We start from the raw sequence: 72,089 nt of genomic DNA on the forward strand, positions 1-72,089 counted from the left end.
ATCTGTTGTCATGTAAAAGTGGTGGGCTGGACTGAGGCTGTAGGGGAGGGGGAGGCCACATTGGGACACACTACCATGCTGTATAGATGCCCCAGCAGCAGTGAGGGCACACCTTAACAGACGCACAGTGTCACCCACCCATGTCACAAGTTTTGCCTGTCAGAAGCCTGGAGTGCAGGGCCCCAGAACCAAGACTCCTTCTGCACCTATCTCCTGGACATCTGGCAGGCTTTGCGGCCACAGCAGGGCCTAGCAGGCCTGCAGTTTTCACTCCCCTATGCTCCAAGACAGACACAGTCACATGTAAGCACCCATGTAATGGGTTTTGCCTGTCAGCAGCCTTAGGTGCAGGGCCCCAGAACCCAGAAGCCCCTGAACTTGTCTCCTTGAAAGCTGGTACAAAATGAAACAAAACAGAAGTTTCTAATTGAAATGAAATTCAAAACGAAACACTGTTCTGTCTAAACATTGAAATGCAAATAGAAATGGAATGGTGCCATTTCACACAGCCCTATTCCATAATCACTTGAAGATCAAGATGCATTCAGGTTCTTCAGTGTCCCTCTCCTAGACTTCTTTATAAACAATTTCCAGATCACAAGTCTGTGCACCATTAAGTCAGCTCCCTTTTGCAAATGGTTATAGTAGAGTCCTAAATTACACAAGTTATGTTTTCCCTAAAAGCCTGTTTCATTCAAGGCACAAAATGGAACTCGAGGGGAAAAAGTCAAGGTTTTGTCATCAATACACACTTAATATCGCTCCAGATAACTACATTTTATTCCTGTTTCTGTCAGGTTTTCTATGTGATGCTGGGCTAGTTTGAGGTGGCCATTAACCATGTGTGTGTCTTTTTTTCTTTCTCCTTAAAGGACTAAGGTCTGATTTGGAGAAATACTTCATATTCACAATATTTAGTATTTAATATAAAGATATACATGTTTAATATAGGCCAGATGCACTAAGGACACTTCACTTATTCAAAAAGTGATACCATAAAGATGTACTCTGGTCCAGTCACCCTAGTCTGGAAGATCTAGCTACTGATTCAAGGAGCTGCTTACTGAAGTAGCAACTAGCTGCTTAATATTCTTGCATTTTGAACTATTTTAAACAGCATGGTGTTTGGCTGCTTCATTAAATGGGTATTGTTTAATAATGGCAGCCCCAGTTTCAAATTGCAGCAAAAAAATAATTTGAGAGCTTAAATGAAGTAAGAACTAAATTTACTGATACAAAACATTTCCCATTAACTTCTTTGCATGTTACAAATTGACACTACAAAAAATAAGTCCATTTAGGTTTCAACTTAAATTATTAAAATAAAAATGAAGATTGCACAATATGTTTAAGATAATGTGACAGAACCAAATAGAGAGAACTTCATTACTAGCTAGACTATTATCCATTATGCCATTTATTTGGAATGATATGCTAGCAAGTTTGCATGCCAGCACACACTGATGCTAGCATTTTAGAGTTAAACAGTGCACAAAAAGGTACAAATGAGTTACCCTATATTGAATGAAATTACCACCTATATTATACAATTCTAAAGACCAACACATTTTAATCCTCTGTTAAAAATAGTGTCACACAATATGTTTTAACTCATTATTTTCTAATCCTGTAGGTCTCTGAATTTTCCCAATTAAGAATGGAAGAAATTAGCTGAATGGAAGAGGTCTTTTCATAGGCCACCTTTCACACCAATCATATCTTATCCTCTACTGATTGCTTCCCAGTTTTTAATTCTGCAAAACAAGTATGTGAACTCTGTGAATGTCAGGAAGTCTACAGGCCATAGCTTGAGAACCAATACGTTCTATGACCCTAGTCTTACACAGCAGCTATGTGCAGTGTGATCCAAATTAACCAGTTCTTCTAACATTGAAGTGAATGGAGAGACCTAGTCAGGGGAGGATTCAGAGGGGGAGCACTGGTGTGGCTGCATCCCCCTTTCTGATCAGGCTGCAGAAGCAGCATCCTAGACTTTTTAAAGTCCCCAAGCAGATAAAAATTACCTCACCCTCTCCCTTCCTCTCCATGTTCAGTGGAACATGCCCTCCTTTCCTCTTCCCATCACTTCTTGTACCTATTGCTGCTGCTGTCCCTACTGACTCAGGGCCACTACTTCCCACACCAGCCAGAGTGCACAGGGGTTGGGCTCAACCTGGGACATCAGTGGCACTAGGCAGGTCCTCCCTCCCTTACAACACTATGATGTGTGTGTGTGTGTGGGGGGGGGTGTTCCTGTTCCAGGAGTAGGCGTGGAGAAGGGAACACATTTTCTACTGCTGTTGTCCCAGACTATTATAAGTAGCTCCTAGACTACAACTGTCCCTCATGCAGCCTGGTTGGAGTGAGGAGGAGCAGCTCTAGAGATATTCTCAGACCTGGGTCAATGTAGACAATTGCAATGGCAGGTGAGGAAAGAAGGAAGTGGGGGCACATGTCTCATGGAGAGAAAGTGTAGGTGGTTTACTTGCCTTTGGGGGAGGGGGCTGGGGAGGAGGGACTTTAAAAAGTCCTTAACTGCTACTTCTGTGATGTGGTCTGCCCACCTGTGTTGGGGGCAGAGGGAAGGAAGGTTGGGAGCTGGTGGGGAGGGGAAGTAGACATCCCTGAAACTCCAGTTGTGGTTCCTGCACACCCATTTAAAAAAATCACTTCTGAACCTAGGTAACCCACAAGAGTGAACCAGATTACCTACTCATTAATCTGGGAGGCACCAACAGGTAGCCAATAGAACATAAGGCACAGGGGCATTTCTGAAATCATGTTCCTTCTCTTCAGAAGTCAACAGATTTTAAATAGTATGATGTGCGTATGTGGCCAGGATGCATTGCTTCTGAGATCTTTGCAGGATAATTTGGAGGTTACCTAGTGTCCTGGGATTTTTAGTATTTAAGAAAACCTTTAAAAGACTTTAGGGTTTTTGTTTTCTTGTGATACTGGGGGGCACATCTACACAAGCATTTGATCTGGGATCAGTTTACTCACAAGTAAACTACACACAACTAAATGTTCCCAGGCAGGTATATGCACATGCAGAGAAGTAGAAACAGATTTACAGCCAACGGCAACAAACTGCTCCCTCTTCATGAGGCCCTACAATGGGCCCCTGCTGCCACCAGGAAGAGCTCTTGGTTCCCCCTGGGTGCTAGGCCGGGGGATGGCAGGGAGCATGGGGCCAGGAAGACAGCCATGTTCTGTCTGGGGATGAGACATTACATCCTGCCCCCAGGGGCTGCCTGCTGCCAGGGCAGGGACAATGTCCCCCTGCCCTGACAGAAGGGAGCTCCTTGCCCCAGTTCCCCAATCAGGGGCAGGGAACTTGGAAAAAACTGCAGGGAAGGGGCAGGTAGGTCTCAGCCTCCTTTCCCAATATGCTGATCGGGCAGCTAGCTCGCTGCTAGCTGGCCCACTGGCAGATTGGGACAAGGGGCTGGTACCTACTTCATCTCTACAACTCTTTCCAAGCCCCATACCTCAATAACCTGATCAGGGCACAGGGAAGGGACCTACTTCTGACCATAACTATTCCCAGCTCCCTCCCCACCTATAGGGAAGAAGCTGGGGAGCCTGTTCCCAAGTCAGCTCCATGAGCATGTTTTTCACTATGGAGCTTGTTCTCCACTAAGCTCTGTGAGCACAAAGCTGGGTTGGGAACAGACTAGGGAGCCTGTTACCAGCTCACCTCCATGAGCGTGGAACTGGGTGGGGAGCAGGCTGGGAGCTTGTTCCTCGCTCAGCATTATGAGTGTGGAGATAGGCAGGGAAAAGGATGGGAGCTCCAAGCACCAGCTCTGCTCTGTGGGGCTGGTGCTGGAAGACACTTCTCCCAGTGCCAGCTCCATGACCATGGAGTTGGTGCTGAGAGATCCTGATAAGGTTTTCTCAGCACCAGCACCATGGTTGCAGAGCTGGCACTGGGAGATAAGGATCCCCCCGCCCCCACCTGCTCCCCAATCACAATGGCAGAACGGGATGGAAGAAAAGGATCTCCCAGTCCTTCCTCCCCGGTTGTGATCTAAGAGCTCAGGGCTTGGAGCTCCCTGCTGCTGGGGAAGGGGGACACAGACCTTGCCTGGGCTCCTGTGGTGGATCCCACCCCTGAAGCATATAGCTCCTGGGGGCATGAAGCAACCTCTCACACCCTGGTGGATGGCTGACTGGGAGCAGATTTGCTTCTGGTCAGGCATCTGCACAAGTGCTACTGTGCCATTACTAACTGAAAGTAAATTTGCCACTTGAATTTGAAAGTAGCAAATTTATTCATGATAAGTGAGGTTTACTGCATAATAAGCATGTACACAAGTAGACTCACATGCGTACTGTGCAGTAAACTACACTACTGAGCAGTTAAGCATCTCATGTAGACACACCCTAAATGTCACAAACCGCATTATTAATGGGCTTTTCAAAAGTGTATCTTGTCTCTTTGGTTAAAGGGTCATTGCATATTTGGGATATTCCTACACACCTGAATCATATGACAAATTTGTTAAATGACATTTATGAATGCTAAGGGAGAAGATGATAAAATCCCTCTCTATATTTTTCAATTAATATTTTTTGTAAACATTCCAAGTCTAGCTGCAATATACCCCAGGTTTCTGTTGCCTCCATGGCCTCCTTTACTTCCACACTACAGGATTTATTCTGTAACATGTCATAGAATCATAGAGAGGTAGGTCTAGAAGAGATATCCAGAGGCCAGATAATCCAACTCTCTGCCTGAAGCAAAATCATCCCTATCCAAACTATCCTATACAAGTTCATAATTTAACATATTAGTAAAACTGCTGTCAACCCCGCCACAACACAAGACATAGCAGACCAACTTGCCACAGGTAGAGCAAGGCAATCACAACAGCCAATGTCCTGCTTCTCTAAAAGGTTGTTAATAAACACTCAAGAGATCCCAGGTAGAGGGCCATAACCCCTGCTACAAAGAAAGGCAAAAAAAAACAAAAACAAAAAACCCCATAGTCCATGCCAGTCTGATTAAGGGGCAAAATTCCTTTGTGACCCCAAATATGGTGGTCAGTCTGAGTAGAGTTCCTCTAACCAGGAACACCCAGCTTTAAGTCCCAGCAGGAGCACTGGCACACTCCAGTCAAAATCACTGAACTTGGTTACAGCCAACACACAATGCCTCTGAGAGTGGCTTAACCCCCCTGAAAAAATCATAACACATGCAGCAGCAAGGGGTGCAGGGATGCATAGAATTCTGAGACCCATGAGGCACCCAGCAAAGGCCAGAAGTATGGGAAATACCAATAGTGGAACATGGGCATAGCCATATCTAGATTATTCCTCACCAGTGATTGTCCTTGAACACCTCCAATGGTGGAAAGCCCACAACTTCTCTAGGCAGTTTCGTTATTATATGATACAGCAAAATACTTGAGAACATCATTTACATTAAACAGTGAAATCAATGGGATGATTTACAGGCTTAAATTTTAGCATATTGCTGAATCAGATGAAGATGCTGAGTGCCTGGAAAGATCAAGTCCTAGTTCAACTATTCTACTTTCATAATAACTACAAATTCAGCTTTGCAAAACAAAATTAAAATTTCAGTTAACTGTGTTATCAAATACTGCTTCTGACTCAGAGGAAAAACATGGTGGTTCCCACTGAATTGCAACTTCTAGAGAAATTGCAGTAGCCTAGCTTCAATTGGAAAGTCACACTTCCCTCCCCTCTGCCTGGTCACGAAACTCCACATACAGCTGAGCTAATCTGAACATTTACTTGTGTCTCATAAATAATGTACCCCAGGCTTCTATTATCCATGAATGCACAGCCTATTGTGGCTATTGATAAAGTTACAACAGAGATAATATTTTTTATTCATTTCTTTCATAAGACAGATTCCTGTTATCCCAAGTAGCCATGAGTATGAATCAACTTCCTTTTCTTTTTCAGAAAATCCTTGTTACAAGTATAGATGAACTATGTGGTTATGCTATATCTGCATAAACCATAGATCACCGAGTATGCTCAGTGGAGGTATGTGCCATCTCGAGAGAAATGAGTTATCTGTCTGCATCCTGGAGAGATTTTATTATGTAACCTTAGCCAGTCACAGACTGAGCAGGAACTGACTAGAAAGTGTAGCCATTGTAAAAGCTTGACTAGGAAGTCTTTGCCAGTCACTTGTAGTGAAGCTGCTGAATGCTGAGTTGGAGTGCCTGAAAAAGGCCATATGGCCATGGATGACTGTCAGCTGAGCCAGGCAATGTGAGAGAGGCCACTGAGGGGATCCCAGAGAGGATTTCAAATTCAGGGAATACAGATCAGCTGTAGGATGAAAGGAGGAGACAGTAGTCAGTTTAGCAACTACAGGGAAAATGAGTGACACCAGGGGGAAGGATAACCATTCTAGAGACAGTTTGAATAGCCAGCCAGACACTGGAAACAGGGTATGCTTAGGCAGGGAAGACAGGGAATGGCTGGAGGTAAAGTCTCTCAGAGGACTGGATAGAGTGAAGATGAAGAAAAGTTTTTCAAAAGTTCCTGAACTGTATTGCTGTAGCTAATTGGCAGAATCACACTGTATGGGGAAAACTTAACGTCAGCCCTGCCTCTGATACCTGGGAACCCTGGGCCCAAGCAACTCAGCTGGTTTGACCTACTGCATAAGGATAGCCCCAGTTCTCTTATGGAAGCCCCAGTGTTTGACTCAATACCGTATTTCATCTCATTCCCCATGAACTGTGGAATCTGGCAACATATGATGTAGTTATTACTTCTAATTGCTAATCCCTTACAATTTCTGCATGCTATGAACAGGGCCAATGTCAACATGATCTTGTTTATAAAAAGGTATTGTACCTACTCCATGAAAATGAGGGTGATCATCAATGCCTGGCTAGAGGTCACTGACACGGTAACTAGGTTCCCTGGGTCCCCCCAGGATGTCTCAGTCTGGTAGTCAGTGAAGTTGCTTGAAATAAAACAGGTTTAACATAGCAATTTAAAAAATAAAATCAGTTTTATTATTTAAACTGAAAATCAAAGTTTTATTTCCAATACTTGAAAATGTCTAAAGCCATTTAGCACATAAGCAATCACACAAGCAATCTTATAACGTACCATTAGTATTAAACCTTCAGAAAGTGCTGATTCCAATCAGGATTTTGTTTCTTCAGTGTTTACAGGGAGTAAAAGGTTAGAAAACAAGGCTTAATGTTACCTGCCATATCTCACTGCATTTATTTTCTCTACATATTTCATACTCCCTGCCTACATATTTTTCTTCACTTTTCTGTACTGGAAAGGGATGCTTCATTGTACTGAAGAAGTATCATAAGAAAATAGCATAAGAAAATTGTATTGAAAAATAGCATAATAAGTGAATTTCATATCTGGAGTCAACACATTTGTGTTATTTATAAATGTAATAGAACAATAAGCAAACAGTATATCTGGTATGTAATTAAAATATTATTAATATAATCATTTCTTAATGCTCAGTGAGTATTTGAGTTGGTTACACTTCAACTAATGAAGCTCATCCTGTTATGCACATTCAAGGATATTTTCACAATTAAAAAATGTAGGAAAATATAATATTCAATAAGCTTTGGCATATCTGGGTACTAACGTCAGCAAATTGAATACGTTCCTTCATTTTCAGACTGGAACAGTGAGGTATTAAGTGAATTATTGAAACCTGCTTAAGAGTTTCTCCTTCTATAATTTCTGCCTCTGAATGAACTACACCTACCCAGCATATATATAAAAAAACCCCCCAAAAAACCCTTCAAACCATGTCAGTTCGAGCTCAATGACAATACTGAGGCAGAATTTGATGTTAGATATTAAAACAAAACAAAACCAAAAAAAATGTTGACTTGATTGTAAGATGAGGGTTTTTACCTCATTTTAATAAGGGGAAAAGCCCTTCATCTTTGACTCTAGTATAAGGGTGGTTATGGGGCAGATAGCTGTTGTGGATCAAACTCAAGCACCTTTCTGAGGCTGGGTCTATAGCCACAGCTGACTGCCCCCACCCCTTCACCTCTTCATCCCACTGTCTCTCCCTTTTAGCCTCTTCCCTCCGTCTTGCCCCCCCCTACCCCATTCATCCTCTGCTACCCTGCCTATCCCTCTCCCTCCCTACCATACCATTGCTCTACACCAGCAACTCCACCCATGCTGCAGCCTGAGGCATTAAGCACATCCCCAGTCCAGCTGCAGTAGTGATGCAAAGGCCACATGGCTGCTACAGGCTCTGGGCTGGGGCTGTGCTCAGTGCCCCAGACTAGAGTGGGGATACAGCCTGGGCAAGGGCCAGGGAGAAACAGAGAACAGGGGCTGTGGGCAGGGGAAGCCGTGATTCAAGATGGACTTGAGGGGATTCAAGATGGACTCAAGGGGAAAGCCTCCAGACCTAAGATTGAGGAGGACCAGGTTAGAGTGCTTCTGGAGGGGCTGGACGTGTTCAAGTCAGTAGGTCCAGATGCTCTCCACCCCAGGGTGTTGAGGGAGCATTCAGGGGTTATTGCTGGGCCCTTGGCATGGCTTTATGAGTGCTTGTGGTACTCGGGCCAGGTGCCAGATGATTGGAAGATAGCCAATGTGGTTCCCATCTTTAAAAAAGGGAGGAAGGAGGACCCGGGCAACCATAGGCTTATCAGTCTTACCTCAATCCTAGGGAAACTCCTTGAAAAGATCATCAAGGAGCACATCTGTGATGGGCCAGCATCAGGGATGATGCTCAGGGACAACCAGCACGGTTTCATTAGGGGCAGGTCATGTGAGACCAACCTTTTGCCTTTTATGATCAGGTCACAAAAGCATTGGATACAGGTGTCGCCGTGGATGTAGTCTTTCTGGACTTCAGCAAGGCCTTTGACACTGTCGACCACCCCATCCTCATTAAAAAACTAGGTGACTGTGGCATCGATGCCTACACAGTCAGATGGATTGCTAATTGGCTAAAGGGTCATACTCAGAGGGTGGTGGTGGACGGGTCATATTTGACCTGGGGGGAAGTGGGCAGCGGAGTCCCCCAGGGCTTGGTCCTTGGGCCTGCACTGTTCAATTTCTTTATCAGCGATTTGGATGACGGGGTGAAAAGCAACCTGTTTAAATTTGCTGATGATACCAAAATTTGGGGTGAGGTGGGCACGCCAGTAGGGAGGGAAAGACTGCAGCAAGACCTGGATAGGTTGCAGGGGTGGGCTAACAAAAACAGGATGCGTTTCAATACTGACAAGTGCAGGGTGCTGCACTTGAGCAGTAGTAACCAGCAGCGCACTTATAAGATGGGAAGCTTCCTTCTTCAGAGCACGGAGGCAGAGAGGGATCTTGGAGTCATTATTGACTCCAAGATGAACATAGGCCAACAATGAGAGGTCACGGTCGGCAGGGCTAACCGGATCTTATCGTGCATCCACAGGTGCATCTCAAGCAGGGCCAAGGAGGTGATCCTCCCCCTCTATGCAACACTGGTCAGGCAACAGCTGGAGTACTGTGTCAGTTCTGGGCACCCCACTTCAAAAGGGATGTGGACAACATTGAGAGGGTCCAGAGGAGGGCCACTCGCATGATCCGGGGACAGCAGGGCAGACCCTACAATGAGAAGCTATGGCACCTGAACCTGTTCAGCCTTCACAAAAGAAGGCTGAGGGGGGACCTTGTGACCGTCTATAAACTCACTAGGGGGGACCAGAAGGGTTTGGGGGAGACCTCGTTTCCACTAGCGCCCCCCAGGATAACAAGGAACAACAGCCATGAGTTGTTGGAGAGTAGGTTTAGATTAGACATCCATAGGAACTACTTCACAGTTAGGGCAGCTAGGATCTGGAACCAACTTCCAAGGGAAGTGGTGCTGGCTCCTACCCTGGGAGTCTTTAAGAAGAGGCTTGATGCCTACGTGGCTGGGGTCGTTTGAGCCCAGTTTTCCTCCTGCCCAGGCAGGTGGTTGGACTTGAAGATCTACAAGGTCCCTTCTGACCCTACTTCTATGATTTTATGATTCTATGAAGCAGAAAATGGGACAGGAGGGAGGAACAGAGGCTGGGGGGAGAGGGAAGGAGGGAGCAGAGGCTGGGAGAGGAAGCAAGGGGGATCATAGGTGAAGGGGAAGTGGGGGGCTAAAGCTGGGGTGGGCAGAGGTGGCAGGAGGCAGGCACAAGCTGAAGCAAGCTGCTTGACATCCACAAAGAACCTCTCCCACACTGCATCTCCCCCAGAAGCAGTGTTTGTTAGTTTGTGTGTGTGTGTGTGGGGGGGGGGGGGGGTTGGATTAAAGAAGAAGACCCTTCAATAGATTGTATACATGGAAAATTATAATAAATGTATACATTTTCAGTGTACAGAATCTAATTTTGCAGGGGTCATTGTAAAAGTTAAGGTCATCTTAGATTTGAGTACAAATGGTACCTAACTGGGATGCAAATGATATTGTAAACAGTATACAATAATATTAAGGCTTGGATTTCTGATGATATACAATGAAAACATTGTATTATTACTCAGTAACATAAAAAAAGAGAACTCTGGATTTCATTTTATTTATATAAATTACCTTTTACAGAGTGGAAACAATGATTTCTTTACATTTTTTCCTTTTTTTTACATCTGAATTAAATATTAAAAAAATAGTCTATTGATTCATTACAGTAGAGCCATATGCATGGGAAAAGATTCTTCCACTCTATTCAAGCATTGCTAATACTCAGTGCATGTACATATGATAAAATATGAGAGGACCTGGGATTATTTTTTTTCTGGAAAAGACAAGATTGAGTAATGATTTGATCATCTTCAAATATAAAGAGGATAGTAAGCAGTTGCTATCTGTGTACTTGGAGGACAGGGCTAGATATTACAGGCCTAAAATGCAAGCAGGAAGACTAAGGTTAAATATTAGAAAGACGTTTCTAAGTACAAGGCAGATTAAGCATGGAAGGCATCTCCTACAGTTGAAGCAGTATAGTCTCCTTCTGGTTAAATTAATAAATTTAGGTTACATCTGGGATAGTTTAGCCACAAGTGATTTTGCCTCAAGCCTGGAGTTGAATTTGCTAATCCTCTAGGCTAGGGACAGACATTACACATAAAGTAGTTTAAGTGATCAGAAACTGGTTTAAACCTGTAGCAGAACAGATGTTCAGTGCATATAAACCAGTTTGAAATGGCCAAAACTGGTTTGAGATAAACCTGGTTCAATGTAGTATTAGACTTAACTGATTTGGGTCAAACCAGTTTATGCAATGTCTGTCCCAGACCATTTGCTGGGTTAAGCTAAACCCGCTACCCCCAGCATCCTGGCATGCTCTGGGTGGGGCTCTCTGCTCCACAGCAGGGCTGGCCCTTCCCCTCTGCTCCCTGGCTGCAGCTCCAGCAGACACTTACAGGCACAGCAGGGTGTGCTGGCTTTCCATGCCCGTCTCCCTCCCTCACCACTCACTGCTTAAGCAGAGATCCTTTTCTCTTCTCTCCTCTCCCACAGCACAGATTGTAGCCCATATGTTGTCTGCTAGCTAGTGCTGTGTCAGGCAGATAGGACAGGGTCTGCTTAGGGCTTTTTGGAGGTAATCAAGGAGCTCAGATGGTAATGTCCTTGCATTGCTTCCTTTGGAAAAAAGCTGTTTAAGAAGAGCTTGTAATGAGTGAGGCCTTGTTTTCTGATGGGGTGTTAAATGCTGATAACAGAGTTAATAAATGCTGTGTTATCAAGGGGAAGGACCCCTCCCTAATCACAGCTTCCTGCTGAGTCCTGGCCATCCATCCCCCGACCCTAGCTCATCCCTGGGGAAGGGAGGGCTGCTCTAGAACCACCCCCTTGCTTCTCCCGGTTTCTAGTCTGAGCCACTGAAGGCATGTGCCTGCATTTCTGGGATATCTGTCTGGTTACAAAACTGATTTAGCCTAGCCAGGTTAGACTAACCTGCAAAGATTGAATCAATTCAGGCTCGGGCTTTTTGAATGTCTGTCCCTAGCCCTAGAGGTCACTGTCATCCCTCTGAATTTATGGTGTATTACTAATTTTACCAGCAGTGTTGATATTTTTCTCCTGTTCTCTATTTCTACCCACCATCTCACTTCAATGTACATTAGAGAATTTACATTCCTAGAAAGAGGACTGTTAAGTAGTATTGCCCAAAATGCTTATACTTGAATGTCAAATGTCCATGTTTCCTCTTTTTTCAGTGATCTTATACTGTCCTATAAACTTTTAAAAAGCCTATTAAATGAACAACTGTAAATGGCAAAACATTTGAGAAGATTCAAAAGTGAAAGGATAATTCAGTTCTCACATATAAGATGGAAATCTGAGTTATAGAAGGAGCTACACATTTTTCCACAGATTGGTGTTGAAAGTCAGAAGAGGAAGTAAACACCAGATCATGCTTAGAAAGGTAATGGATGAATTGATAGAAAAACATAAGGACACCAAAATAACAATCAAATGTGAATTTGAAAAAAAAAAAACTAGGCAAAGAATTCTAGGGAGCTTCAGCTGCAAAAGAAATAGTGGGCATAAAGACCAAGGGCAGGTGTTTATTTATACCACTAATGGGTTGCTTCCTCAGCCATGTCTTGCTTTAGGGAAGCCCATTACCTGACAGCCTATTCTCTTCCTCCTCGTCCCTATGTGAGAATAGAATGCATTCTCAATAACAGCTCCCCAGCTTTTAAATCCTCCCATGTGCCACTCAGATGGGGTGCACATAGGTTTATTTAAAGCTGGAGGTTCAGGAAAGCAGGTCTGTGTAGAGTGTCTTCAACCTCAATACCCAGATCCCTGGCTTTTAAATACCCGTGTGTGCCACAACTAGGTGGCACATGCAACATTTAAAGTTTGCCAGGCTGGGAACAGGGGTGGAGAGAGCACCCCCAACCCCATTCGTAGCCCTGTAGGCGTTGAAATCACCATCTGTGCTGCCTGATTGGGTGGCATAGGTGGGCTTTAAAGGACACAGGGCCAGGAACCTGGCCTGGGAAAAAAAATCCTGACCTCATTTACTGGTCCCATAGGATGTTTAAATGTCACTCACAAAGAGGGTATTGAGGTAGACTTTCCACTTGCTCCTCAGACTGAATACTCTGCTAGGAAGAGCAAGGGGAAGCAAAGACAGCTGGTCTTCTGCTCTGTTCCCAGTCACTGACAGCAGAGTGGAGACAACAATGGAGCAACCCTCTAACCACTAATCCAATCAGGGCCTGCTGGGGTTAGGGAGTAGTAGGGGGCTTTGTCCTGCTGTTCTAGACCCCTCCCAAACAGTCATTCTGTTTCCCTTGAGATAAATGGAATGCATACACATTCACAGTTTCTACTGGGAGAACAGTGATTCTCTTGGTAGAAATATAATGCCTCGGTGTGACCAAAGGAAAACTGGTTATTAAGAAGGGATAAATGTCATATAGTGCAACAATAGGGAAGACTTCATAAGATATCCTTTGCTTCAAAAAGAAGAAAAACAGATGGTAGGACTGGAAAACAAGTGAGGGGGGATTAGAAACAAATAATTACTCCCAAAAGTAGCGATCTGCATTCAGCCTGATTAAGCATTAGCATGAAATCTAGATTCTTTGTTAGAACACACTAAAATGGAAGCTTGTGAATATGATCTAATTATTTTAATTGGATGTATTATTTTTCCTTCACTTCAGGTATTAAGCCCTCCTTACACTTACAGGTTGAGAAAACAGAGAAGGACCTCCTAGATAAGAAGCATTAGCAGGATAGAGAAAGCCCTTCCAAATTCTAGCACTCTTTAGGGAAAAAAAAAAAAAATGCCTCAAATTCTTATGACACAGACATAATATTATATTTTATTCCTATTAGTTGAGGCGTGTACTATTTAATACTTGACAGTTCACACAGCCAGACTTTTCCACAGAAAACAGAATAGAATAAAGAAGCACATCTATTCTACTTGATATTTACAGACATACTGCCACTTACAACATAAATACTTTGATTCACTTGACACTTTTCCTAGTGTAAGGAACCTTGTATATCACTCACTTTCTTGTATGACAAATCAGTCACGTCACTTACATAAAATATCATTATTTTTCTTATCACCAGAGTGAAATCGCTCCATACTGACATTATCACTAAAATTTGTGACATCTGAATAGAAGAAAGCCTTTCTATACTCTCTATTGCCACCCTTTAGGTACAGATGTTCTATCTGCTTTCCAAGTTAGGAACTGATACAGTTGAATCTTTTGTTTCCCACTCGCTGATTATTTAAGAAGATATTTTGTATGTTGCTAATACAATTCTAAAAAGACAATGTCCTTTGAGCATTGCCAAGAAAAGGAAGTTGGACAGGTAATGAATTGATCAGAAAATCAATATTTTTCCTAGCACATTGTTAAGAGCCTATGCAACTGACTTATTCAAAAAAGATTTCTGTCTGTCTGTCTCTCTCCCTCCCTCCCTCTCTCTCTCTATAAATGGCATATGTTAGTTTTATTTATGAGATTATATCAATCACCACCTCATTGTTTTGGCAAGTACAAATTTACACAATACTAAAAGACATCATCATGGCATGGCATGATATAATAGTTTGATCTGCATGATCACATGCTTTGTAATAGTTTGTCTATACTGACTTCATTGGTTTACTTCATATTTCTAGTATCATAAGTGAGCTCAGAATCAAACTTGTACTGTTATAGTGATTTTAAACAAGGAGAATGTGGCATTTTGAGGTACCCTGAGAGTCTTTCAAGGGTGCAATAGCATGCCACACAATGTTAATACTATTAGGTCTACAAACAAACAGATGAACTGAGAGATTTCACATAGTAATCCATATTGTCAACAATATTCTGACTTGTGGTCTTTCTGGGCTCTTTGAAACAGAAAAAACCCTGTATTTTTATTTATTTATTTATTTTTTTGTAGTCGAAAAACTAGTGGGAGGTAGAATCTGGCATTTTCCAAAGGGTCTAATGAGGGACACCTTCAGCGTAAAAAGGTTGAGAACCATTATACTATTATATAGATCAGGGCTGGCCAAATCAAGGCCTGAAGTCACAAAAACATAGAAAATTAGGGTTTTAAAAGGACCTCAAAAAGTTATCTAGTCCAATCACCTGCTCACAGCTGGACTATCCCCAATTAAATCATTCCAGCCAGGGCTTTGTTGAGCCTGGTCTTAAAAACTTCCAAGGATGGAGATTCCACCACCTCTCTTGATAAGCTGGCCCAGTGTTTTACTACCCTCCTAGTGGGAAAGTTTTTTTTTTTTTCCTAATATCCAAACTAACCCTCCCTTGCTGCAACTTGAAACCATTGGCCTTTGTTCTGTCAGCTGTTATCAGTCCACACTGATTTCCCCCATGTGTCAGGTTACCATCCCAGACTTCCTGTGTTTCAGTCTCTACCATATGGCCCAATAGGGGTTAAAATGTGACTTGTGGGATCCTACCTGGGTGGCACTGCCCCCCTAGCTATGGCTGACAATCTAGGCTCCCCATCTCTCTTCTAGCTTCAGCTCTTTGCTCCGTTGCCTGGGGGCTGGTTTAGCACACAGGCCCCAGGGAGCCCTAAGAGGTCCTTTTAAATTGTCATATCTAATTAATAGCAATCTAGGGAACTACGATCACTGTGTGTTCATTCAGACATTCACTTTGAAGTAAAAAAATCCTTCTCTGAAACAGTGATCTGTGACATGCATTTAAAAAGTATAATTGTATTACAAGGCAGGTCAAGCAAGCTTTTCTAATTACTACCCCTGAGCAGTTCAGTTAGTTATGAGAAAATGTGTTGCTTTTGCAAAGGTGCAAAAATATTTATTTTCTGTAAAAACATCAAGCAAGCCTTGCAGTTAAAAGTTCCACTGATCTCTTTAAAACACAGTACAAACACATCACAAACATAGGTTTTTAATATCTAAATCCCACTATTACTTAAGGACTCCACTCGGAACTTGGAAACTTGTTGTTCAACACTGGGTGTAGGACTTCACATTCTATATTTATTGATTTAGCAGATGTATATGTTGCCCTTCCCATAAGGGCTCAGGTGGCTTACAATGAGAGACAGAAACAACATATAAAAGCAAATGAAGTAGAATGTGAAACAGTAGCTCTTTAAATAGATAGCTAGACTAGGATGCTGTACTAAATGCCTGCCCAAACAGGAAAGTCTCACAGCATTTCTGAAAGAAGTCCAGGCTTGGGATTTTGCAAACCTCTGTGGGAAGAAAGTTCCAAAGCTGGGGCATGACTACTGAGAACAACCTCTCACATGTTTCACCAAGTAAACTTGGTGCATTGATGGTACTAGTGGGAGGTAGCTCTCAGTTAATGTTAGGGATCAGTAGAGCCAAGGCTGTTTAGGGCCTAATAGATTTAAATCTGCACCTTGAAGTGTGTCCAGGAAGTGACTGGAAGCCAGTGAAGATTTTGGAGCACATAAATTACGTATTCCTGTCCACTGATCCCTATCAGAAGGTGGGCCACTAGGTTCTGCACCAATTGCAGCTTCAAGATAGTCACTGAGGGCAGCCCCACATGGAGCAAATTATCACAGTCTAACCTTGAGTTACAAAATCATGGATGATGTTGGCCAGGTCTGAGTCCAAAAGAAAGGAGCACAGCCTTTTCACCAGATGATAAGAGGCACTCCAACTCACCACCTCCACCTCAAGATCTAGATGCAGCAGCTGATCCAGGAGCATTCCAAGGCCATCAATGTGTTTCATCCTCTTAATAAAAAAGGAAGGATGAACCACATCAACGATGTGTCTTAATAACAGCCCCTCACCTGGTCTGCATCACTTCTGTCTTCTCTGGATTCAGCTTCAATTGGTTCAACTGGGAAAATCAATTCCATATGACACTAATATGGTGAACAGTTCTCAAGAAGGTTCAATAAGAATGCTAAAGGCTTATTTGATAGCTGGCATTTTATAATTTCTCACCAGGTATCCAACATTCTTCCAGAATAGTTTGATTCTGGGTCCAATCCACCTTATGTTGTAGAATCCTTCCAACTTGCCTATTTTTGTATCATAAATGTTTGTTGTGCTGGCATTTCACTTACTTATATTCTACAAAATATGCTGCCAGTCAACAAGTAGTTATGGCTATCATGCAAGAGTTGCTGAGTAAAACTGTATAGTCTATGGTATATAGAAAATTAGATGAGATGATCATTGCTTTTTCTTTCTCTTAACTTTTACTTTGTTTAGGAACTTAGGACTGAAAAATACCTCCTGAGTCATGTCACAAAAATATTATGTAATTTATCAAGTTCCATCTTTAAAAAAGGTATACTGCTTACCCCTACTATTCTAGTTGGAAGGCTGTTTCCAGAACTCACACTTCTGGTGGTTAACAAACTTGTTCTGACTTCTAGCGTAAATTTATTTATGAGAAGCTTATACCCCTTTCTTCTTCTGCCAGTATTGTTTTTTTAGTTTAAACTGTTCTTTCTCCATTCCTGGTGTTTAGCTCCCTGATCTATGTTTAGACTGCAGTCAGCCTTTGTTTTGTCAAACTAAACTCAGCAACCTCTTTTACATACAGTTTCTGTCCCCTGAGCATCCTATTAGTCCTTTTCTATATCTGTTGAAGACTGAGTTCACCTTACTTGACCATGGATACCCAGATGTGTGGATAGTATTCTGGATGAGGTTGTAGCAGTGCCTTGAATAATTGCATGAATACTCCCTTATCTATACTGCAAATATTTAATCCAAGATAGCCCGGTGATCAAAAAACCTTCCCCCCCCCCCCCCAAAGTTGCATCATTTTAGTGGTTTATAGTCATCCAATGATAGATTGACACATCTCAGCATTTTCTCTCCTGTGTTTTCCCTCCTGTGCTGTTTGCAACATGTTTCTAACTGCAAGAACTTGCATTTTCTAGTATTAAAATACTTTTCCTCTGTTCCTGTTCCCAAAATCAGCCAATTCTTCCTGTAGAACATAGGAAGGATCTTCCTTTTATTGACACACACTGATTTGTGTGGTCAGAACGTTTTATTACTATCCTACTTTTTGTCCTATAAAATCAGTCCCAAGATTGAAAGTTGAGGAATTTCATTGGTGTTATATACTGGCAATAGTCCTGTCTTTGCACAATCAGTTTGTGTCTCCATTTTAGCCATCTTCTCCATTTAAACTAATAATATTTCATGTGGCACTGTATAAGATCTTTTACTAAAGTCTGAGTAGATTATATCAGCCACATATCTCTTGTTTAACAACAAAAAGCTATTTCATTTCAGAGCAATAGGAGTTTAGGTCCAAATCCTAATTGACCATGAAAACATCTTAATTTAGGCTTTATTAAACGTAAAATTTAGTCACTTTACCCCACTGACCTAAGTGGACTTCTTTAGTTTGGGGGCCATACATTTAATCTGTACCTTTTCTTCACTGTATAAGAATTACATGCCATCACAGGCCATCCCATTTTTTTTCTCTTCTTAGTATTATTCCTTGGTTAAAAAAAATGGAGGGTCTGATTCTCCAATGTTTTACCTCAATATTACAATATCCAAAATGTTACTGAAAGCAATGGTGTCACACTGATATAAATGAAATAGGGGAAAAACAAAACAAAACAACAAAAAAGCCCACAACCAACACCCACCACAACAGATTCGTCAGGTTGTTTTTTTTGCATTTGCTTGAAGACGACCCTTTCTCCCACCCCTTGCCTTCAGTCTGGGGCCTGTCCACTGTATGTGACTGGAAGAAAACTAAACCAGAGAGGGTCACAGAATTGTGTCATGTATTGCCCCCTGATTTACCTCTGAAAGAACTAATTTGTGTGTCTGCTTCAGCTTCAATGTCAGATAATCGTTAGCTTGGGACAGAGTGCATCAAAGATATTGCTATACTCCTTTCAGTGTTCAAAATGTCGTGTTTAGTTCTGGTTTGTGGTTCCCAACATAGCAGTGCACTATGCCAGAAAGTATATACTCAGAGAATTCTCCTACTCTGTGCTACTAACCAGAGGAAAGGTGAAAGAGAGGAGATGGTCTATTGAGCAATACAAAGTGAAAACTTAATATCCTCATACTTGAATAGTCAGTAAGAACTATGCTGAGTAAGGCAAAAAGCACCTGCATAATCAGCATATATTTTAGTGCAAAATAAGGTTAGTAATGTTTCATTTTTGAGGTGTTTCAAAAGATATAATGCCATCAAAATCCAGTCACTATTTTGAATGTCTATAAATTAAGTATTGTACTCTATTTCATGATAAATTATTTCAGTACTGGGGATGCTCAATTTTAAAATCATGAAATGACAAATTACAGATTGCCGTATCAATTTGTTATGGATGTACTTTGGTCATACATATTTCTTTTGTGGCAGCAAGTAAATCAGATTTACTCTCCTTCCATTCCTCCCCCCCCTCCCCCCCCACACCCGCCTTTATTTTCGTAACAGAAGTCTCACAAGAATATGTTGGTATACTGGGGGAAAATATGAGCTGTCTATATTCTTCAAGTACTTTAAATGAATGAAGGTAATTTAAAATTTGAAGTGCTATCTTATCCTTCCAGTAATTTAAATTCATTAGTTGAAACATTCTGTAGATTACCAAAGACAGATGTAGATAACCATTTAGCAAAATATATTAATTACCATTTCCACCCCCATTTTACCTCTTGGAACACAAGGCCTTTCACAAGTTAATGAATTAGTTTGTCACACTAATTATGCTGGCAAAGAAAGAGGATACTATAGCAATACAAGATAGATCTGGATTTCAGCAATGAGTCCGAGTAGTCTAAATATAGTCAGCTCTACTATAAGTGCTTGCCAAGCTTCATTCATTTGTGTTTATTAGTAATTAACAGCAATATGCAGTTTTAGAATGTTATGGGTCAGGAACACAGAGTGAGAAAAAGTTTATTTTTGTCTGAATGTCTTAGTGGCAATATCCAAGAATTCCTGCTTACCTTTTCTGCAGCTATCACAGAGGAAGATTAGATAAAATTATAACTATCCGATTTGAAAATAAAAGTCATAAATTCCTGAGTGGTAGCTTTGAACTGAGAACCCTGGATGCTTTCTCTTGGAAACTCAGTCTTTTTCAAAATGAATGAGTCACAGAAAACTTCTAATCTTACTGCAAAGCGGAGGTTCCATAATGCCTAACTGGGAATCCTCTGACCCACAAAAATCCCTAAGAAAAATACTAGACTAGGGTGACACGCTTTCCACAGGAATTGATGTCTCCAGGCTTTTAGTGATAAGGAGAACCTGCACTTCTAGGCCAGATCCACATGAGCAGGAGCACGCCTTTACAACAGCACAAATAGTAGTGGCACAAATTTGTGCCCCAGTGCGTGCCCCTGCCCATGCACTTTGCAGTGGGACATATTGTCCTGCTGCTCCACGTATTGCAATGGGGGGGCTACATAGGGTGCCTAAGGGGCTAGCCCCAGGCAGCCAGGAACAGCAAGTGGAGATGGAGGAGCAGGCAACCTGCTCCCTTGTTTCGAGGCACACTGCCCCCCAGGGCAGGGAGCAACTGACTGGGGTGCAGTGTGCCTCAGCATGGCGGCTCCATATGCCACAGCATGGCCACTCCACTGTGAAGCCCCTGCACTGAGGCATGTGGAGACAGTGGTGCAGCCAGCCCAGACCTGTCTGTTCCCTTGTCTTGAAGCACCACGTGCCCCAGCCACCCAGGGAGGAGGCAGCCAACCACCCAACAGGAGAGCAGGCAGCCCTGGGATGCCTTCTGCCCCACCTCTGCATTTGTCCCATACTCATCACTTCGGTGTGGTTTGCACAATTTTTTTTCAGGTTTTTGTTTTGGTGGGATTTTTTGATACCTGGAAATCCCAGTAGCAAAGTTTGCCCTGGTGCTGCAAATTAGAAAGTTTGCCCGGTGCCAGCACTGATTAATGTGCAGCTCATGAGGTTTGTGGCACTGCAAAGATGCTTGTAGTGTCACAAGCCACACATGCCCGCACTTCTGGCTCCAGCCCTATAGGGCAAAGGTGGGGATCTTTTCAAATTCTATTTTGCACTCATGAGTGAGCAAAAACCTTTTGTGGAACTGAAGTGAAAGCTGAAAGGGATGAAAGAGAGGTTGTTTTAATGTTGCATATGTTTAGGCTTTAAGTGAACTTCAGGCAAGCATATCTATTTTCTATTATCTATTTACTCTGAAGAGGCTGACAATTACATTGCTGACAGAACAAGCAAACTTATATGGAGTCACAAAGCAGTGTGATTTCTGATTCAGGCTGAGTTTTCTGTAGACATGTTGTTTCTTAAATATTTCTTTATTATTAGTCTTGTTCATGTCACATGCATCTCCCTCCCATTGATCTTATTTTTCATTCCTTGTCATTGTGAAGGTTTGGGTTTGTTGTTTCATTTTCTTTTCTTGTTGGCTGTATTATTTGAAGGATAAAAATGAGTAATATTTATGCATGACAGAGCTTTCTGAATTCTCATTCTCCTTTGAGTATTCAGCCCACTTCAGTAGAATCAACATTTCTGTTGAGGAGGCTTACACATACTTTTTTCCTCATGATATTTAGCATAGCATTGTTGACTGGCCAACTTTGAAGGGTTGTAACCACAGTGACATCACTTTGGCCTTGGGTGATGAGATGATATATCAAAGCTTTATGATGAGTATGTCAGCATTTTTTGTACTATATATTTCCCCTGTAATTATTGAAAACTTAAATTACTACCAATAAGTCATGATAAACTGCAACACACATTCTATTTATACAGAATCTCCAGCTGCTATATAGCAGTGTAGCTCCATTAAATCTGGGATATTTATATCACCTGAAGATATGGTATATTCTGCTTTATCGGTATAAGTATACATGTGGCAAGAAAATCTTGCTTTTTAAATTTTGCAAGAACAAATGCAGCTTTTGGGTTTTTTTCCCTTGAATTGAAATCATTGTTTTTTTTTCTTATGATACCATAATAATGTAGAAAAAATATTGTGAAATAATGCATAGAGGACTACAACATCACATTAGGAGTTAACATCTGAAATACAAATCCATTTCAATTCAAAGACTGTTAATAAAAATTGGAGAAAAGACTTCCTGGAATCTAGAATGTAGATTCTTCATAGGACTTGTGCACACTAATGCCCAGATCCAATGTTTACACCACTTCCTAAATGCTCTAAGGGGTGCGAGTTTCAAAATCACAATCCATTCCAGAACCAGCTTTGCACATTCCAGATGTAGAAATGTGATAGTAAAGCCATGCTGAGGATGGCCCCAACAGTTCTATCGACCATGTTGAAGGCTAAGATCACAAGAGCGGTGATGGGGAAATGCTATGGTTTCACCATTTCATTTCAGGGTTTGGCACATACAGAGTAGGAGCTGGTGGGTGGGGTATAGTCAAGATGTCTAAGTGTTGCTTAAATGGCTTTTAGGAATGTAAGGGAAGAATTCTAATTAGCTGCAAAGAAGTCTGATCACTTTGGAGGCATCTAAATCATGAAACACACTGAAGGAGACATGGGGTTAGAATCTAGCACCTCTGGCTTCCTAGGTGTCTTAATTCCTGAGTTATGAGAGTCAAAGAGGAACATACACTACCATTTCTGTTTCTTAGGCTAAATCTGGTAGTCATGGGCTTTAACAGATTCAATTTTCAGGTGTCAAAAGTCACTGCATGCCTGTAAGGGGCATGTGTATATGTACTATGGTCATATGCTCCGTCTGTATGACTCGAACTGTAAATAGCTGTCCCATGAGTAGGTGTCTACATAACCAAGAGTACAATTCCTTTGGGATCATAAATGCCGAAAATGTCCTATAAATAGAAAAAAAAAAAGGTCCAGTTAAACAAGAAGGAAAGACTAAAATGTCATTCGTAATGACTAGCTATATCTCTGTCATTGCAATAACAAGTCATTAGCTGTTACCCCACTGCTTTCACCTATGTCAGTGCTGTCCAGCTGGTCACTCATGGGTTGCATCTCACCAAAAATGGGTTAATGTATGGCACCTGAGCTCTCACCTGGGCATCACTACTCCCATTGCCCATTGCAGCAGCAATGGCCCCCGAGCAGAACAGCACAGTGGGAGGCTCAGTGATCACACCGCTCATGCAACAGCACCATAATGGGAACTGTGGTGGTAGGCTCACACTGCTCACATGACAGTGGCGGGAAAAAAGAGTCACCCATATGATGGCGGCATTTAGGGGTTTTGCACTGCTCACATGCTAGCATTGGAGGGGGAATTGCCAAGGTGATGGTGGCAGTGAAGGGGGTCACATAGCAGCAGGGAGGAGGTATGGGGCTCATAATGCTTGTGTAGCAGCAGCAGGAGGAACTCCTGTTGTTTTTACTGTGGGGCACTGCATACAGTGAGGGTTCTGGGAAGCCCATGCAGTTTTCATCCCAAGGCCTGGGACCTGTGCAGAATGCAGCTCTCAGCTGCTGTGAAGGTGGACAGCTCTAACCTATGGTATATTATTGCATGCTTTCGGTATTTCTGGTTTTAGTGACTTGTAGTTTGTGCGAGAGTTTGAAGGGATCCATGAATAAATGGGTGTCTGTAATTGCAGGGGACTGGGCGTGATGGCCCAGAAGACTAATGCTAATTCAAATTCCTTGTAGTTAGCCTTTACTTCCAATGCTGTTCCTACATTTTGCATTACTTAGTCCTTGGGCTGAGGGGAAGAAAGGGGCAGGGCATGGAATAGATAAACCGCTCTGGGAGCAGAGAGCATCATATGGTGTTTCACCTGTCTGAAAGTCCTTCTTTTCCTATATATATCCATAGACAACTATTTGTGAAGCCTTTTAATACTTTTTGCAGGAAAATTAGACAACAAATTTAAGGTTTTTTAGAATCACTATTTTTTACTTAACTGTCTACATTTTTGCTTAGTGTCATGTTAGGTAGTTAAGGATGTTTAGCAGCTCAGTCCATATCTCTTAGTGTAAAAAAAAATAGTCTGTGTATAGTTCCAATAAAGTCAATGTAACTTTGCATATAGAAACTAGAAGCTGCATGCATTGAGTCTCTTAGCAAGGTTGGGGTCTAAATGAACACACCTAACATACTTTATGTATCCAGTTTAGAGTCTCTGGGAAATATCCTAGTACCATTGAAGTCAAACACAAAATTCCATGCACTGTTTTAGAATCCTATTTAACAACTGAAGTGCACTGTGTCCTGTTGAAATGTTCTATGAATCACAACCCCTTGTAAATATTTTTCTTTGCTGGTTATTAATATCTTGTGTAGCAAGAGTTTGGGGATCTTCCTGTAATGAAATCATAAGCATTTCTGACTCATTTCAATTCTTTTCTCTGGCTTTGCAAACATTATTTTGAATAATTTTTAATTGAGAAGAGAAGCTGCCATTGTACATGGATAGAGACTGCCCATTTTCTATACAGCTATTGAAGTGATTTGTTTTCATTCCAAGATATGTTTTACGTATTAGTATAGGGTAAGTATGTTTTATAAAACACATTTTTGCTACATTTAAGTTGCCTGGCTTTGAATATTTTCTGCAGTTTTAACATATAATGAATTTCACATTTTAAAATATTTTAGACTATATGGAATTATTAAAGAAAAGAAAAGAAAAAAAGAAAGAAGAAGCTATTTGGAATTGTACATATCAAATATTTTTTTCAAAGGAGTGGTCAATTTAATGTCAAACTACTAAAAATGGAGAAAAGGCTTTGAAAAGCTCTTTTATAAACTATTCTAAAATTATAATAACTTCCTTTGGAAGAAACATTTTCTATTTAAAGCAGTAGAGCTAGATCATACAAAAAGTAATTTTGGCTTTTTTTATTTCCTAATTCTGAGATGACAGGTGGTCATAAAAACAGAATATAAATCTAAACTTGACCCAATGATTCAGTCAATTTAAAAGGCAATCTTTCTAGTTTACATGCAGGGGACCGGGTATATCTTTCTCCTTCACTGAAAAACCTTCACTCTTAGAAATAAAGCAGAAAGACAAAATCTGTTCTTGAACCTAGTTGCTATGTAGATTCAAATCTGAGAGAAGCTGTTTAGGCAGATCAACTAAAAGTTTACTCCTACACTGTATCTGTGATTCCTTAATCATAGAGTCCACCCTTACTCAGACTCTATTGATGTTTTGGCATCTTGTTCTATTATACCAACTTAAAATAGTAAGAAAACAAGGAGGGAGAACAGAGAATGATGGGACATAGGTTATTGTGAACAAAACATGCTGAGCACTTTCTGTTCAACTGACTAATTGAAATTTTCATTCTTCAAAGTATACCAAGAATTATAAATATTATTTAGGTAATCCCATAGCAAATATCAATGCCTCTTTCATTTCTTAATTTATTTCATATGTAGGTAGCACTGAGAACGTGATATACCTGAAACATGTACATTCAACTATTAGCTTGGACTTTAACAAAATACACACCTGATTTCAGGTACTACAATATATTCATATACTGTTGTTAAGCTGGAGAGAGTGGGGAACTGTAATAGATTCAACATATTCTGCTACCAAGTATATTCACATTGTCTAATACCTGGATATCAAACATGTCATGACCCATGATTGTGTGTGCGCTTCGGCACTGCAGAATTATTTCCCGCCACATGGAGCTTTCTTTGCACGGTGCAATTCTCAGCTGCAGAGAGAAAACCCCGGTGCAAAGGAGTTCCCGCTGCTCGCATGCAAATTTGTGTCCCACTATTGGCTGTTTCTAAATTATTCCCACATAGCGGCTAGCGATTGGCTTGCTAGCCGTATAAGAGGCTTGAGCAGTTTCCGCCCAAGTCGGAGATCTCCGAGAATCTCAGGAGGATCCTGAGAACCCCAATTCCGAGAATTCCAGGAGAAATCCGAGAGAATTCCGGCAAGGAGTCCATGATTACCTCGTGGACTTCTATGTAAATCTCGGACCGAATAGTGGTTTGATCACCCATCAAGAGTCTCTCCCCGTCGCCGACCGATCCCTCGACGTACCCCTACCCTGCGCGTTCGTCGAGAGTCACCTTTCAGACTCTCATTTTGGTATCCAGAGCTCTGCCCAGTTCATTTTATGGAGCCTAGCAAACTCCGTGTGTGTGTCTCTTCGGTGGAGCCTAGCAAACTCCACATGTGTTTATCTGTAACTGCAACAAAAGCAAATTTTCCTGCCTGCACCGCGACCATCTACGGTGTAAGTAAAATAATCTTTAATCAACCTCCACATGCCAGTGCCTAATTCTAGTTCACCGTGCCGACTTCCCCGGCCCATGTGCCCGGGCTGCTGGCCACAGCCCCTCGGCCCCGACAAAACACAAAACAATCTTCAATCCAAGGAATATTAAAGACTGACTGTGTCCAATAGGAAGTTTGTGATAGTTTCAGTCCATGATACCTCATTTCATAAAATAAGTCAAATCATAGTGTGAACAAAACTTACCTGAGTCGGAGGAGAGGCGGCAGGACACCGTGCCAGCAGCCAATCGTGGCAAAATTGAAACCATGGCGGCTGGAGCTGCTGCAGGCAAAGATCAAAGAAAAAACTTGTGGTGGAGCTGGGAAGATCTGGGAATGGTTCCTGTGTCTGCCTGGATGCCTGGCACCAAGGTAAAAGGCCCAGCAGGAAGGAAGCCAGGGGGACCGGAAGCAGTATCCCCAGCCAGCTCAGAGGAGCCAGAACACCCAGGCAATCCTGGTGAGGGGACGTGGTGGCTCCCTTGGAAGGGGAGCACAACAGGAACACTGGGCCAGTGAGGGCCCAAGGAGTCGCTCACAGGGCTGGCGTGGACAGAGGTTGGTGGCAGCAGCGACTGGGACACTGGCAGAGACAACAGGGATGGAACCCTGATGCAGATGACAGGTGGCAGGTACCAGACTCAGGGAGGAAATGATGCATTAAGGGGGGGTTGAAGCCCGGGCAGAGTCAGACACTGTGTAAGCCAAGAGCAAAAAGGGGCAGCGGGGGACTCAGTACTAATACCAGCAGTAGCCAACAACCACGGCCCCTAAGGGACCGAGCACCAGGGAGGGCCAGAACATCGGCCCTGATGGACAACATCATGGTTGGCATTAGTCGGGGTGTAGGGGAGGTGGGGCCACAAGAAGAAATTACTGCAAGGACGACCAAGGGAAAATACCAGGGGAGGCAGGACCAGACACTGTCCTCCTGATAGGAAACTACTTACCATCAAAGACATGGTAGGCGAGACCCCTGGGGAACTGACCTAAGGCCACTCCCAACAGCCTGGCCATGCAGCCCAAGAAGCCATGGCAAGGTTCAAGAAGAGCCCAAATATGCAACGCTCAGGGGATAGACACGGGAGGTTACACATAGCCTGATTAACAGTGAGGATGTTAGGCAATTGTATGTGTGAACTGAGTGATTTATAATTTAGATGGCTGTCCTGGAGTTATGGAAAAAATTTATATTTTGTGAGGCAATAGGAGTAGAGCAGAAGAAACTTAATTCCAATGCTAAATGTTTGTGTCCCCAGCTTCAGTAAAGTTTCAGTATAACTCTGCCCATTATTTTCATTATATTATAATAATGTGGCTGTGCTTTAACCAGGTGAAGTGTTATTTGTTTTGTAATAATTATGTTAAGTTCATATTAAATTAGCTTACACTAAGAAATTGCATTATTAAAGTCAGCCTTTTGCTGCCAGTGTCAACCATTAATTAATTTTAGAACAAATTTCTTTTCTTCTGGCTTCTTTTCATAATGATTTCTCAGCTTTCATAAATTTTGTAGCTAATCGTCTTAAAACATCTTACTTCTCCCTAATGAATTTGGACACATTACCGGAGGAGAAAACTGTGTGTTAAAGGTTTCCATCAATTTGACAAATAAGAATATAGTTCTGGTAACAAAGTTGTCTAAAAATATTGTGTTTCATCAAAGTGTCATTGTAAGAGAATCTTAATGTCCCTTCAATACATATTTATCGCTTAGATTGATACTATGTCCTTTGGAAGGTTCCCAAACCCCTGTGAGACTATGAAATGCACTGCATCAGATTCTTAGCTGACTGTCTTATTATAATCATTTTTTTTCTGCAAATATGTTAAACACAAGTGAACTTTGCATTAAAATTGAGGATTGTCTTCTCCAGTCAAAAAGGAGTCTGAGATCTCATTGAGGAAGAATAGTTGAAGAATTAGGGTGCTATATGAGACATAACTTAATACCATGCTATATCATAGATTTCAAGTATAACCTCAGGCAAGTCAAATAAAGTGAGATTCAAAAGTCATAAATTTCTAAAATTAGGTGTTTCAGTGGCACATTTTGAAAATTCCTGCCTCCCAAAGATAATGAACAATGAATCAGTCACCAAAAGATAGGCAATACTGAGGACAGGCAAAATCTTAGGCCTTACCACCCAGCCAGCACACTCAGGCATTGGCGACATTTAGGGGGTGCATGTGGGTGCTCGTGCATCCCCTGAGCTTGGTGGTGCACCCCCTGCAAAAAGTGCCACCAATGCTGCTGGTGGCACCTGAGGGCAGTCGCCGATCGCTACCCCCCATTGTCACTGACACTACTGGTGGCATCTGTAGACAGTCCCTGATTGCCACTGGCTGCCACCACCACTCACCAGCCCACCCCACCTCTGCCACCACCACTGTAACCACCTGCAGAAGCTCCCCGCTCTCTGCCACCATGCTCCTGGTGCCACCACCTCCTGTGGGCAGTCACCATGCTCCCCCAGCCTTTTTGGGCATGCAGCGCTCATGCGCTCAGGGCACATCTATCCATATTATTAAGACAAAACAATCAGCTCTGGCACATATGTATTTCTCCCAGGTGCTGCATTTACATGTGCATCTAGGACTGAAGAATGTTGAATACAGCACGTTGAGTGCAGCACATTGAGCTGGGGGTAAGCCTGCCAGTCCGGGCCTGCTCTGACCTGGTTCACCTTGCTTCAGCAGGACTGACTGGGACACAAAGGTGCTACAGTGTGGGGTTAGCTGACAAGCTGCCCCCATACTGAAGCACCCATGTGCACCAGCCAGCCCCATCAGTACCTGCACATGCATTGCTGCAGAGTAAAGAACTCCACCACAGGATAGTACTTGTATCCTGTGATGGACTTCTATGCTTTCCTTCACAGCAGTGCATGCATAGATGCTGTGTAAACTAAATGGAGTAAGCTAATAAACTCTGCTACAGGATAGTACTTGTAAATATCAGTGAAAAGCTAGTTTAAAAAAGTGTTGCTTTATTGTGGCAAGTGCCTATTTACTCTGCAGGGGAAGAGTGCAGACAGTTCAGAGTTGCTTGCATTCTCCAGCCATCTTAAGCAGGTGCTCTGGGGGCTTGAGGGACCCAATCCTGCACACCCAGAAATTCCCATGCAGGATAAGACCCCTCAATCTCCCTGGAGCACCTGTCTAGCTTTCCATGCTTATAGAGGTGTTCTTTGTGGTAACTCTGGGCACCTGTGTGTAATGTGGAACGTTAGTTCCCAGGGGTGTCTTCATAAGTGATGTAAGCTTGTGTGGGTCCCAGTATGGAAAGAATTCCTGGCACCCTGCACATTTCTATGCCTGTATGCTGGAACCTGCAGCAGGTCCCATGCTGACTGATGTTTCCTAAAAAGGCCAGGAGTGGTGCAGGATCAAGGGAATTGCATGCTGGAACCAGCACTGATCTGTACCTCCAAAGGGGCATGGGTCAAAACAGGTCCTGGCATGGATGGATGGGGCACCAGGAATTTTCCCCCAGTCCCACACTGCCCTGTGCCTCTGCAGGTCTCAGCAAGGCAGCATAGTGCCAGGAATTCCCTGGGTCTTGTGCTGCCCCAGGCCTCCTTGCCAGGACCCATTCCAACCTGTGTGTCTGCATGACCCACAGGACAGGACAGACCTAGGTCCCATCTGGGAGGCCCTCAGCAAAGGGTACATGTTGGCCCTTATCCTACACTGGGGCCCTGTCCAACATGGGGGAATGGGCTATGTGTGTTTTCCCCAATAAAACACTAGACCAGCAAATCAGCACAGCTTGATCTGCTTCATTTGCTGATGGTTTTCCCCTCAGAGCTTTAGAAAGGAAAATAATCCACAAGACTCAAGATGTGAAAGTAAATATCTACATTCTTTCAAAAAAAATTAACCAGGCTAACTCTGCCAAAAGGATTGTGTCACCTTCTTTTTATGTAATTGCTTACCAGTTCCTCCTATACCTAAAGGAATTGAATTGTTTTATATCTGTATTCACTATGAAAAGTTAACAGAAGAGTGACAGATTCAAACAATTGCACAAATAATCTGTTGGCAAAATATTAAATGAAAAATAATAATTTTCCCAATGCACTCTCATGAAGTTTGCAATGTTAAAAAAATAACACTTATCTCCTTTTCCTCTTTAGCACTGAAATGACAAACTAGTGACCACCAGGAAAACAGGCACAACAGTAAAAAACTCTTTACTTTGATATTTATGAATTTAGTTAATCTGTTTCCCCAGGGAAGAGTACTGAATCATTTTTTTTACTTGATTTACAATGAATAATTATCATCATAACCTCTGATTAAAAGACAATAGCTTTAACAAATAGTGACTGCTATAAAGATTTGCCTAGGACTCATTCTCCTATAGGAGGAAAATAAAAATTACCTTGAAAAACAAGTGTCAGTTCATGGAGCTGCCAAAGACCAAAAATAGTTATGGCTTCCATTTTTAAACGTGATCACATTCATGAAGGCAGGAATAAGTATATCTATAACACACTTGGAAGTGGGAGCTGAAAGCTTTTGCCTATCAACAGCATTTAAATGGAAACCCCCTGTTGTGAAGCTAAGTAGTTTACCACTCCTCCTGTTTACCACTTTTTGCAGGATCATGAGAATAAGTCTAAAGAGGTGATAGTTTGATTGAAATGCTAATACTATTCCACAAGGGGCCTGGGTCCTTTATGAACTGGAACTGGAAGTGGGATCAAAGGAACTCAATGATTACAGAAATTGGGGATTAGGCATGGAACTTCCAACATTCAGTACAGTGCAGCCAGGAGATCAGACATAAAGGAAAGGGAAGCTACAGTGACCCTACTCTGTTTGGAATTAATTAAGGAAGTAATAGTCCCATGCACTGCACAAGTTATTAATGAGAAATCCCAGATGATTTAAATCACTAAAATATCATCTGCTGCATACTATCCTTCTTTCTCAGTGTGTGGGGCAAAGAGCAATTGAAATGTACACAGGTGTGTGAGATCTGAAAAGGCAGCAATGGGAATAAAAGTTGAATGCACAGTTGTGATCTAAGTATGCCCAAGTTCTTTGCTGTATAGTGTCTGAGTACCTCAGGAAATTGTTTGGAATTATGTAAGATGAAGGTTGCCTTGAATTTAGATACTATTTCATTTTTAGACTTGTCTGTGTTTCATTCAGCTCCTTTGACTCCCTGCTTTTTTAAATAGCCCTTAGTAACCTTGAGGTATAAGTCAAAGAAGATAGCCTATGGTATGGCACTGTTATAATAGGCATTTATTTAAGGAATCATGGACAATGCATTTGTATTCTGAAGATGGCTGCTTGGAGTTGTCTGACAGAATTTAAGCAAAAGAACAACTTTGACAAATAGAATCTCATAGTTTTTTACCCAGGATAAAAATATGTTTCAGGTGGATATAATAGTTTCCAAAAATCAGGAGCACATGAGTTGAAAACATGGCATAGGCTATAACAGTTTTTATTTTTAAAAGCAGCATCCCATTGGGTTTTAAAGAACAACCTGTCTCTCCTGAAAGTGATGTGGTTTTTTTTGTTTGTTCATGGTTTGGTAAAGAAAGGTTAGGCTGGGGCATATTGTCTAATACGGATTGTCAGGAGGGAGCAACTGTTTAGATACCCCAGCACGGAAAACCCATACTGCTTCAGCCTATCAGTCCTATCAGCTGAAATAAAATTTCCCAAACACAGTCTAAATATTTTGTTTTAGCTTTGTTTACTGAATACAAAAAACAAAAACCCTCCTTTCAACCGACAATTATTTTCAGGTATAGGTCAAACTATTCCTCATTTTTTTCCTATTGATGATACAGGTAAATGGATTTCAGATAATGTTTTACCAGATAAGAGATAATACATGAATTTTCTACCATGATATTTGTAAGGCACCAATTGCTGTATAACTGAGCATAATATTCTCAGTATTTGTTTTTTCTTTAACCCCTCAGGAGTCAGTAGCTATAGTACTGAGACAATACTTAATTACTGTAATTTATCTAATCCTCTGAGATTAATCTCCTAAAATATACCCTAAATATGATGTCAAAAGGGTTCATGCTATATTTCACTTACTCCCAGCAGCTCTCCCCACAGGTACCTTTGACAGAAATTTCTCCTTAGCTCCTGTAAAAAAAAAACCCAAAAACCGAAAACAAAAACCAAACAAACAAACAAAAAACCTGAAAAAAACTGAACTTCTGAGTCTGTTGAAAAATTATCAACTGCAAATTCTTGAGAGTAGGTAAATTCAGTGATTGTATGATTTAATTTCAAAGAAAGATCTCATCTCATGAACTAAAGTCAGTTCATAGTTGTCAAGTACTTTCACATGGATTAAAGCAAGTCATTAAAGCAGGTGTGGGCAATTATTTCAGCTGGAGGACCACTTAATGAGTTTTGGTAAGCTATCAAGGACTGCAAGGGTAGCCCCATTCCTTGACAAGTGCCTCACCCTCTGATTGCCATCTTGGGACTGGAAGTCCTGCCCCTAACTCCTCACCTTTGCCAATGGAAGTCCCTCCCCTTGCCCCCAGAAGTACTCCTTTGGGGTGGGGGGGTTATCTTCTTAACCATAAAATAAACAAATTATAAACTAAAAATCAAACATTTACTATACACATGTAATCTTATTCTAAAAATTATATATTTTTGTAATGATATATTTTTGTGTAGTGTATGAGGAGGTGACTGCATAATGGGTCAAAATAGTCTAACTCTCATATTTTTTTGAGGGGGGAAGTGTGTGGTTGGGGTGGGCGCACACACACGCATGTGTATGTGTGTGTGTGCATGCAAGTGGAGTGTGTGAGGGGGTGTGGCTGTGTGTGTGGGGACATAGGGTATGGTGTGGGATGTGTATATATGGGGGGTTGTGGGGGCAGGGTATGGGTGTGTGGGGCTTGTGGGGTGTGAGGGAGGGTGGGGGGGTACGGGGACCCCCCTACACACTCCCCCCCCCATGGTGCACAGCTCCTGCTGCCAGTGGCGGCAGCAGCAGCAGGAAGGGGATCTCGGGAAGCTCATGGTACAACCAGGCAATGAACAGCTCTGGCCAGAGCTGCACACAGCAGCAAGGAGCACAGCCTGCCTGGCCCATCTCTATTGTGTGGGACTCCACACTGCTCAAGTGCAACTCCCAGCACTGGTGTGCCACCAGGGAAGACCTCGTGTGATGGATTTGGCTGCCACCATGAAAGTGGGAGGTGGGGCTTCCCATTACTTCTGGCTGAGTCCCACCAGCTGCACGTGGTGGGGAAGGAAGATGGCTCCATCGCATAGGGCTTCCCCCATTAGCATGCTTAGCTGGGAGATGCCCTTATGCAGCAGGGAGCCCTATGCAATACAGGTGGGCTGGGAAGGCTGAGCTTCTTGCTGCCATGTGCAGCTCTGGCCAGAGTTGTGCGCTGCTTGGCAGCAGTGCCACAAGCACCCCAAAGGCCCCTGCCTGCTGCTTCTGCTTCCACAGGCAGTAAGATCTGTGTGCCATGGGGGAGTGTGTGTGGCAGGAGGGGTCCCCACATGCCTCCATCCTCCCTTACAGTAACACACTGCCTGTTGCAGCTCCACACTCCTGCCAGCCCCAGCCCCATACTTCCCACCCCCACCCAGCTGCAGTGCCCCCTCCCAGCGCAGATTCCCTCTCTTCCCCACTGCTTCCCTACCTGCTGCCTGGAGCAAGTGCTGCATCAGGGAAACAAGGAGCTTCTGGAGGCTGGGGAAGCTGAGCAGGTCCTGCAGTGGCTGCAGCAGTGACAGGCAGCAGTCCTGCCTGGAAGGTACATGCTGGGCTGGGCCCTTCCGTGCATGAGGGTGGGAGTGAGGCACATGAGCTGGACATCAGCTGAACAATAATTGGTGGATGTCCATGGGCCAGATAGAATGCCTGGCAGGCCAGATTTGGCCCATGAGACATATTTTGCCTGCTCCTGGATTAAAGATTATGATCAGGAATCCTGGTTTTCTTTGATTAAAAAAAAAAAAATCTCAGGTTTCAGATTAAAACAAGTAACCCAAAATCCATATTTTTCTGTGATTAAACTGAAACACTGATCAATCAATAGACACATCAATCACTTAGGTAGATAGATATATTCATATATTTTTTTAAATCTGAAAACAGGGTATTTTTTTATCAGAGAAAAGCAGGATCCCTGATTATGATTCATAAATAGGATTTTTGTGATGGGATTCTTAACAAAACTATACAAAAACAAAGAAGTTTTCAGCATTATCCTTTACATTTGAGTTACAAAGATATCAACATTTCCTCAGGAAAGGAGAGATGTATCACTGAAGGGTAATTGTATTTGCCCTGCACATTACCCCAACATTTTTCACTGCTGTAATGAAGCCATTAGTAGCCTAATCAGTAGGTCCAGATGCTCTTCACCCGAGGGTGCTGAGGGAATTGGTGGGGGTCATCGCAGGGCCCCTGGCACAGCTTTATGAGTGTAGGGTACTGCATCTAGGGAAAAGGAACCAGCAACACACCTATAGGTTGGGGAAACCCCCCTTGTCAAAACAGTGGCAGAAAGGGAACTTGGAGTCATTGCTGACTCCAGGATGAGCATGAGCCATCAATGTGAGGAAGCAGTCAGTAAGGCTAGTCACACCTTGTCATGCATCTACAGATGCATCACAAGCAGGTCCAGGGAGGTGATCCTTCCCCTCTATGTGGTGTTGGTCAGGCCAAAGTGTGGCACCACAGAGTACTGTATCCAGTTCTGGGTGCCACACTTCAAGAGGGATGTGGCTAGCATTGAGAGGGTCCAGAGGAGGGATACTCACATTGTCAAGGGGCAGTGGGGCAAGCCTTTTGAAGAGAGGCTGAAGGGCCTGAATCTATTCAGCCTCCACAAGAGAAGGTTGAGAGGGGATCTGGTGGCCATTTAAAAACTCATCAGGTGGGACCAGTGGGAATTGGGTGACGCTCTGTTCCCCTGGGCATCACCAGGGTTTACTAGGAATAACAGCTACAAATTGTTAGAGAGAAGATTTGAGTTGGACATCAGGAGACATTACTTTACAGTTAGGGCTGCCAGGCTCTGGAATGGGCTCCCAAGGGAGGTGGTGCTCTCTCCTACCTTGGGGGTCTTTAAGAGGAGGCTGGACAGATATTTGGCTGGAGTGTTATGACCCCACACTCGCTCCTGCCCAGGGCAGGGGGTCAGACCTGATAATCCGTTTAGGTCCCTTCCAACCCTAAGCACTATGAAACTATGAAACATTATTTCATTTTCTAAGGTTTCTGGGCATAACAATGCTAATTTATATCAAGAATATATTGATTACTGAAGTCACAGTCTACACATTTCAGGGGCAATATATCTGTTAAAGACTTTGGAGTTTCTGGAAAGACTAGATTAAACATTACCTCAAGTCCAGATATTAGACATTCATTGTCGATATTACACCTTTTCATTGGTTGAAAATAACATTTATAAGAGACATAGTGATGCAGTGTTGCTCCCTTTGCCATTTAACCAGACTACTTTTAACTAAACTATTAAGATTTCAGTCAGCTGCATTCAATGTTTGTCTTATGGTACTCACAAACATCATATTGACTTCAAAATGTTAACCAAAAGCTATGAATATGTGGAATGATGCATTAAACACCCTGCTTCCTACTGACACAACACATCATTACAGGATGTAGAGCTGCATCATGTTACATAGGATTTCTTCAGAGGAAAGATGAATGTGTGAGGTGCTTCTTTCACATACTCTTCTGTGTAAGAAACCATTTTTCCATCTATCTAAGAATTGAAATATTATACTGGTGTTCTCTGGGTTTAAATCAAGACTGAACTTCTTCATAAAAAAAACAGAGAGAAAAAATGCAACCCTACAACACAGTGGTTAGAGGATTCACCAGGCATGTTGGAAACCGATTTCAGTTCCTGCTCTAATGAATATTTATTTATAGAAAATGTAAGCAGTCCAACACAAAACCCAGAAGGTCTAATATCATATTCATGAATATTGTGTGCCTCCTGAGGCTGGGGGGGGGAGAGGTGATGATTACTGGCAGGAGGCGGTGTGGCAGCAGTGAGCGGGGAGCTTCCACAGGTGGCTGCAGTCATGTGAGTGGTGAGGATTGGGGGGTGGGGGGGGGTTGTGAGCACCGACTGGTGATTGGCGACCACCTAGAGACACTGCTGGCAGCACCAGCAGTGTCTAGTGGTGATTGGCGACCACCCATAGATGCCACTGGTTGTGTAGGTGGTGAGGAGGGAGGTGGCAAATAGTGACCGCCCGTAGGCGCTGCTGGCAGTGTTGACACTGGCCAATCTCAGGGGATGCACCGCAAATCTCAGGGGATGCATGTGCACCCTTCTATGCATCACCAGTGATCCTTTTGATAGACCCATGCACTGGGAAAGTCAGGTTAAAGTCCCTGGTCTTCTTATAGTGGTGTTTAATTTTAATCATTGATAAATGTTGATTTTGGGTTACTTTTTTAAAACTGAAAATTTGGGGATTTTTTTTTTTTAATCCAAAAATCTAGGATCCCTGCTTATTACTTCTGTAAAGTAGTGTCAGTGCATGGTTAGTGCCCAGCAACACTACTCCTTGGTACCAAGAAGCTATAGTGCAGCAGCTCATTGCTAGTGTGCCATAGCTTCTCCTGTAGACACGCCCAAAGAATCCAGGAATGAGCAACATTAAAGGCCATTAGGAATTCAATCTGTCAGTTGGGATAATCAAGTATGGAACTTATTTACTTACCTTAAATAATTCCAACTTCATTAGTGTAGATATAACTAATTCTACCAACAATCCTTATTAGGAAAGCCCATTTACCAACTTGATTATTTAAATGATAAAACATGCCCCTCCCCCTTTTTTCCAAAAATATATATTTTTTGCCTCATATATGGGTCATGTGACTGTATTTGAAACCTCCTGGTGAAAATTATATGACACATGCTTAATGTATATGAATTATTATTAATTTTTTGCAATTGCCTTTCTATGTATTGAAGCCTCTATAGGGTATGTCAAGCCTCTATAGAGAAGCTTTTATAGGGTATGTCAAATATAAAAATGGTAAGTAAATGTCATAGTATATATATATATTTTTTTAATAATAATCAGGGATCTTGGTTTTCTCTGATTAAAAATCCCCAATTTGTGTGTGTGTGTGTAGAACACATATCAATATAATTCCAACAAAGTGCTTGTACACAGATTTAACTCTGAACATGCAACTTCTAAAACTGTATTGACACTGTCCTTAACTTTCTGTAATATTTTACCCTTTTGACCCAGTGTTCTGGAATTGTCATTGGCAACCATTCTTCAAGATGACCATGGAGATTGTACCTTATAGGGGAGTTACAGGGTAGGTTACAGGGTATTATCACAGCTTTCTGAGTGGCTGAGTCCAATGCATGACAAGCAGACCCTCTGGCAAACTGCTCATACAAACTCAGTTGAGAAGCACCGGCATGCTGAGTATTGTCTTGTGTTTCTTGCCTTTGATGCATCTTCTCTCTCATTATTGACCCTCTCTATGTCAAAGCTGTGTAAGCCCAGCTTCACAGCAGCTTTCCACTTGTAGTGGTCCAAAGTGATTGATTCCTAGCATTGGCCATTGAAGCATAGCTCAAAAAGCCATGAACTTCTTAGCACATGTATAATTTAGGTACTCTACAATGTTGTAAAATGCAATATTACTAAGATCTCTCAGCAGTGATACAAGACTAACATGGGGTGGGGGGGGACAGACCCACAAGATAATTCATTTTCCATAGAGTATGAAAGCACTAAGGTAGCAGATGTGTAAGAATCCATTAGCAGCAAATTCAATTATAAACCTTATTGCACCAGGGAAAGGCATGACGGGTGGGCAGGGAAGAAAATAAACAAATCCTCTGAGGTGGTTTGTGTGTCAGCAAGGAGAGTTAAATCTCCCTTGTTAACTCTCAAAACAATAACATTTTATTTATATTCTAGTTATTTTCTGTACAAACAGGGGTACTTGTGGATTGCATTGATGATCTTGGAAATTTATAAATATATAGAAAACTACTTGACAGGAAAAAAAAATCATGCGACTGTAAGACAGATATTATTGTATCATAAAGAGCTGGTGAAAGAGCTACAGAAGGAACATTTTCCTACTGGAAAATTCTTACTTGTCAAAATTGATGCATACCTCTAGCGCGGATCTTTGAAAACTCTTGGCGCTCTGGTGTAGTGCCCGAAGACTGGAAGAAGGCCAACGTGGTGCCTATCTTCAAGAAAGGGAGGAAAGTGGATCCAGCTAACTATAGGCCCATCAGCCTGACTTCTATCCTGGGGAAGATCTTAGAAAAGTTTATTAAGGAGGCCATCCTTAATGGACTGGCCGACGCCAACATCTTAAGGGATAGCCAGCACGGGTTTGTTGCGGGTAGGTCTTGCTTGACCAATCTCATTTCCTTCTACGACCAGGTGACCTATCACCTGGACAAGGGAGATGAGATTGATGTCATATATCTTGACTTCAAAAAAGCCTTCGATCTGGTGTCCCATGATCGTCTCTTGGAGAAACTGGCCAATTGTCGCCTTGGGTCCCCCACGATCCACTGGCTGGAAAATTGGCTCCGGGGTCGGACCCAGAGGGTAGTAATTGATGGAAGTCACTCATCATGGTGTCCTGTGACCAGTGGGGTCCCCCAGGGCTCTGTCCTTGGACCCATACTGTTCAACATCTTCATTAACGATGTGGACACTGGAGTCAGAAGCGGACTGGCCAAGTTCGCCGATGACACCAAACTTTGGGGCAAAGCATCCACGCCAGAAGACAGGCGGGTGATCCAGGCTGACCTGGACAGGCTCAGCAAGTGGGCGGATGAGAATCTGATGGTGTTCAATGCCGATAAATGCAAGGTTCTCCACCTTGGGAAGAAAAACCCGCAGCATCCTTATAGGCTCGGCCGTGCTATGTTGGTTAGCACTATGGAAGAAAGAGACTTGGGGGTCATCATTGACCACAAGATGAACATGAGCCTGCAATGCGATGCTGCGGCTAGTAAAGCGACCAAAACGCTGGCTTGCATCCATAGATGCTTCTCAAGCAAATCACGGGACGTCATTCTCCCCCTGTACTCGGCCTTAGTGAGGCCGTAGCTGGAGTACTGCGTCCAGTTTTGGGCTCCACAATTCAAAAAGGATGTGGAGAAGCTTGAGAGAGTCCAGAGAAGAGCCACGCGCATGATCAGGGGTCAGGGAAGCAGACCCTACGATGACAGGCTGAGAGCCCTGGGGCTCTTTAGCCTGGAAAAGCGCAGGCTCAGGGGTGATCTGATGGCCACCTACAAGTTTATCAGGGGTGACCACCAGTATCTAGGGGAACGTTTGTTCACCAGAGCGCCCCAAGGGATGACGAGGACGAATGGTCACAAACTACTACAAGATCGTTTCAGGCTGGACATAAGGAAGAATTTCTTTACTGTTCGAGCCCCCAAGGTCTGGAACAGTCTGCCGCCGGAGGTTGTTCAAGCGCCTTCATTGAACACCTTCAAGATGAAACTGGATGCTTATCTTGCTGGGATCCTATGACCCCAGCTGACGTCCTGCCCTTTGGGCGGGGGGCTGGACTCGATGATCTTCCGAGGTCCCTTCCAGCCCTAATGTCTATGAAATCTATGAATAAAATGGTTAAATAAAATCTCATCTGGGAAAAAAAAAAATGAACAATTAGGATAGGCTGAATAAAAAGGAACATTCCATTTTTCATTTTGAAGTGACAGTTCACTTCAACAGTTTTTTATGGTATACAAAAATTAGTAATGGTATATACTTATTAGCATTATCATTCTATTTACTTTTTTATTAATGATTAAATACAATTTTATTTATACCAAACATTTTTTTTAAATAGTTTCAATGGAAAATTCGAAATTCAAAGTTTTGAAGCAGTTCAGATTTGAAAGAAACTATACTTTTTTTTTAGAAGAATTCCAGTTTCTAATTGATTCTATATTGGAACATAATAAAGAAGAATACATTTCACTATAACATCACATTTCACATTAAGAAAAAGGAAAATAAAGAAAATGGAACACAGAATAATATAAACTATATCTTTAAAAAGGATAGGAAAGGAATATGATTGCCATATGTAAATAAATTGACAGTAAATGCCAGACCTAGAGCTTAACTGAAATAAAGGACAATGCTGGTCAAAGAGCAGTTATAAAGAAAAAAAGCCTAAGTTAATGCTGGAAATTAGAATAAAATTCCTAATCTTTGGACGGATACAGTTCTGGAACAGCCTTAGTTAAGAGTCAGAGGTCAAGAAGTCTAAATGGTCTTTAAGATGGAACTTGATAAATGTATTACATGGTTGCCTGCAATAATAAGCAGCTGTACCCAGGAAGCCTTTTTAGTCTGTTGTTCTGATCAGATACTCTTGTGTGATAGAATATAGTATGAGAAAGTCAAAACAGTATACAATAGGACTAATAATTCATATTTTGCACCTATCTTTGAATATCGTTTTAATTGCTAGGGGGGGCCTTTGGGGAGGTTGGGAGGAGGTTAGATTGAGTTAAAAATGACCATCCAATCTAAGCTAACTCAGGATGGAGTGGCTAGTTAGGGGGGAAACAGGCTCAGGGGGTATTGGGAGAGCAATCATAATCTTCAGGGGAGCATGGGGCAAGCAGAGTCTGTGGGCGGGTATTGGAGGGATTGGGGGGTAAGTAGGATCCATGGGGACTTGAGGAGATTGGTAAGGCTAGCAGGGTTTGTGGAGGAGACTGGGAAGGTTTGGTGGGATCAGGAAGGTTAGTGGGGTGTGTGGTGGGCCTTGGGGGATATGGTGTTTTTCATCTGGGGGAGGGCTGATGGGTTGGGGGGCTAAAAATAGCCTGGCACCAAGGAGTGAGGTTAGGAAAAACATAGCCCTGGGGCTGGGGCCAGAGTCTGGACTTTCCCAGCCCCAGGACTGCACTGGGAACTGTACAGTTAGTTCGGACTTGCCTGACTGAGTGTAAATTAGACTACTTCAGAGGTAGGGTTGACTTAGATTGGGTTAGCCATTTTTAGATAGATCTAAACCTCCTAAACTTCTCTGCAGTTTTCACTTAGATCCCTAGTCAGATCACTCCAAGTGTAAGGTCCACAGTTGGACGAACTAAGTTAGCTCTGGTGGCCATTTTTCATGAGATCTAACCTCTCCCTAACCTCCCTGAGTGTCTGTACCTAGCCAAGATAAAGTTTTTCCCTCTTAGCAATGCTTTACAGAGGGATTACCTTATTTACATATTGTTCCAGCTGTCTAGTGGCATGTCTACTACGGCATATATCCTGACTTCATTCTTAATATATGCAACAAATCGTTTCATCTTACCTGAATGGTTTTGGAAAGAATTCTGTACTGTTTTTCCTGATAAATACCTGCATTCATTATACATTAATTCCATTTAATACCTTGAATGCTAGCAGATTTTATATTTGAAGCATCTAAAATTCTCTTGAAGCACTCCAAATGACCCAAATGCCAAAAATGGCTCAAGTGCTTCAGAATAGTACCCCTTAGAATAAGGGGTACACATGCTTTGTTTCTTCTTATGTTTGTGTGCTCTTTGGAGCATGATGGAGGATCCCTGGATCCTCTAAAACAGTAGCTTTCAACCTGTGATCCCCAGGTCTGTGAGAACGGGTCTGCAAAAAGGGACTACGACCAATCAAAAGTATGTGAGTACCCACAGTTACAATTCAAAGGGGTCCACACCTCCATTCACATTTTTTAGGGATCCACAAAAGAAAAAAGAAACCCCACACTCTTCTAACATTTCAGTGTTCTGCTCTTACCACCTCAGAGAAGGGGAGCAGAGCAGACTGTCAATGCCCACTCCCCTGATACTTTACCTCTGCTTTCCTGAAGTACTTCCCCAACACTACTGAAGCCAGGATCCCTTTGTGCTCCCTCATTAGAGTTAGGAGTTTGGCTTTCTAGACAGAAATGCCAACCTGCCTCTCTGCATCTAGTCTTATGTCTCTAGAAGCATGGAGGACGGTTTCCCAAGTTTGGGTACGGTGGGCACACTCCAGGAGAGAAGAGATGGAATGGCAGAAGAGAGCACTCACTAGCATTGGCTCCACCCTCCCTATTCCCTCCATGGCCTGAATATTTTCAGTGACTTCATTTCGTGTAAACCAGGGAATGCAGCTGATGGCTTACTCAAAAGATACTTTCTCTGTAAGCAAGCAGGTACAATGTGGTTAGTTATGGCCTGCCATGTTTTGTATGCGCATTTGTGCCCACAATGAATCTAACACACTTTAGTAATGGAATAAATTGTCCTATTCATCTTCTTATGGTATTACTCAGAAGCAGCTATTTCTTGTGGTCAGGCTGACCCAGAGTAATGGTCTACCATACAGAGCATTAATAAATCATCAAAGAATTCCATAATGGCTGAATCATTGCCAAGATTAAAAAATATCACATTCAGATCTGTGATAAGAGGACTTGTCCAATGGGTGTACAACACTTCTGAAAATATCAAACAACAAGGTGTAATGTGGCATTTGATACAACATCCATTACATTGTCCTCCCAGAATGTGTCTTAGTATGAAGTCCCACATGTGGGCTTCAGTTCTAGTGACAGCTCCACTCATTTGTTTGGGACCAAGTGCTACAGCAGATACTGAGCCCAGGGATAATTCCAGGTATGCTGCAGTTTTATTAATGTATTTGGCTGTCACAGAGAAAGGAGGGAAAAAAAGAAAAAAGGTATACATAGAAGATTGCTGAAACTTGGAAGAAATTATGAAAAAAAAAAATATTGTTATGTATTACCAAGCCCATGTCATCTAGAATATAAATTTCTGACCCAAATAGGAAAAAAAAAAAAATAAATATATATATATATATATATATAAAATGAAATATTCCAAGGGCAAAACTGCCCAAATGATTATCAGCCATACTGAGGATTATTGAAGACTAACGGAACTCAAAGCAATCACTAATAATATTTTAGTCAAATCAAACCAAAAGAAACTAGACATAACCTATCTGCTTTGGTATAAATGACCTTGTAAAGATTACCAGCTCTTTGAAGGGAAACCCTTTATCCCCAAATTAAGACAGAAGGAGCTTACATTGTCAGATAAAACTCTGGAATTAGGGAAGAGCATGCTTGTTAATAAAATCACTTTCTTGGAAATTTAAGATAAATGTAACTACCATTCAGATCCGGCAATGAGATTACAAAAACACGCTCAGACATCGGAGGTTGGGTGTAAACTGGACCCAGCGAGGGAGTTAGATAGGATTACGCCAGTAATTAGACACCTGCCCCCACTGCCTTCTTGTTTTCTGTTCTACCCAAACTTAAAAACCAACTGTCTGGGAGGGGAAGAATCATTTCTATTTCTGCAGCACTAGGGGAATCAATTGCCTTTATTATTCATTCATAATATAACTTATTTCTGCTAATCTCTTTTCACGCCACAGGCATGACTCACCTGCTTTTCTTTTTAATGGTCTTGATGTTTCACTATTCAAACTACCTTTTATCTTGCAATTTTGCTGTCTGTTACTTATTCCTAGCCATGTCTCTCTCCTATTTCACAGACCTGCAAAGTCTTTTCACATCTAGATAAAAATATTTACTCAGATGCGGTATTACAAACTCAGATGTAAAAATGTGTAACTGTGAAGTATTGGGGGCACTGTCAAGATACTCAGGAATGCTATATTTTGTTTTATAATTCTCAATAAGAGATGTACATTTAATTATAATGATTACAAAACTAATGGGATCATATCTTCTGACTTTGACTATTTTTGCCTTGTTTGCTGTGTTTTTAAAATTAATATATAATCCAGAAAAGTAATGCACATTCCAATAGTTATATTAGGTTTTGGTTTGATCTTAAACTGAATAATATCACTAGGTCCCTAGCATATTAGTAAAGCTTCATCTACACTTTCAGTGGACCTATTCAAATTTCTTCATTTCACTGAAGCTTTTGGAACTGGGCTGGACCCATTCTATTGTGAATTTAAAAGGTGTGCTAGTTGGGATTTATATTTTGTGAAAGTTAGACTTCTGGAAGGGAGAATTCCCTATCTTCTTTCTTCATCATGATGGCATATTGTTTGTCACCATCAGATTTTTATTTTCCCTTTTAGTTATGGTCTTTATTAACAAGGCTACCCTTTTCACAAATTGTCTAAGAAACCTAACACAAATACATTTATTATCTATTAACTTATGTCTAATAAATTTGGGTAAATCAATCATTACATATTTAAGCTACGATATAGATAAGGTTGGATGTAGGGGTGATACAGTGGTGCAGATGCACTCCTCCCCCCTTCTGCTTCCACTACCACTGTATTCAGCTGGTCCTGGTGTATGGGAGCCCCAGAGCTACTCCCACCCTGCTCCAGTGGTAAACTGAGGATGTGCAGGGTGTGCCAGGTCAAGTTCAGCAGAAGACAACAGCAGAGCCACACAGGTTCTTTTTTCCAGCACCTGCCAGCCCCCACCCCCGGGAGTGTCCCCTGGTGGCCCATGAGCAGCTCAGAGTGAGGAACCCTCCTGCCATTGCCTTTGTTGTCCCCACCTAAAGTAGGGGAGCCTCAGAGCCACTCCTGCATGTACCACTGCATCTACAGGACATAGTGGGCTGTGAAAAACCAAGGCATTTCTTTTGTCACAAAGAGAAAACATTTTGGAGGAACCTCAATGTGATGCACCATGACCCTAGATGCAAACAGGTGGTGGTGGGGGGGGGGGGGGGATGTTATCATACCTTTAGGGATATCCTTCACATCCAAACCCCTCCCCATTATTTGTAGTTTGAACACTGAGAACAGACTGAGATGCTCCAAAAGTCACTTCCCTGACTTATGGTGCCTCATCTATACCTATCTCACCCAGGCCTTGCCAGCGTCTAGCAGAGAGCATTCTGACAGCTAGAATAATTACACCCTCATCCATTTATGCACTTAGAAAAGATGGGTCCCTTCCAACCTTAATTTTCTATGATTCTATAAGAAAGCAGTAACCATATATTGAGATACAGACAAAGATATAATAACAAAAAACCCAAAAGGAAATATCAGAACAATAATTTCTTCCGATCCTGCACCTTAAATCTAATAATTAAGATGAATAGATTAGAGAGTGTCTCCCACTTCTGACCTTTTCATCAGGCTAGGTGTCATGTCTGCAAATATTCATTCTGCATCTTTAGAAGCTGGCCCTTGGAACCTTGTGCTTTAGCCACACTTCTACTGTTTAACTCAGAATTTGTTTTATTTAGTTACACATTAAAAACAACACCACACAGCTCTGATCTCAGATATAACTAGGTTAGGGCAACCAGAACAGCAGTCCTAGGTGATGACCAGGGATCCTGTTTTTTTCTGATAACCCCCCCCCCCCCAAATTTCAGATTAAAAAAGTAACCCAAAATCCACATTAAAATGAAACATCGCTATATCTATAACTCAAGAAGAGTGTACTTCTAGCAATGCTACAAGTGAATACAGCTATACAAAAGTCACTGAGAAAAACTTAAGAACACTAGCAACTGAACAAACAATCCCACCCATTCTAAAATCTGTGCTGCTGTGAGTTTTGAGTATTATACAGAATATGCTCTCTCTATGAGCCCAAAACATGCCTTGTCCTGAAGATGCACTGTCACATGCTATTGATCTGAGGCATCATCATCATAGGCAATGCGTGGGAGGGGCACGGGGGTAGTACATGCCCCGCTGAGATTGACTGCCTCTGCAGCCTCTGCCTGCAACTGGTCCCCACTCAATGTGGCCACCGTCGATGTGGCCAGCAATGGCTGTGGGTGGTCCCCCCTCCCTGCTTACCAACACCACCCCCTGCCAGTGGTGGCTGTGTGTGATCCACTCTCGCCACCACCAACACTGCCAGCGGTGGCTGCAGGGGGTCCTTGCTTGCCACTTGCTGCTATGGTGCCCACCCTGTCTCAGGAGGCACCAGTCATTCATGATCCCCATCACCATCATAGGGCTGATTGTCCCTTGCCTTGCACCTTACACAAATATAAAATGAATGTAAAATATCTTGGTAGCAAGCAATCCTTTTTTGATTTGTTAGAGTTTAGCAATTTTTCTGATGTCTAATAAAAATGTGCCTCTTTTTTTACTTACATTAGAAATAACAAAAAATGACAAAATTTTAAATTTATATAAATGCAAATAATAAATATAATCAATACTTAGATTGTCCTCCCAAAGGATATATATGTTATATGTGCTATTTGCAAAAAAACTTAATCATATGTAGATCTGTACAAATCCATGACATTACAAGTTGTACTACTATAATCCTGCTTATAAAATACATCTGCTTAAACCAAAATGTATACGATAACTGACAATCTGTATTCATTTCTATATGTTTGTATGGGTGGAAAAAACAGAATTTGGCATCATATGTGATAACATGTACACACGTGAAATCAATTAGCTCATGAGCATCTCCATTGCAATGCTGTAAAAATAATTTAGGGCCCTGGATGCATATGTACTAATCTAAAATGCTTTCTGTTAGAGCACTTTATTGCATGTTGTGCCAGGTCTCATTGAGAGTAAACTTGTGTGACTGCCACCATTCCAGGTGAGATTGTGCAGGGCTGCCATAGTCTCTGGCAAAGCTCATTTTCTCTGCCCAAGCACCAGGCTGGTCATGCCCCTCAGCTGTCACTGAATCCAGAGCCACTGACACACACAGCCTGGCAAGACTGGGTGGGTGAAGGAGAAGGGGGTGTCTCTGTCCCCCACTGTGCACTGCATCCTGGCCGGGGGGGGGGGGGTGATGCAGGGAAAGGATTCTGGGGCCTCCCTTTCAGCAGCAGCTATCAGAGTGGACCCTCCCCAATGCCAGCTGGTGACTGTCAGCAGCAACTGGTGAGGGATGGAGGGAAAGCCCCCCACCCACCCCACACAGCTTGCTGGCTTCAGGATCAGGGGGGCCTGGTCAGGCATAAGGCCTCTTTTACCACCCCCCACCCAACTACAGTTCCCAGTGCAGTGAAAATCCAGAGCAACCTCACACTGCATACTTCTGGGTGCAGCTGCCTGGTTGTTCCAGCAAGGGGAGGTGTGAATGAAGCCCCTGTGCAGTAAGGGCCTCCCCACTAACTTTCTGTCTTGGGTCATTGGTGGGGGGGGTGGGGAAGGCGGCAGCCAGGGACATTTGCCAGGAAGACTCCATTCACCCACCCCCTGCTGGAACAACATGGCAGTGGATATTTGCCATGCCGGAAAGTGTGGCTGGTGCTGGGGGTAGGAAGAGAGTCATGCTGATGTGAGGGCCTCCCAACAGCTTATGGGCTCAAGGGTTGCAGAGGTCAGCCTGGGTCCATACAGCAAGGGGGCTCCCTTGACCCCATCAGCCTCAGTTCTCAGCACAGTGAAATGTAGGGCTGGGCAGCTCTGCTACAACTGCTGCCTGTTGCTGTCAAGAGGCTGGGGGGGGAGGAAGGGAGCCCACATTTTGTGAAAGCTATGCCACAGCTTTCTAGCTAGGATCTTTGGAGGGGCCAGGATGGGTCCCCAGAGTGGGGGGGGGGTGGTCCCTTTCACCCTGCCTAAGACTCTTGACAGTCACAGTCAGCAGCTACTTATGGCGGGGGGGGGGGCTCCCTTTCTCCAAGCCCCAGCCTCTTGACGGTAGCCATCAGCATCTGCAGGAATCAGCAGCAGCATCAGCATGGCCCATTGTTTCTCTGCTTCAGGAACTGAGGCAGGGGGAGAGAGCCCCCCTGCCATATCAACCTGGCCCAACCCCCCAAAGACCCCACCTAGCAAGCTGTGAGTGGATACTCGCTGTTGGGGGAGTTTTCTTTCCCCCAGCCCAGCCTCTTACTAGTGGCAGCCAGTAGCTGCAACAGGGGCAGCCCAGCCCAATGTTTCTCCACACTATAACTGGAGTGCAGGGGGAGGAAGCCCCCTGAGCTCACAGACCCTTAAAAGATGTTGGGGAGGGGACACCTCACAGTGGTGGGACTCCATTTCCTGCCCATCTTTGTCCCCAGCTGTTACTGACAATCACCAGCTAGTGGGGGTGAGGCAGGGTTGGGGGTGTGCTCTGGTAGCTTCCTGAGATGCATGCAAGAGCACCCCCCAGTTGCTGGCCTTGGCCAATGCAGGAAGGCACCGAGCCCCACCTCACTAAAGAACAAACATCTGTTTGGATAGAATGCACTGAAACTTATAGCACTTTAGGTAAAGTGTTATAGTTAAAGTGTTTTCCACCAGGGGCTTTTTGAATGTGTAAGGTTGAGATTGAAAGGGTTTAAACCCTATCCCTTAATGTGCTCTAATGATTTGGGGAAACACATGAACAAAAATTATAATTATATATATGGTGAAAATAATTCTGAAATTCAAATTGAATGATGTGGGCCATCTGCTGATGTCCATTAAATATATTCACCCAAGATGAAGTACCTATAATAAATGTTAGTAAATCAACTAGAATTTCTTCATCATTTTCCAGTATACCTGATCACTCCTCTTCTCTCTCCTCCCCCTCTCCCTAAATTTTTTGGCTTAAAACTACCACCTGATTGTAAATTATTTATAGACAAGATAAAGAATGTCCTTGTATGAGGACTGAACTAGATTCAAAACTATTACTCATTTTGTAAATCCCCTTAAATGTATTTTTTATGTCCTAGCATATGGCTTAGCTCTGAATCCCACTGCTGAAAATGGTGTGGGGGAATTGGCAGATATCATTAGATATGTGGCAAAGAAACAATGCATTCTTATCATCAACTGATGCATGGCCCCTCTGGGTTATGCCTACTTGAATCTGATTTAAAGAAATCTCCAGCCCATGAACCAAATGCCCATGGAACCACAGTATCCAGCTCATGGGTTGGGAAATTTGAAAGCAGCAGTGTCAAATTAATATGGCCACACTTCCATGTTGCCAGTTCCCAAACCCCAAGCCCTGCATGGAGGGGGGGGGGGTGGAAAGGGCTGAGCCCATGGCTGGATCAGGGATGGTCCCCTTTCCTTCTCCCTTCAGCTGGATTGGAGCTAGGCCATTCCCCCTTCCTCCTGGCTGGGGTGATGCCAGTCTGCTATTCCCCTCCGTGTGGCTGGATGGGGTCCTGCCATGACAACTGCAGCGGGCAGATTGGGACCATTGGTCAGACCTACCCCATGAATAGACCAAAAAATGCTCACCCAGCCCACCAGCCAAAGATATTGAACATCACTGATTTAAGGTATCCCCAGGGTATTCCAAAATTTTCCTAAACTAAGATTACTTTAAGATTGAGGACCTCGAAGTACCATTACATCCACCATTACAACCAACCTATAACAGTGGATAGAAAAGGAAGGGACAGTTTTGAAGGAGACTTAGAACCAGAACTTTTAGTGCTGAGGTCCCGCTACTTTTTTTTTTTCTGTCTATTGTTGTTTTCTGCCCATAAGTATATTTTAGAAGCACACTTAGTACCTATTACAAATATGTTCACAGAAAGGACCTTTTTACCATATTTAGCACATTCCACCTACTCTGTATACTATGTATAAAACAGTACATTAAAATAACAAAAATACATAATTAAAATTTCAAAGTAATAAAACCCAAACCTCCAATTTAACCTGAAAAAGCGTGTTCCAATCTTGAAAACCCAAAAATATTGAGTTTAATTTGAAAACCACATTGTAAACTGAACCTCAGTGAAGTTTTAGGTTAACAAATAATACAAAACAGTCATCATCAACTGAGTGAAAATTGAAGATAAAAGGCAGGAAACAAAGAAAACAGTAGTAGAGCATTAGTAAAACTTGGTTGCTGGAGAAACACTAATACCAGATAACAGGAAAAAGTAGATCAAGGTTATATTTAAAGATGAACTTCTGAAATCACTTATAAAGCCACATGGGAAGCATTGAGTCTTTATTGTACCTGTGTGTATTGCTAGTTTTGTTTTTGTTTTTTTTCTCTCCTGAGTTTTTTTTTTTTTTTATTAGTCATATTCACATAAAAGCAAGAGTTTAATTCCTTTGGTGTTTATCTATTCATGCTTTTTTTTCTTTTTGCCTAATGTGAGTTAAATCTCAGAATTTCCATTTCATAAGAAAAAAGTGACATTTTGAAATGTGTTTTTGTTATGCATTTTCTAAGATACTGAAAACAGTTGCTCCTTCAATAATAAATTGAAGGTGAGTTCCTGCTAGATTTAATAGGTGCCTACATAGACTTACACACCTATTGCCAATCTTATTTCACCTTGATCTAGTACTTGTGTTGCCCTGTGGGGTCAGGCCAACTCTCAGGATCTCAATATTGTGCTGTTAGACAGGACAGCATAACACAATTGCACATATACAAACACACAAATCAATTAGGTGTGCGTGCGCACGCACACATACACACACACACACACACACTACCAGCTCAAATATATATACACATCCAAACCAGACTAGGCACATGCATACTTATCACCAATTCAAGAACATACACTCTACACCCCGGAAGTTAGACACAGATCACTAATTCATATATCATGCACACAATGCCATATTATATATATATATTTAATAATATGATATATATTATATATAATATAATACACACACACACACTAGCAACTCAGATAGACATGTTCAAAATAACTAGTCTAGGTTAATGCACACCTATCACCAGTTTAAGCCCATACACACACCACACTGACAGAATCAGTTACCAGTTACCAACACCTGTACATCCAATATACATATGTGGATTAGTAATTCATATACCACACACACACACACACACACACACACACACACACACACACACACACACAATGATATCTATATATGTATATTCACTAATTCACACACATACTACCCACCTACACATACACACAGGTGAGTTCCTAAGTTGAGTGTTGTGATGTGTATGTATGCATGTTCTTGGTGTACTTAGGATACCTGGGGAAAGGTTAAGGTAAGAAAGTAGAAGTGTAGGGAGTTAAAGTTACTGGAAATGAAAGTCACTTGGACCGGGATTAGAACTGGTAGACTAGAGGGGCCTGGGCTGAAGAACTGAGGCTCGGGGGTAACTTTAGGTTAATTGATCTTAATTGATTAAAAGACAATGCCAAAAGCCTTCAGAACAGGGAAGCATGCTGGCACAGAGTCTGGGACTGGAGCCAGAGCTAGGGGGGGTGAGGGGGGAAGCTGAAAAGGTAGAAGGGGACAGGGAGAATGGGACTAAGGGAAAGTGTGGATGTTAAAGAGGGTCTCTGGGTGTGGGGAGCCAGAGGATGGCTCCGGGGCAGCTATAGAAATTGCAGGGAGCAGCAGTAGGTGCTGGAAGCTGGAGACACCTAATAGGATCTGGGAAGCTATGGGGGGGCGGGGGGGAGATTACAGAAGGTGCGGAGGAAGCCTGAAAACAGAGATGGACAGCAGAAATTCACAGGAAAAGCAGCAGGTAGCAGGGACAGCAGAAAAGGAAGGAGAGGCTGAGAGGTGGCAGAAAAGGGGAGATGAAATTGGGAGGAAATTGGGAAAGTAGCAGAGAGGGTGGAGCTCAGAGAGAGAGAGAGAGAGAGAGAGAGAGAGAGAGAGGGGAATGAGGCTGGAATTTAAAATAGGGGAGGGACTGGGATTCAGTAAAACATGACACAACTCGGGGTTGCAAATGACAGTGGTTTTATTGAACAGGGGAGATGGTGACAATGCCAAATTGGTTCCCTTGCACCCATCCACCTACACAATGGCAGCAGGGGTTAAAGAGGCTTGGTGCAGGGGCTGAAGTCCATGAGGAGAGACAGAGAGAGCCCAAATTGTAGGAGGAGGTGTGCAGGTAATATCTACCTATCCAGGCTGGAAGGGGTCCTTGTTCAGTAGGTATTGTCCAGATGGGGGTTGCCGGCAGGGCCTCTGGGGTGGATAGGTGGTGTGGCATGGTGCTGGCCCAGGTGGAAGTGGTGTTCCCACTTGGTCTGTCTTCACTGCCCCTTTTTATAGGGGCAGACCTTCTGTGACCCTAGTGACAGGAGGCATGCCCAGGCAAGGGTCAGCCCCTGGCGTACTGAGCATGTGTGCTCCATGCAGAGACGTGCAGTTTTGTGTTTCTGTAATGGTGAGAGTTGCTGGTTTTGCAGGGTCCTTTGTCTTTCAAATGCTGGTCTTGTCTCTGTTCCTGGGTGAGGTCCATAGTTCCTGGGTGAATCAATGTGAGGTGATAGCCCAGTCATTACAGGCCATTCAGTAGAGGCCTGCTACCATTGTATTTCAATCATTCCCAATCACACTCATTCATCGGGGAACCAGTTTTTTACATGGGAGGGGTATGTGACTCATACAGTTGTGACATGGGACGCTCAGGCAAAGGACAGAAGATGGAGGCTTGACATATAAAATGGAAACTTGACATGACTTTGGTTCACTTACAAACACAGGCGTAAACCATACAATATCCATATGAAACAATAAAAATCAATACAAAAATGATAATAATACAAATACAAAACAATGGATATCCAAAACCAAAAACTTGCTACCAGAATAAAAATGTTTAAAGCTTATCCTAAGTCTGAGCTCACTTATTACTTAGCTATAGGGAATAGAGAGGGAGAGAAAAGTCAGAAATGGTTGGGGAAGGGGAAGAAATGCATTTTAAAATAAATACAAAAACAAAAAAAAACTGGGGGTTTTGCTACACCTGTAAAATTATTGGAGAGAATAACCTATTCACCTTTTGTTTTCTTGTCTTTTCAGGACATGAGCAATGTAGGATAGGACTGTCCTGGGCACCTACATCTCTTTTAGGCACCTAGGCTAGATCCAGATATGCACACCCCTGCTCATTTGGACATAGCCCTAGTAGTTAGAATAGGATCTGACCCTGATATTTTTTCCCACCCTTGTTCAAAGCGTCAGGATTTTTCAACCCAATAGGACAGAGAATGATCTAGGAGTGGAATTGTATTGTGCCTTTTCTGGTTCTAAATGGAAGCTTTCAAGCCACATAATTGTCATAACCAGGGATTCTAATTTTCTCTGATTAAAAAAAAATCCCCAGTTTTCAGATTAAAAAAGTAACCCCAAATCCACATTTTTCCTTCATCAAAATGAAATACCACTATATATTTATATAAAACTGGCATTTTGTTAAATGTGGATTTGGGGTTACTTTTTTAATCTGAAAACTGGGGATTTTTTTTTTTTTTAATCAGAGAAAACCAGGATCTCTGGTCATAACTATTAATGCTGGAAGAAGTAGGGGCAGGGCTGTTGTAGGAAGATCCACATTTTAGTCCCAAAAGCTAAGTGGTTAGGGTCAAGGGTGACTGGTGCTGCCTTAGTCAGTGGGGGCATGTGCCCCCCCCTGGCAAATCTCACTGATGGGGGGGCAGGATCCCCCCATGCATGCTTCTGGAAGTGGCTGCTGCTGCTTCTGGGAACACCATGGCGCTCCACTCCCTGGACAGTGTTTGCAGGGTGGGCACTAGTGCTCCTGCCTGCCCCCCTGCCCATTGCCTAAGTGGTGAGTGTGGCTGGTCAGGGGGTGCACTTGCACATGCACCCCCTACTTGTCACCACTGGTTAGGGCACATGTACTCGAAGCCAGAGAACTAGATTTTCTGTCTTCCCCTTACCACCTACCCTTAAGAGGGATTTGAATCTGCATCCTGTAGATTTATAAGCCTTAGGCTTCTTTATAGTTAGCATAAGTCAGTTTAAAATGGGCCAGAAAGAGAAGCTAAGGGAAGAAGCATCAAAGGAAGTGGCAACACATGAGAAAACATCATAGGCTGGAAACTCTAGAACAAGGATGGGCAAAATGGCAGATCTAGCTGGCAGCCAGACTCTATTTCCCAGCAGGCCCTGCCCAAGGTGCTGCAGCTGGTTTCCATGGAGAACCTAGGAGCAGTAGGGCCATGACTGTGCAGGGCCAAGTTTTCCAAGGAGATGGGCCCCAGCAACTCTGGAAGGGTACATGGCTGGACAGGGAGTTGCTCCGGGACTGGAGCTGGGATCTTGTGGCAGTGATAGTATGGTTTAGAGCCAGGAAGAGTCATAATCCTTTGCCTGCATGCTCTCGCCTGGGCATACTCTACTCTACTGTAACTAGCACACACTATGTCACGCTTTATCCAGTCACTTCTTTTGTGTTTGTTTGGAAGCTGAGCCACTGCCTTTGCACTGACTACTTATCATATAAAAAGGTTGGTGAGCAGCACAGTAAGAAAGTTTCTGTCTCACTGGCAGCAGGAACTCAGCTATAATTAAAGCATTTCTCCTTCCTATACATTGTACTACTGCACACTCTCCAGCTTTGGGGGGGGGTGTGTGTGTGTGTGTGTGTGGGGTGGGGGGGTTGTTTTGTTTTGTTTTCTCCTGGCCCTAAATGTTTTCCTCTCTTGATTGCCCTGGGGGCCAGCTTCAAAGTAAGGGCTGCAAAGGAAGATTGATAATGTTTAACCTGTGGTGTAATAATTCAAGCACTGTGGTAGGAAGAGAGATATCACTTTAACTCTTCCCTGGAGAAGGGAGCCTGGAACCTAATCTCTGGCTTTTTGAGTATGTTCCATAACAACCCAGCTGTTTTGACTATTATAGCATAACATGTTGTGTCCTCCTGGTATGCCTGTCAAGCATATCTTGATACTTTACATGATATAAATTGAGATGATATGACATCTTAAAATGCATTTACATGGAGGTGGCATGAACTAAAGTATAATAAAAATAAAATGAAATAATAGGGAAAGAATATTTAGAAATCATTTCACTCTTTTTGCAAAACAACTGAAAATACTTTTTAGTAAAGTTCTATCAGAGCATAATTGCCCCATCAAAATCTGTTTCAATTAACATATTCCTTTTAGTTTTACCTGTTTTAAATCATAGCCCCCTTCCTGTTATATCATAGTCATATAAGTAATTATGACAGAACTAACAAAACAGGATAACCAAGAAGAGGAGAAGGTTTCAGTAATCAGTCAATAAAAAATGGTTAAAATCTTGTGTTTGTAAAAAAAAAAAAAAAAAAAAAAAAAAAAATAAAAAAAAGTCTAATAAGAAAAATAAGACAAAATAATTAAGCAGGATCTCTTTTCAGAGCTGCAGCAGAGGCTTACATGTTTACAGATACTTACACACATTGACCACAGAGCAGTAACTAAATGCTTGGATAGAATTACATAAGAAGTATGTGTTTAATAAATATAATGGATTAACAACCACTAAAAGGGTTAATCTGGCAAGAATGAGAAATGAAATAAGTAAAAGACAAGTCTCTGTGATTGATGTAGGAAGTGTACAATTCACTCAAATAAATCAGGATGTATTTATGTCTGAAGATACAAATAATAATTAATATTTCAAGTGAGGTACTGTGAGGTTAGACAGTAAATATGTATAAAAGTGTAATTAGAATGTGGCTCACATATACCTTATGACAAAGAGCAAAGAGGGAGAGTAACAAAAGAGCCAACTACAGGAAAAATGAAAAAGGGGAAAAAAGAAATGTAAAGATTTAGTGCCATAGCATTCTCTGTCATAGGGTGTCAGCATATGTAGAGGGCGGGGGGAGGGGGGGGAATAAAGATCTTTGCCAGCCTTTTTCTGCAGACTTTTTAAAACATTATTCTATCCCTTCTAGCACTTTCATACATTTTACATCCAAAACAGTACTATATAATACTGAGATGTACTATACAGTGTGAACCTCCACACTAGACAGAAGAGATACAAATGCCTGGAAGCCAAACCCTGAATATATATGTTTATATGGAAAAGTGGTGTTCCATTTCAGTCATAGAAAAATATGGATATTGGGTTGTTTTTCTATATCCAAAATTTGGGATTTTTTTATTTTATTTTTTTTTAAATCAGAGAAAACCAGGGTCCCTGGTCATCATACACAAATAAAAATGTCCTCAGGCTGAAATCCAGGATTTTTCTTTCTTCAATTCTGTTCCAGAATTTCATCCTACTGGCCATTAAATGTCTATTATTAGTTCAAACATCCAATACAATTTTATATAGTGGAACAACTGGTGAGCCATTATGAAATAGACATATATTATAATGAGAGAGTATTCCAAAAACAAAAACAAAAAACAAAAAGCCTCAGTGCCCTTCAACCTCCCCTTCCCTGTAGAGGAAACATAATAAAACCAGGAAGATTTTCTGAGATGTTAGAGTTTCATCTGAAGATTGTATGAGTAGAAGTTGCATACACAACTGTCACCTCTTGCATTCGATAGAAAAAAAACCCTTTTGAGCAATACCTAAGTCTGCCACATGTGAAAAATATGGATTGAGTTAAGATCTGGCATAAACATAAACTAACTCAAACACTTTGGGCATCTGTAACAGGGGGCTTTCTCGGGGCCCATCTACTAATGGCCCGACCCACCTGTTCTGGGCCAACCAGCCACCTTCTCACCTGCCACACCTTGTTGTTAATTAATTAATGATTTTAATTAGGTGGGAGGCTGCCCATTTCTTGCCCCGATGCCAGGGGGCACTATCTGTGGCTCCGTTCCTCCCTACACTGCAGCACAAGCCTCACAGATGGCATCCACTGATGTTAATCTCACCGGCCCCACACTGGGCCTTAGAATCCTCCATTCAGGACCCCTCTAAGAACCCTCTTGGGCATGGTCCCCCTAGGACCACTGTCATGGTGGGGTCCTTCAGGAGGGCCGTGATCTCCTTACGGCCCCCTTACTGTGCCAAGTCGGCCCAAGGGCACCTTCAAATTCTCGCCCGCCACGGCTTTGATGTTGAGGTAAAGTTGGGAGGCTGCCTTATGACTCCCTGGGCACGGTAAGCTGGGACCTCTGTCCCCCTGTGTTCCCGGACCCCCTGGGGGTCTCCCGGTATGATGGGTGCTCCCCAGGCACCCTAGCCTTATGGGCTACGCGTGGCTCCTACCAACCCCTAATACCATGCCCCAAGCCTTGCTGATGTACCGGACGTTGGTCCGTCAAAATACACACCCGCTGTCCCGGGCCTCCTCTGTGATCTAGCCCACTCTGGGCTCTCTCCTCGGGCTCACCGCACTGCTATCCCCTCTCCTCAGGGACAACAGCAGCACCACGCCTTCGTCACTCTCTCCCCGGGTCTCCTCTGATATACAGCCCTTCACTGGGACTCTCGTCAAGCCCACTCTGGGCCTTCTCTAAAATAACCCAGCCCGCTACGGGACTTCCTAGTGAGTCTCCGGTCCTTCAGGCCCACCACACTGCTACCCTCTCTGGTACGGGCTCACCGCATTGCTATCCCCTTTTGCTGGGGACAACCGCAGCACCTTGCCCTTCTCCTGGGGCGCTGTGACACTAACCCCTTCCATCGGGGTCCACCACAGCACCCTGCCCCTGTCTGAGGTCTGCTGCCATATTAGCCTATGACCGGGCTCACTATGCCCATCTTTGGCTTTCCAATAAGGCGCTCCCCCTCTTCAGGGCTCACCGTGCCCACCTTGGGCTTCTCGATAGTCCCCCCCCCCCTTTCTCTGGGACTCGTTATGTCCACGCTGGGCTCCTCTAAAGTGCCGCCTCCTCTCTGGGGCTCACTGCGCCCATGCTGGGCTTCTCTACAGTGCGCTCCCCCTTCCTGGGGCTCACCACGCCCACGCTCGGGCTTCTCAAAATGCCCTTCTCTAGGGCTGGGGTCTACACACCCCACAAGTTGCACCCTTAATGGCGCTGGGGTTCTCATACTCTGTGAGCCCCCTATGAGGCCTCCTCCAACCCCTACAGCCTCACCCAAACCTCCAGTGTAATATCACAAACACAGCTTCAAGCCTCCTGGCTATAACTCAAACACAACCCAAAGCTGCCTGGCTAGAACTTAACATCATGGCTTAACTCCACTCGAGCAGTACTTGCTGTTAGGCTTCTCTCTGCATCCTAACTCCAGGAGCTCCTGCCCCTCTGGCTGCTAGCAGGGAACTGCTAACCTGGCCTCAGCCCTGGGCTTTATAAGGGCCAGGCCCTGCCTCCTACCGGCAGCTGGCTCTCCTTAGTTGCCCTGGCAACCCGCAGCTGTGCTCATTATGTTCTGCCAGGGCTCTCTCTCCCTGGCAGTTTCTACTCTTTAGGAGCAGGCACTGAGGTGCCCTGCGACAACCACATAGGCCCTGGCCTTGCCTCCAAGGCCAGTCAGAATCCCAGGCCCTCAGCTCTGGGTGTCCATCGCAATGGGCCCCTGGCCCTTTTGACCATTCTGGTCCTGGCCCCAGCATTGACCAGTCGAGGCTTTCTACATCAGGCCTCAGAGCCTCTAGTCCCACTCTCTCTCTGAGGTCTGCTGAGGTTAGTAAGTTGCCCCAACCCACCTTTCACTGGGGTGGTAACTGGCCTGGTATTTCCTGGGGGCTCTTGCACCATTGAGAGCCCCACTCCTGGCAGGGTTGCAGTTTTAGGTCATGCCCAGGACCAGGAGTCTCCAAACCATCCCCTACAGCTCCTGCCCTTACCTCCAGGATGTTCCAAGCAGCCGTGCAGCCAGACAACATTGCTGCCTAGCCTGCCAGCAGTGAACTGATCTGTTTATATAGGCACCAGGGATCTAAAATGGCTGCTGCAATCAAACCCCTGCTGGCTTCTAGGCTGGGCCCTTAAAGTGGAAGTCACCAACAGTACCCTGCCATAGCATGTTTACACATTCTCTGGGGTGGAGGTGGAGGGTGACACTTTATTTACAGCAACTCTGAAAGCCATCGTTGAAATGTCAGTAGCCCAGTGTTCAACAAGCTTTAGTAAAAGCACTCCAACCACCATTTCAAAGTGTGAGGATGCTGAATGCATGTGATGTGAAGGCTGCTAATCAGCAAACTCCAAAAGGACTCAATTAATCACATGTGCTAGCACATGTTGGAGCAGCCATCTGGCATATGTATAGGTGCCCATTGATTTCACAACATGATGCCACTGATGGACACATCTCTACTCACTTTTTGATGTCTTACAATTGTACCATACCTATGTAAAGAAAGGAAGATAATTGTATTATTTTAAAGAATTTTCAATGTACCTAATATTAAGAGACACTGTTAAGAGAATATTAAATAGAAAATGAAAAAAAAAATAGAGAAAAGAAAACTTCAGGAAGCAACTTCAAGGGAATTAAGCAGATCATTGCTGAGCCACTAATTGGTAAGATACTATTTCTAGCTGTCATCCAAAAGTTACACATCTAATTTGTTAATGCTGAGTTTCTAACATCAAAGGAACACCAAACAGTTAACAAAATTTATCACTTTTCAGAAGCCTTTTCACAGAGGCATTTACTTAAGACCAAGATGGGCCTCAAACAGCTAAGCTTATCAATGCTTTGAGGTTCATTACAATTTAGACCTTTCGTTGAATTTGCATTTTTCTGTTTGTTTTGCACCTTCATGTGGATAAAGAATAAGACTGTTTTAAAGTAGTTGTTCTGAATCCCTTCAGTCAGCCATTGACCCCATAATCCTGAAAAGAAATTACTTGCAACTGCCAAGTAATTTTTAAATCACAAATGACATCCACTAAAGTAGGCTGTTGCCTACAAAGTATCATACCTCTGAATCAGTTTTTGAGGTTGTCCTACTCTACCTTTGCCAGATTATTTCAGATTAACATAGATTACCACCTCTGTCTTCAAATACTTTTAAAGACAATTGTTAAATTAGAAACCCAGACTAGCTAGGTCATGTACAAACATTCAGCTGTTGGCCTCTCTTCCATGAGTGTACAGATGTTCAGGATTTTTCACCCAGAGCAAAAATGGCCACTCCAAGGAAAAAAAAAAAAAAAAAAACCACCCTCCCCTCCCCCCAAACCTGGTAACAGCCAGGGTTAAATCTCTCCTTGGAGAGGTCCTCATCAGAGAATGAACGTTTTTACTTGTTCTCTTTTGAGAGAAGCCACATCACATTCCTTCAGCTTCCCAGGGTGCTTTGCTGCTGCTCTCTCCCAGAGCTCTGCTACCATTCTGAATTCAGGCAGAATGAGAGACCCTAAAGAGCATGCTGAGGTGTATGCATAGGTTCTCCCTGGATGTACAGTGTCTCCACTACAAGATCTCTGCTCTTCAGGGGCTCAGCACTTGAATGTCTGTCTAGTCATCTCCATGTAATTTTTTCTAACAGGAGAAAAAACCTATGAGAATTCTCCCATATCATAGAAACTTGTGTAAGCAGCCTAAGAGTTCACCATTCCAGTTAGGGAAATGAAACATGAACCTTGTCACCAGATGGGTGCAATAAAAAGGGATTACAAATGGGTCTGATTTATAGTTTACCCAGTAATTCAAATGCTAACAAACAAAAAGAAATGTTTTAAATTGAAATGTTCAAACCATGTTCCAATGGGGTCCAGCTAAAAATCCTAGAATATAATATTTTTTTCCCTAGTAAAAATCCATACCTTCAAAATATGGGAATAAGTATATCTAGGAATGAAAAAAATAAAATATTCTGTAAAATCCATACTAAAATGAGAAATAATGAGAAATAAAAATGTATGTGAGTTGGTTATTTTTTATATTGTTTCTTAAATACTGTATTTATGATATAAGGGGGCACTTTGTATCCAAATTGTAAAAATAAATGTATTGAGATATGCTAATATAGCAGAAGATTTTTTTTTCTATAATTCAATAGATTGAGCAGATTGTTCTTAAAATTGATAACCAGTAATAGTTTTGTAAGTTTAGCAAACTTTGGTGCCATTTTAACTATATTGTATGTCAATTAATATATTAATTAGTATATATGTTACGTTAACACAACTTTTTTTAGTTTTTAAAGGTTATGGCTAATACTCACTTAAGTACATTTTCTAAAAGATATTTAAGCATTTAACTCCTGGTGTCAACAGGAGTTAGATCTCAAAGTACCTTTGAGGATCCGGATGCTTGTTAGAAATCTGCTTTATTCTGTGTACTGTTCCAAGTGGCCATTAATGATACTACCAGGAATATCTCAGAATTGTGACAACAGTCTCTGTTTGTGGAGGTCTTAAAGGCATTATTCCTAATACCACATATACACTGGAACAGACAAAAGTCAGTCAGAATACTGTGTGTGGCCATGTGTACACACACACACACACACACACACACACACACACACACACACTCTCTCTCTCTCTCTCTCTCTCTCTCTTCTGATTTTTATCTGTTCCAATACTTTTTTACTGCTTTAAGCATAAAAAAAACTCCAAAAGTAATATTATACACATTTCCCCAATGTTTTTTATTAAAGTTATTTCAGTTTTTATCACTACATAGCTTCCTCAATAAAGAAAAAGCAGCAGAATACCTTGTCATAGTCAAAGGGGAAATACAAGTAAGTAAACTTAATAACTCATATTAAAATTTGACCAAGTCATTGAATTTCTGCTCATACTTTTGAAGATTAATATAGGATATTTAATACTCACACATGTCCAGGATGTCTCTTTTGTCACATGAAAACTTTGCAATTACCCTATATAATTTTATATTCAACAGATGGCAAAGATTGCCAGCAATCTTGTATATTATTAGCAAAGAGTTATCTTTTCTCTGCATTGAAATGAATTTTTGAATGACACCAGAAAATTACAGAAGTACTTATGCAGTTTCCTAATGCATTCTTAAGAAATCATAAATTACTTCAGAGTTATGCAGGTTATGTAGTCTCAGTGATTATGGTAAAATGGCAGGACAAAAATACAAACTAAAATCCTCACTTTATTTTCTTCTTTTTAAAGATTTATTTAAAGTCTAGTTCTTTGTACTTTCCGCTGAACTAATTCAAAGATTGACATCTATTTTTGGTGCACAGGCAAAAAATATAAGAAGACAAGAAAGTGAGTTTCCAGATATTTAAGAAAAGTTTCTGTTTTTCTGGTTTAATTCTCTTCACACTCACTGGCACAGAGGAGGAATACCTTTGGTGCAGTCAATGAAGTTACAGTATGTAGAAATAAAATTTGTCTAAAAGTAGAGGAAGATTAAGATCACTCTTCTGAGATCATTTGGAGCCTGTTCTAGGTATTTATGAGAAAAGATGGTGGGATGCACTTGGTACTTGAATGCCACAAAACAACATGACTCTTAATGTGAGGAAAAAAGCAGGAGCCCACACCAGTGTCTACATGTCTATGCTGTGTGAAGTTTGCTGATAAAAATAAGGTAAGATCCCTCAATATCTGAAGCTCCTTTTGCTGTAAAGAAGAGATTCCATTGTATACCAAATGAGGATCTGACATACAATTTTTTTTTAAACAAACTTTATCTCATTAAGACATAGACCACACAATCCCAGGTAAGAGAAGATAAAACAAATCCAATGATTTCAATATAGAATTATATCCTATACTTTTACTGTATATGAATTTGTAAAAATGTTTGTGTAGATGAAATTGGCATGGCTTGAACAGAAACAGTCATTATGGATGCCAGAAATGATCGCTTAGTTAATCACAGCAAGTCAGTATATGCCAAACTCTGCTTTCTTTCTCTCTCCCTAGTAATTCATTTGGCAAGTTTTCATAAAGCAAACTGTCCCAGACAGTTCACTCAATCATCCAAGGCAGTCTATGTGCCACAACCTGGCAAAGTCATAATTAACATCAAATGGCTACATCACAGATTTTTTAATCTATACTGTAAATGAGACAAGAAGTCCAAAAAATGTTGATTGCAGCAAAGCTCCAGAAGTTTTCTGCTAAACTATAATCTGTATCCTTCATCCCAATTTAAAAAGGCATTTTACCATATGACAGAGCAATTTGAAGAATTAACAATAGTTACTATTTAAATTTAATAAACAGATACCTAAAACAAAGCCGTAACATCCAAAGGAAAAAAAAAAATCCCACAAATCTTAGAAAAATTATGGGAAATGACAAAATAAAAGCCAAGAGGATTAGAAATAAAAGAAGAAAAATATAGATGACTGGGACACAAATGGAGGAGAGACCCAAACCTCATAAAAAGGTAGCCAATTACTGGAATTGTAAGAGCTAAGGTAAACCAAAGACATAGCCAAGACATTCAATGAAGACAGAATCACCAACAAATATCATGGAAGGAAGTAAAGGCTACCAGAGAACATTATCAAAGGAGAATGACAGTAATGAAGGAAATAGAAAAACAAACAAACAAACATGAAACAATGGATGAATAATAAATTCGCAGATGACAAAAAGTTGTATGGAATTACAGACAAAGCAGAGGGCAGGGCCAAGGTCCTGGATGACCTGGAACTACTAGTGAAATGGACTGAAATCAATCAGATGAATTTCAACAAAGACAAGTGCAAAGTTCTGTACGTGGGATGGAATGATTTCATGAACAAATACAGACTGGGGAATGATTGTTTAGGATTCAGTACTGCAGAGAAGGATCTGGAGATTATAGTGGGTCATATGATGAATACAAGCCAAATGTGTGATACAGTTGCTGAAAGAAGTCAACAGCATATTACTCATGGAACAAATTACTCCAAGAACAAGCTCCTCATCCACAAAACAACCATCAGAGGAACAACACCAACACCTTACAACATTCCAACCTCAGACTCGATGAAACTGAAAGCAGCAACCAACCCACAAATATTATCAATCTCTCTACACACACACTTACCAAAACTGAAAAATCTGTCCTTTCTAAAGGCTTAAATTTCTCTCCAGAAAAATACCCTAACAAAATATTTCAATGTGGAGAACTAGAAGAATTCCTACGATGCCTGCACCTCAAAGAATATTTCCACGACCAAACTGAACCCACTCCCAACAACAACTCATCCTCTGACAACATTCAGGAAAGGATCAATGCCAACAAACCCAAAAAAACATCAGATTGGACATCTCGCAGTGGACGAAACCCTAACCTTGACTGCTACATTGACTGCTTCAGGGAAAGAATGAACAATGAAATAATCAGCAACACATGCCACCACAACAGAAGGAGCCATAGTCATCCTAAACCATGAAGATTACATAAAGGAAGCCAAAAGACAGACTACAAAGAACTACAAGAAGATCCTACTCCCCTTTCCACCAAAAAACTCAACAATACCATCAAATCATTTCCATCAAGACTACAAGAAAAACTACAGACCTTGATCCTCCTGCTACCTAACCCGGGGACTTTTTACATGCTCCCTAAAATCCATAAACAAGGGAATCCTGGCAGACCTATCATATCCAACCATGGGACCCTAACTGAAGAAATATCAGGTTTCATTGAATCGATCCTAAAACCGCTTGTCACCCACAGAGCAAGTTTTGTACAAGACACTACAGGCTTTCTACGGAAACTTAAAAACATAGACCACCTTCCCAGCAACACACTCCTAGCCACCATGGATGTTACCAGCCTATATACCAACATCCCACACCAGGATGGCATCCAAGCCTGCCTTACATATCTACAGGAACAAGGTTACAACTCAGAATACAGACCCAAAGATATTACTGACCTTATACACTTCATCCTCACACAAAACAATTTCACTTTTAATAATCAACACTTCCTCCAGATGATGGGAACAGCTATGGGCACTAAAATGGCCCCACAGTATGCCAACCTTTTTATGAGCCACCTGGAAGAAGACTGCCTCAAGAACTGCACCATCAAACCCTTGCTATACTTAAGATACATCGATGACATCTTCATCATTTGGACTGAGAACCTGCAATCTCTGATTGAGTTCCATCAGAAATTCAACAGTCACCATCCCTCCATCCAACTTTCTTTAGAATACTCCAGGACCAACATCTCCTTTTTAGATACAATGATCAGTATCCAGAAGGGTAAAATACAGACCACAGTATACAAGAAACCCACAGACCAACACACATCTGCACAGAACCAGAAATCACCCTAAACACACCAAAAAAGCTGTGATATACAGCCAAGCCCTCAGATATCACTGCATTTGTACTGAAGAGAACACCTGGGATTGCCACCTCACCAATCTTAAAAAGGCTTTCACCCAACAAGGACACTCCTCCAGAGAGGTAGATCACACATTTGAAAGAGCCACCTGGATACCACGTAAAGAACTGCTGCAATACAGAAGAAAAACCCCCACAAATCGCACACGGCTGGTTACGTATCACCCCTCCCTTGAACCTGTATGGAAAATCCTCAAACAATTGTAACCCAGACTAGAAAGAGACCCTATTCTTAAAAAGATCTTCCCAGAGCCACCCATCCTAGCCTTCAAACAAGCACTGAACCTCGCCAACCTCATCACCAGATGCAAACTTCCTCAAGCCCAGAACACACCAAAAGGATCCAGACCGTGCCAGGACAAGAAATGCAAAACCTGCCAACACATCTCCACCACCCCCACTATTACTACACCCCACAACAGAGCCATTAATATCCCAGGATCTTACAGCTGCACCTCCAGAAATGTAATATACCTCATCCAATGCACCAAATGCCCTGATGGAAAATATGTAGGAGAGACCAAACAACAACTGCGCACCAGAATGAACGCACACCGGAAATCTATCAAAGACAGAAATACTCAATTATCGGTGGGGGCACATTTCTCACAGGAGGGCCACTCTGTCTCTAATCTCGCAGTCTTGATCGTCAAGGGAAACTTACACAACACTTCCCAGAGATGAGCCTATGAGCTCCATTTCATCAACCTCCTGGATACTAGAGATCATGGACTAAACATAGACATTGGATTTTTGATACATTATAATCTGTCTGGCAACTGACTCCCCAGCCCAGCCCCTGGTTTCTTTACTTTTCATTCCATCCAGGAAGAGCACACACCAACTGCTGAAACTTCCTTAGCCTGACGAAGGGTTTTTGAACCCAAAAGCTTGCTTAATAACTATTCTCCAACTATTTGGTTTGGTCTAATAAAAGATATCAAATTCACCCAAGGAACCTTGTCTGCCTATGTCCTTAGACCAACACGGCTACAACCTAAACCCCTGCAGCATATTGCTCTGTATTAATAGAAGTGCCAGCTGCAAGTTAAGAAAAGTGATTCTTCTGCTCAGTAAGCACTAGTGAGACCTCACCTGATGTACTGTGCCCAGTTTTGGACCTCACACTTCAAGGGAAATGTATACAATTTGGAAAGAGAGTGACAGAAATGATTTGAGACTTGGGAAGCATGACTTATGAAGAAAGGCTGAAAGAACTAGGACTGTTCAGCCTGGAGAAAAGAAATCAGGAAGGATTTGATAACAGTCTTCAAATACTTGAGGGGCAATTACAAAGAAGATGAAGATAGTCTTTTTCTCTGTGGCTATAGGTGACAGGACTAGGAACAATGGCCTCAAACTGTGGCAGAGGAAATTTAGGTTGGAGATTACAAAAACTTTTTGACTATAAAAGTGGTTGAGCATTGGAATAGGCCACCTAAAGGTGTTAATCTATAGAAATTTTCAAGAGCAGGTTAGACAGACATGTGGTTGGTATGGTTAAGGCAGGAATGATCATGCCTTGAGCAAGAGCCTGGACTAGATGATTCTCTTAGGTCCCTTCCATTTTTACTTTCCTATGATCCCATAATATATCATATTCCCTTGTATACCATACACACTTTTCCCCAAAAAAATCAAGTTTTCAAAACTGGAGAGCAGGTCATAAACAGGGAAGCTGATTTTTCTTCACTGAAACAGACAGAAGCATGGGGACACTGCTGAAGGATGGCCGCCATGCTTCTCCCTCTGCCAGTCTCAGGGGAGGAAGTGGTAGTGTTAGAGCTTCACAGTTAGACCTACAGTTTTAATATTCTCCCAGCTATAACGTCAGCAGTTAGAAACATCTTCATTCTGCATTCAGACATGATTAGAAAAATCCCTTTTTCTTTATTCTGCTTTCCCAAAACAAAGTACATGTGCTATTTGGGGGAGTTTAGTATGCATAAGAAACAAAATGACTTGAAATACACACTGTAAAAATCAAAATGTTAAAGCCACTCTAGATCTGTTTCTTCACTGTAGTGCTTCTCATTTTATTTCAGACATTTATATTCATGTACAGTTTAAGTTTGATGCTTCCAATTGTGTTACTGAAAAACTCTAAGGGTCTTGTTACACATTGCACTTTGACCTGCTCAAATGTTGATCAGGATTAGTGGTAGCTGTCACAACCCAAAGTTGTGATTTTGTGTTTTGTGCGTGCTTCGGCACTGCTAAATTATTTTCCCACTAAATTGCAGCTTCTTTGCACGGTGGAGTTTTCTGCTGCAGAAGAGAACCCCGGTGCAACGGAGAATTCCCGCCAACTTGTAGCTTTCTTTGCAGGGTGTATTTCTTTTTGCATCTAAGAAATGCTCAGTGCAAAGAGTTCCCGCCATTTGTATTGAAATTCGAGCCACATTATTGGTTCACATTAAATTATGCATACGTGGTGGCTAGCGATTGGCTTGCTAGCCGTATAAAGAGCTTGGGTGGTTTCTGCCCAAGTCGGAGTTAGAGAGAGAGAGAGAAAAACCTTCGCCTTGCGTGAAGATCTCTAAGCGCTGCGGATCCTTACAGACCCAATGCATTTCTTAAAAGGCAACAGGGGCCTGATCAGCCTCTGGCCTCTCCCCGTCGCCAATAGATTCCTAGACGTATCCCTCCCTGTGCGCAAAAAGAGACGGACCCACGGAGTTTCGACAACTCCGTAGGAGATCGAGCTTGTCGTAGTCCTCAAATGAGGATTTAAGCGGAGCTGTGCCTGGAAAACTGTCCAGCCTACACCACAACCATCTTTGGTGTAAGTAAACAATCTTGAATCAACCACTAAGCGTCCGTGACTAATTCTAGCTTGCCCCCCGGTTTTCTCCGACCCCGTGTGCCCAGGCTGCTGGCCACAGCCCACGTGCACAAAATGGGCTGCGGATTGCTCCTGGCCCGCACAGTAGCTGGAGTTTGGAACAGTTGCACCTGAAGGCTAAAAACCTTCTCTGACTGCCCCCCAGCTGTAAAGCTGTGACTTGCCAGTAGGGAAGGGCTGGGTAAACTGTGACCATTCTGTCCAGCCCACGGGGTCCCTAAAATATTTAGAAAATTAATTTTTATCTGCCCCTGGCTGCCTGTCATGTGGCCCTTGATGGCTTGTCAAAATTCAGTAAGCGGCCCTCAGCCCCAAATAATTGTCTGCCCCCTGCAGTAGGGAGATGATGAGCAGGGGCAGACTCAGAGCTAGAGCTGTGAGTTGCCACTACAGGGCTAGTGAGCCAAGGCAGGCTTCTAGCCCTTCTCCAGGTGGAGGTATGCAGGAGATGGATTGGTGAAGGATGAGAATATAAAGGTGGGAGGCAGAGAGTTAATGGGATGGGAGTGGATAATGAAATGGGATGTGGAAAGGATATGGGGTTGGGAAAGGGTAGTGGAATAAAGGAAGTCAGCCACTGAAGGACCAAATAAAAACAAAGTATATCTATCTCTAAAGTGGTGTGGGGTGAAGGGATGTGAGGGAGGGGACACTGCATCCTGGGGTGCTGGAGGATTGCAATTTGGGTGGCTCATCTGTGGGGAGTGGCCACACATTAATGGAATTTGAGTTGGGCAAACCTGCCCTGGAGTGGAGAAATTTTGAATCACCTAAAAATCTTAAATCTAGTTTCAGGTGTGGACAATCCAGGGGTTAAGAGCTCCAGGAGCCACCTAAAATTAATGTGTAACAAGGCCGTAGCTGGGGAATCATTTATACCCATATAACAACATTGCATCATAGTAGACAATCTAGTCCAACATATCCTAAATACTTTTAGATACCAATTTCTACAGTCACTCCCTTCTGGTTAACAGGTCAGACTCTACTCATTCCCTGACCCTCACATACAAATATAATTTGTGTTCTATTACCACTTGATCTGTATTAAAGTGCCTATGCTCTTGTACTCAATGCAAGGGACAGTATGTTTTCTCATTAAACTGGCCTGCCACAGAGGACCATGGATTACTCCTAACAGTACAAAGCTTTGTTTCAGCCTAAATTATACCCTGTCCCATGGATATCTAAATGCATAAAGGATGTAGATTGTGGTGCAAAGAGTGCATTCTTAAACATTAAAATGGTTGCTAACATGTGGATGTGTGAATGTCTCTTATCCTGTGTGTTCTGCATTACTTTTCTGCAAAAAAATGAAATACTTTAAAATGCAAGTTTCAGCCTTAGGGCATTTTTTTTCTATTTGCAAAGGCTGTTCTTCTTTGTAGTAATATTTCCCCATTTGGGATTCTTTGCTGTGGCATCTGTATGATTTTTTTTTTTTAAACAAGCAGATAGAATGCTGTTCAAATATAAAATGGACTGGAAATGGTAGTGTCTGTCTAACAGGAAGTTTTTAGTGAACTGAATATATAAAAAAGGTGCAGATGGTGCACCAGAAACCAACAGCTAGATAGTAAAGTCAACTTGGGAGGGTTTCTTAAAGCCTCAAAGCAGCTTTGAGTTCACACCTGAAAAATATGTACAGGATTTCTCTTGGAAGAGCTTATAAGTAATATTAGAGGAGATGCCTGGTCTAATCCACAGTATCAAAGAATCATAGGGAGCATTTACAAAGAAGTTTACTGAGGAGTAGCCTTATTAGCTCTGCAGTAAACATCTCACATCTACATGTGCAGTGCTACTAGGATGGAGTAAACTATTTAACTGCAACAGGATAGTACTTGTAAATATGGAGTGTTTTACTTCACAGCAGAGCACATGTAGACACTAATGTAGCTGGCTGGGGCATAAGGCTGCTTCATTGCAGTGGCTTCCTGCCAGCTAGCCCCACAGTGGTGTACCCTCATGCTCCAGCAAGCCTCCCCACAGCATGTTGAGCTGGGCAGGAGCACCCCTAGGCTGGCAGACTGGCCCCCCACGCTCTCTGCCAGCCAGGGCTACTCCAACCCAGTTCAACATGCTATGGCCCTGGGTACATGTTCAAATGGCATGCCTGGGAACAATAAACTCTGGTGCAATAAACACTGGAGTTTATTGCTTCACATTAATAGCATGTGTAGATGCATGCAAAGAAAAGTACGGCTGGAAGGAACCTCAGGATTTAGTCTACCTCAAGGCAGAATTATCTTGAACTAAAGAACTGTTTGCCTAAGGGTGTTGCTAGACTTTATCTTTCCCATGTGTTAAATAATCTTAAAACAAGTGTGACCACATGTTAAAGCAGGAAAAGATGAGATAAGTGCCCCCTGAGCCTCTCAAAGTTATGCCTCTTTGAGTGAGGGGTATCTCTAGCTGTGTTAGGAGGCTTGTATTGGAATAATGTCAGTCTGCTCCACTGGGCCAATACCAGTCATTTGCAGCCCTTCAGTATCCCATGATGCCCTACCCTCATCCCACTCTCCCCCACATGGCCAATATCCAGAACTCTATTCCCTCAGACTGACAGAGATCTGGGAAGACAAACAGTTGAGGGGGAATGCAGAGCTGCAGGGCATGGGGCAGTGAACTGGGAGCCTCTGGAGAGCCAGAAAACTGGCAGCCACAAGGAGATTTGAAAGTTCCTAGCTATACCTCTGCTCTCCAGCTGTCTTTCAGCAAGTCAGAGCTTTGCATGTTAGAGAGGATAATAACCAAGGATCCTGGTTTTCTCTGATAAAAAAAAAAAAAATTCCCCAGGTTTTGGATTAAAAAAAAGCAACCCCAAATCCATATTTTCCATGATTAAAATGAAACACCACTACATATGTATCTATGTACTAGTGGTATTTAATTATAATCATGGGAAAATGTGGGTTTTGGGTTTTTTTTTTTTTAATCCAAAAATTGGGGATTTTTTTTTTTAATCAGAGAAAACTAGGTTCCCTGGTAATAACCCTTAACAAGTGACTACTCACAGCATGTGCTAACTTTAATACCACCTAATATTCCTTAGAGTTAGCACATGCAAAATGTAACATGCAGCACCTTAACATTTGTTTATCTAATCTGATCCTAAAAACCTTGGGGACAATTCTTATGTACAACTACCCAGAATAATACCCAATACACCCATTAACTGTCACAGATACAGCAGGAAGACATGGGCACCATTCATATCCTATCACTAGAAGGACAGGACCTAGCTCTTGAAAGTATGCTAAAGAGATCCAAGATATCCCATACTACAGAGAAAGGCAAAAACCCTTATGGTCCATGCCAATCTAACAGTGGGGTAAATTTCTATCTGATCCCAAAGATGGTGATCTGTCTTAACTTGAGCTGAGAAGTAAAACACTCTAGACAGGCACCTCTGGGTTTTTGAAGTTCTAGCAGGAGAATCAGAACTCCCCAGTCAAAATCTGCAGCTTGGCTGTGGCTGTCACCTGATGCTTTTAAGAAAGGCAAAAAACAAACAGACAAACATCAACAACAAAAAGTAGATACCTATAGCAACAGGAGGGGAAAAAAAATCACTTTCTGGCCTCAAGCAGCAACCAACAAAGTCCAGAACAATTTGATAACCAGACACCCCGCACTCTTCACTACAACCTGTGGATGGCAAGCACATATCATATACCCTGACTGGAGAGCCAGAACTCCCTGTTTTATCATCCTATCACTTCAATAAACTTCTCTGAGATCCCCCTTTTATATATATATATATATATATATATATATATATATATATATAACCAAGACAGTTTTGGAGCTCTGCTTCATTCTCCTGCTGCTGAGTATGGTCCTCCTTTACTTTGCCTGTTCTGGGTTTCAGTACTTTTCTTATGGTGTTTGAGCAATCTTCTTGGAGGGGTGCAGGAATCTCCTGGGTTTCCTAAATGTCCTTCCTCACAGCATGGTCCAGACATTACTAATCTTAAATCATCTGTGATGATCAATGGTTACCCAATCTCGGCTTTAAAACCTCCAATGAAGGAGATTCTATAATTTCCCCAGGTGGTCTATTCCACATCTTCTCTGATATTATAGTAATGAAGAATTTCCTGATATCCATCTATGCAAACTGCATTTATGCTACA

General features: G+C 42.4%; 1 long non-coding RNA gene across 1 annotated transcript; it reads right to left on the bottom strand.

Moving 5' to 3' along the window:
* Window positions 1-20,854: 20,854 nt before the first annotated feature.
* Window positions 20,855-45,408, bottom strand: LOC109283460 (uncharacterized). Its single transcript, XR_002090622.2, has 3 exons — window positions 45,350-45,408; window positions 26,390-26,467; window positions 20,855-22,773 (listed from the first exon to the last, which is right to left on the bottom strand). It is a non-coding gene; the product is annotated as an uncharacterized LOC109283460 (long non-coding RNA).
* Window positions 45,409-72,089: the final 26,681 nt, after the last annotated feature.

The sequence above is a fragment of the Alligator mississippiensis genome, chromosome 1 (genome assembly GCF_030867095.1).
Source record: "Alligator mississippiensis isolate rAllMis1 chromosome 1, rAllMis1, whole genome shotgun sequence".
Lineage (NCBI taxonomy): Eukaryota > Metazoa > Chordata > Crocodylia > Alligatoridae > Alligator > Alligator mississippiensis.